This window comes from Ambystoma mexicanum, chromosome 13, assembly GCF_040938575.1.
Source record: "Ambystoma mexicanum isolate Mex_15411 chromosome 13, UKY_AmexF1_1, whole genome shotgun sequence".
Lineage (NCBI taxonomy): Eukaryota > Metazoa > Chordata > Amphibia > Caudata > Ambystomatidae > Ambystoma > Ambystoma mexicanum.
The window spans coordinates 102,670,657-102,742,745 of record NC_090938.1 but is presented as its reverse complement, the minus strand read 5'-3'; positions in this window follow the sequence as shown (position 1 = coordinate 102,742,745).

Genomic DNA, 72,089 nt, shown 5'->3' with positions numbered 1-72,089 from the left:
GCGCGTGGTCAAGAATACTTTAAGGTTACAGTTACAGACTGCAGCATAATAGAGGAATAGTTAACAGTGGGGAGATAATAATTACAACAAAGAAGTAAATACACAACTAGTCATTGTAAGAGGTAATGTCAGTATGCAAGGAGAAAAGTGCATATACAATATATGGTGTGTCCGGCGAGCAGCAGCGTTTCAGTAGGCGGGACACAAATAGTCAGCGAGGCACAATTAGGTCCCTTTCCCATCAGCCAATTTCAAAACATCTTATGCCAGAAAGAATGTTCTTTGATTTTGACTGTTTATGTATCATTTTGTTGGTTGCCCTTTGAAAAACTTCAGATCCTTCTTTTATATGTTGTACATTGAGGCCAACCACTATTGTTCACACGGCTTTGAAACTGCCTTGCACGTGTTTGTATATTTTGGTTTGTGATCATTTATTCACGATTTTGTTGATTATTTTTATGTTCTTTTCTATATTATCTGAGTATTAGTGAAATACTGAAATTGCAATCTAAACACAATGCAGTATTGAACCTGCCTCTTTAAACACTGGCTAAATAAACAAGCTAAAGTGTTACCTTTAAAAGTTTGTTTTCTCACCTTTTTCTATATGAGAGTCAGCTTAGAAACTCAGCTCTACATATGCTAAGCATGCCAAATGGTTGAAACTTTACAGGAAAATATGTATGTAAAGTGACTAAATTTATGTGGTAGGACGCCACCCCCTTGTTTCCAGGATTATCAGCTCATAATTCCTCCCACATTTTTGAGCAGTCCCTCCAGTTACCTACAGTTACAGATTGCAGCATAATAGAGGAATAGTTAACAGTGGGGAGATAATAATTACAACAAAGAAGTAAATACACAAATAGTCAATGTAAGAGGTAATGTCAGTATGCAAGGAGAAAAGTGCATATACTATATATGGTGTGTCCGGCGAGTAGCAGCATTTCAGTAGGCGGGAAACAAATAGTCAGCAAGGCACAATTATGCGTCGTGCTTGCGGTGGCACGGCAGGCCCTATGTGGCAGGCCCGGCCGGCAGCCGCATCATGGTTGCACAGGGACGCAGCCCCCCGTTTAAAGACCACCAAGCCCGATGGCTCTATTTAAAGAAGCCCTTGATCAGGCCTTTGTGCTGGCCAGCGACTTTCTTATACTTTTCAACAACCCCAAAGCCTTTTCTTCCCCTTATGGTGGCAATAGGCCCAATCAACAGGCTTTTAGTTAAAGCCAAACGTATTCTTACCTGCAGGGATTTGTAACAAGTTCGAAGTGAATGCATATTCTGGCTGTGCCACCTGACCACTAGGGTGGCCAACTGTCCCGTATTTGGCGGGATTGTCCCCTAATTGGTCATGTTTGCAGTTAAAAAATGTGATCATCACCTCCCAAGGACAAACCATTTGCATTGCAATTAAGCCAGGTTTTAAGAGCCATTAACAAATTTAAATTACAAATGGGGCGGGCCAAACGTGAATGACGCTGTGACGTCATGACCGCTTTGTGGGCAAGTGTCCCGCAAAAGGTTATCAAAAAGTTGGCCACCCTTCAGACCACACCGCCCCAATTCATGCCCACTTGCACCAATACCCTACTGAAAAGCAACATTAACTTGCTTCTTTCGCCACCACTGCTATAATCTAAAACAATGCCTCCCAATAGATAAACAAATGCCTTTCAATTAATGTGCTTGTTGCCACGGTCACTATCTACTTCGCCCCATAGCGCCAAGAGGCGATTACAAGCGCAGCCTTGGCTTGGAAAATTTTAAAAAGCTGCATACAACTCATGTGCTATGTATGTGTGTCATGGCATCCCATCGTAGCCGTGCATACATTTCATTTGCCATCTCCTTTCCCAAAATGGTGGTGTTTTCCTGTGTTACTGCCACAGAACGTGTGTGTTCCCCTGCCTGCCTCCATTTTCACGAGCGAATTTCAAATGGTTTGTGGTTTGATTTTAGATGTCTGCTACTGCTAACAGTAAATGCCCAGTGTTTCAGCAACACTAACCCTCCCCACCCCTGTTCTCAGGAAATATGATGCGACTAATATAAAATCCAGACCAGACGAGCTGCCCAGGATCGCGCAATCTCCCCAAATCAGTGATGAGGGATTGGACCACCGATCTCCTGGTTCTGCAGGCCAGGAGGCAGGCAGCCAGCAGGCCAGCAGCGTTGCTGCGTCACCCACCCCACACCCAGGGTCGGACTGGGACAAGAAATAGGCCCGGTTACCCAAAAGAAAATTGACCCACCCCTCGCCTCACGACTCTTGACCTCTGATGACATCAATGGAAGTGTTGTCATTTGACCCCACCCCAAAGTGACATCACAGGAAGTGATGAAACACGACCTTTCACCGCTTGACAAAACAGGAAGTGGCATCAAATAGCATTGTTCCTAAATACACTGAAGTGGGAAAATGGGAAAAAATACCCTCCCCCTAGTCTCATCCAGACCATGGCCCAGGACATCAAGACCCAAGCATTCCCCGCGAGAGGAGTTCGACCAATTCACCTCCTCACCAGATACCCAGGTCCCCTGTGTCCATGGCCCACACACCCGGGGAGCCTGCCCCCTACCACGTCCTGGTCAAGCCGACGTAAGCCTCATGGACCAACTCGATTAGACAACAACCACAAACACCATCATCGTTAGAGATGCCATGACGACATAGCCAACAGACGAGAACACATGTGCCACCATGCACACTGGTCACTCACACACCAACCCACACGAAGAACATACTCAGTGCTGTGACGCAACGGACTGACACACCCACAGACACGCATCATTGTTATTTTTCACATAGGCCTCCTACAGCACCACAGAAACGCAAGACGCCTGAAGAGCTTGTGTATACATGCTTGCAGATGCTTTCTCGCTACCTATCCATATGGAGACGCCACCCTAGGTATTTACTGATGCTTGTGACACTCTGTCGCCCCTCACGACCACATGTTATGGATTGTGTACCGCCACCGAGAAGCTAGGCCCAAGGTAGGCCGCAATGCAAGAGTCCCCAGGCAGGAGCCTCTCAGACGAAAATCCTCCCAGAACGAAAAAACAAAGCGCTGATAACGCAGAACGAGCCCCAACGAGAGCCCACAGCCAAGGCCACTATGTTGCAAACCACATCCCGCGCTCCCAGCGCCAAAGTTACACCTGCCACCACCAAGCACTCATCAGAGCCGACATACAAATCAAATGCTCATAATTCCACTCCAGCCACGATCTCTCCACACGTGACCAAGCCGAACTGACAAGATGCCAAGCTTACGTACGAGACAGAAAGTCGCCGGAGTCCCACGTCTGGGACACAGTTTAGTTGAGTTTAGTTCAGTTTAGTTTATTCATTTGTATTGCGCACCGGACCCGAGAGTATGAGGGCACAGGAGCAACAAGGTTATTCGCAGCTTGGTTACATGCTATAGTGCAGTACAGTAATTACAATGGTTTTGTAGATACAATACAGTAAATACAATGGATAATAGATGGTTGAAGCAGTCAAGCAAATGGCAAATGTTTACGGATTTACAAATATACATATTTACAAGGTGGATAGCGGTGAGGTGGGATGGATGGAGTTAGCGGTCATTGTTCTTTATCCACTGTATGTAGTTGCATCTAAAGTGTGTGTAGGTTTGGGGTGTCCTTAGAGAAGGTGGTAGGGAGTTCCAGTGTTGTGCTGCTTTCACCTGGAAGCTGTTTCCACCCATTTTGGTGCATTTGAATCTGGGAACTGTGAGAAGATTAGCGTTGGAGGTTCTGGTAGGTCTGTTGGGGGGGTGTTTACTTATTCTATCGACTAGGTAGCGGGGGGCAGTGTTGTTGAGGCATTTGTGTGTTAGTGAGGCTACTTTGAGCAGGATTTTATCTGTTGTGTTGAGCCAGTTATGGGCTCTCCTAATGTTGGAGATATGTTCTCTCTTGCGGATGCTGAGTGCTGCTCTGAGAGCGTTATTTTGTAGCGTCTGTATTTTGTTAGTAACCTGTTTGCTAGCTCCTACGTAGAGGGCATTACAATAGTCCAGTTTTGATAATACGAGGGCTCTGGCTAGTGTAATGCAGCTCTGGTAGGATAAGAAGGGTTTGGCTGCTCTTATAAGCTTACATGTGTAGTCCGTGGAGGATGCCATAGAGCTAACCTGTTTGTGGAAGGAGAGGGAGGAGTCGATGTGTATTCCTAGGGTTTTCACTTCCTTAGCTACTTTGATCGGGTTCCCAACTATAATGAAGCTGGTCTAGTTGTGGTCCAATTTGGTTATGTTTGCGGTGGAACCAAGTATAATGAGTTCAGTCTTGTCATCATTCAGGCATGACTGTGAAATGCCATCCATGCCTGGATGATGAGGTACACCCTGTTCACCAAGGCCAAATCATGGTTGTAATCTTCCGTCAATGGGATGAGGATCTGGGTATCATCGGCATAATTAGTGTAGGTGATACCCAGACCATCTAGATCATCAAACAGTCTGCAACAACGAAGCGACAAATTGGACACCTACAGCGATGGGAAAGACATGCACATCAGCCACTAGCCAGACCTGTCCATTGCCACCACTAACACATAGTTGCACATTGTTGCCAGCACCAGGTACATCGCGAGCTGGGAACGGCGATGGTCCCAGGCTTGGGGGCTCACGAGGGAACCAATTAGAATATGAGGGGCTCATGGCTGACACCATTTTAGTTAGCCAATCACCCACGTAACAATTTTGGTGTAGCAACTGTTAGGGACAACCCAAGTGTACCACCTGACCTGTCTTTATCCAATAGCACTTTCTGCTATAAGTAACTATACTGACCGTACCACTCGGGGAGCCAAACGCGGCCCCCTCTGCCGTTGCCCCCTTTTGAGGACTTCGGGACCATCGCCGAACTGCGAGAACACCGGACAGCGCAATCCGGACATTGGCCATGGGGAGCCGACTTGAGAAGTATCCGGCCCGCGGTTGGCGAGTGTCCAGACGTGGTCCAGACAAGGGGAGGTGGCGAGCCGCTTTGGCGGGGCGCCTGCGGTCGAGCGGCCCTGGCTCACGAGGACTTGATGTGAGTCTGACACACCCAGCCAGCAATGTAATGTTGTGCGGGAGGGGGGAGGAATTGTAAAAGGGACTGCGGGTGGTTGTCACAGGGTGTTAAAAAAGGATTTTGACTAATAAGCAGCGATAGGTGTGTAAGGTGCAGCAGGATAGGCAAGAAGGCGGTACCCTGCAGCATCACAGAACAAGTTGGTTGGGGCTCAAGCACCCATGTATGACTGGCAGATCGCGCTGATTGGTCTAGATCGTGGACACCTGTGTAAGGGAGGTGTGGCTTTCCTATGAATTGACATTGTAGATCAATGATTAGATGAGGATCCCTAGTAATTGAGTGTTGGAGCTCGTTCGGTAGATGATGTTTTCTCAGGAGGTAGCTAGATTGTTTCTCGAGTGTGGAAGATAATTGGCTGGTTAAGCTCTCCTAGGGAGGGGGCGTATCACACGCGAGGCGACACAGTGTGCGCATTCCAATTGTAATAAGTAATTGATTGTTGCATACTCCGCTCCAGACTTAGTGGGAACACAGCTGTGGGGTGAACGGGGAATAAAAGTGTCAAAGATAGCGCGCGTTAATTGGTTGTGAAATTGTACGTACTTGTAATATCTTGTAGAAGTTGGTGACGTCACCCATAGGGCTTGTATAGGACTCAACAACAATCTCGTGTTCATCCAGGGGTGGTCGAGGGCAGGAGGCACAAAAGGGTACGGGCGAAGGGAGAGAGGCAGCCGTGCACGGAGAACGCCGGCCGTGCTCAAATGGGGAGGAGCCAAGGGGGGAGGTGGCCGTGCACGGAGAACGCCTGCCGCGCTCGACAAAGGGGTTGCACCAGAAGAGGGAGGGGGCTGAGCAGACAGTGGGGACGGGAAGGAGGAGGAACTAAGTTGAAGGTGTGCCAAGTACAGGTGGCACAGGAAGGCGGGGCAGCCCAAAGGCACGCCACACAGGGCACATAGCCTTAGGGGGCTTTGTGCGCCACAGCCGAAGGGTGCCATAATTGTAACATCGGGAAGAAAGAACAGCAAAAACAAAGTATTGTAAAATTAAAGGCGCTTTTCCTTTCAGCAGATAGTCAAAAGTCCCCATCTTACGGGGCCAGGTAAAAGGTTGACGTTGAAAACAGTAAAATTGTAACATGGCCAGGTACTATGGGTAGGGGGCAGGAGCAGGGTTGGGGTTCAGAGCAAGCGCTTTAACTACACCACTCCAGCACATATGCACGACACTGCCACTGCACAAAGCAAAAAATACAGTATTGAATGGACACAAGGAACAGACAACAAAATAAGGGTACTGTGGCCGCCCAACGGCAGCTTCGACACGTTTACCCAACACCACTTGCTGACATATCTACATAACACATACAAAGGGAAAAAGTTAGCAAACCATTTAGAGGTTTTTGATCTCTGGAAGATGTTCCATGGAGGTACACCACGTGCCCGTCGCCCCTATCCCCCGTAGATGTTCGCGGTACAGGGGGTAAAACAGGAGAAAGGATAAGGGAAGAGAAGGAGGTAAAAGAGGAGAAGGTGAAAGGAGGGGCTGGGGGTACGGCGCAAAAAAAACCACCCAGCACTGAAGAAATTGAGGAGGAGGCAGAAGGATAATTTGCAGTAGCAGAGGCAAAGGTTAAAAAAGACGGGGCAGAGGACATGCCAATGGCTAAGGTAGTGAAGAAGAAGGAAGGGGGTTTGTATCCAATAACAGAACTAAGAGAAGCTGCCCGACAGCAACTAACGACTGCTGAGGGGTACTCAAACCCTGCATACAGCCCTCCACCATACGCACCAACAGATAGTTCTCAAACGAGGATGGGAGCGACGGGCACGGTAGATTCAACCACAACGCAGGCAGGAACGGGGGGCGAAAGGAGGACCCTGGGAATGTTCGCAAACATAGGGCCAGATGAATGGATAGCAGCGCAGGTACTTCTGAAGCTCCGGGAGACACTAACAGGGGAAGAGGAGGACGCAGTGAGGAAGGTAAGCAAGGAAGAGATGGATCACACACAAACAGGGCATGAGGTAAGTAAAGGGAGAGAAGGGTGACTTTCACAAGAAGAGGAAGAGATACTGGAGGAAAGGTTGGCAGAATTGAGGGACGTATGAAGCACACTGATTAGACAGTTCGAGCAGGAAACACAGGAAAGACAAGAGGAAAAGAAGGCACATAAGGAAGAGAAGGCATATTAGGGCAGTAGCAGAAACAGTGGCACGTGCAGAGCACAGGGAGATGAGAAGGAAGGAGGAGAGGGAAGAAAATGATAGGGAAATGGGACTGTGGAAAAAGAAGATTATGTCAGAAAGCGCCCGGAAGTATGAAGAAGGGAAGGTTATAGAGAGAATACTAAAGAGGGAAGGGGGAATATGGGGGAGAAAAGAAGAAGAGGAAAGGATATTAGCAAAGGTGAGCGCAGAAGTATTGGAAGAACTCCACAGGAAATGAGCGGAAATAGGTGGCGAGGTAGTGAAAAAGAAGAACGAAGAAAGAGAAGACAGGAGAGTGGAACATGGAGCAAAAAACTATACACGCCAGGACAAGGAGGTGGCAACAACATCAACACAACAGACGTGGATTTAATACGTTTAAGGACAGTGACAGTGGGGGGAAAAGGCACCGAGTGGGGATTGACATTTCCTGATGGATTTGGCAGCGAGGAAGAGGAAGGTTTGTGCGACAGTGGAAGAGATGGAAATAGGGAGAGTTTAGATAAATTACACATAACGCGCACTAACTGCGAGTCACCATGGGTATGCGAGACACAGGGAGAACCAAATACAGGAGAAACAAAAATAAGAGAAGCGAAGAGGAAAACACCACGCCCACTAACATGAACACCTGTACACACTCCATATGTCGGCAGACTTAGTGACCTCCCAGGACGCAGGCAGGAAGAGCGAGCAAACACACCCATGATGGGGCAAGAGGGTAACAGGAGGGGAAGGAAGAACATAGGAGGTGATAGAATAAACTACTGTAACATTGATAGCATTAAAGAGTTACCAAATATGGAGGAAGATGATGAATATACTAACATAACCCCACACAGGCAGACACCAGGAGAGGTGAGGGAATAGACCTTAATGCCACTACTAGAGAGGGGAGGAGCAAGACCACAATATGTCCCCTGGAAGCATGCCGACAAGGAAAATATAAAATGCAGACTTCCATCTCTAAGTGGAGGAGCTGGGAAGTGGATATATGAGATGGAAAAGCAAACTGTGGGGCAAATATTAGCAGTGGGAGACGTGAATAGGGCTGCTAATTTCCATACTGGGGGATGCCGCTGATGACATTTGGAAGAGGGCGGGATTCCCAGGGGTAACAATAAGCGACACATCGCATGATGGAGCACCATTCGCCAACTGCAGACATGTGCTCTGGCAGGCATTGAGGGTCCAATACCCAGACACATCAGACATAGGCGCCATAACCTCACGCAAGATGCGTGAGAATGAAGATCTTTTTGATTACATCCAGCAGATTCAGGAGAAGTGGCGCTTGGAAACGCGGGAACCGTGGGACAAAACACTAGCAATTTTCTACCACATACTAATACAAGGGCTCCCGGAGCAAGTACAAAGGTAGTTGAAGAAAATAGTGGGGATGGAAGCAAAAGCATGGCCTGAAATACATCTGACAATAGTGCACCACTGCAGGATGTGGCAAGAAAAGATGAAACAAAAAGAGGAAGCTAGAAAGACAGAGGAAGCGAAATTGGTCCAAAAGAAATTATCTAAATATGCCATGGGGAGAGCACTGATAACAGCACCCGCACCGACGCAGGCCACAGTGACGCAAGACACAACACAACAACAGGTAGTACCATTGCAGCAAGCACAGATAATGACACAACAGATGCCTCCTCCCCCACCATACACTGCGCACGTGGGAGGAGGTTATATGCAAATGGGAAATGGGTACTCAAATAACTACAGATGGAGAGGCGTCCAAATGAGAGGGAGGGGCTATGGCCCACCCACACAACAACAAGGGGGAGGGTTCCGGGGTTACAATCAACAAGGACAGCAGGGGTACCAAGACAACATGGGGGGATTTCCATGGCAAGCAAGGGAACCACTGGCATGCTGGATATGTGGGATGGTGGGACACATGTCACGCACATGCAGAATGAGACCAGCGCAGGCAGCTTGGGGAGAGCAAGGACAGCAAGGGCCTATGGGGGAACAACAAGTTTACCAACAACAGCAAGAGACACAGCAACCACTACCACTACAACAAGCACTGATGCCACAGCCCCAGCTACAATTACAAGCGTACACACAACAACCACAAATGCCACAACAACCACAACAAGAGGCACTGCAAACACAACAGCAACCACAACTACACATACAAACATACACGCAACCACAGCAGCAGACAATTGCAAAACAACAACAGGCCCAAACAGTACAACAGCTCACACAAATACAGGACAACGCAATAACATCGACTGACACACCTGTAACACAGACGCAGCTGGGGAAGGTGACACTATTGGGTCACAACCCTTACACGGGGAATGGACAGTCACTATACCCACAATAGGACAGCCCACAGATGTCTTTGATGTGTCCCATCCTATCAGTAACACCTAACCCTGCGGAGGAACCACGCATACAGGTGGCGATAGGTGACAAATAATGAATCTTCCTAGTTGACACAGGGGCCACTAGGTCATGCATAAGGGAGGGAAAGTTTAAATTGTCTGACAAAGCTATGAACACTCAAGGATTCTCTGGGGCTCGAGGGTTGGTTCCCTTCACTGATAACATCTCCTTATCTATAGGAGATCACAACATGTCTCTTCCACTTCTGTACTCAAAGCAATCACCAGTAAACATACTAGGTAGAGACATCATGAGCAGATTGAATATGACCATCTCCTTTACTGAAAAGGGAATAATATGCTCCACACCAGGCATTAACATACTCACAGCACGACAAATACTGCAGGCCTATTGCGGCAAAACAGTGGCCAGGGCAGAACCAGTAGATGGAGACATCTTCCAATATGGGACAGACATGGCAATAGCATGGCTACCAGGAATTGAAGGAAAAATTTGGAGGAGACCAGCAGCTTACCTTTTTAGACCCGAAACACCAGCCAGTGAGAAGGAAGGGGCAACGATATCAGTGAGCATTGAGAGCATTGTAGCAACACCAGACTACATTGCAGTACATCCCCAGGACAGGGAAAGGAGAGCATGGAGAGCAGTAATAGCACTAGCAGAGGGGTGCCGACTAACCCAGGTATCCGATGAGGAGCTCTTCTCGGACGATGATGGTGAGGGGGAGATAGTGTTTGAGATGAGCGTTCACATCTGGGTGACAGTGACATACAAAGAAGTAGCACAAAAGATGGCACTGGCGCTAGAGGGACCAGCCACTACGGCTGTGCCAATTTACGAGGAGGATCTGGCAGCAGTACCAGCATCTCTATGGACCACCAGTCCATATGACGTGAGCTGCATCAAAAGCATTAGAGGGGTGAAAATAAAATTGAAAAAAGGAGCAATGCTGCCAAGAGTAAAGCAATACCCACTATCAAAAGAAGCAGATGAGGGGATATATGAAGCAATAACAACACTAATAAACAGAGTTATACTAGTACATCAGAGTCTCCATGCAACACTGCTGTGTACCCGGTGCGCGAGGCTATGGGAGGGTCTTGGCATTTCATCCAGGATTTAAGACCCCTCAACCACATTGTAGAAGCACAATACCCTATAGCGGCTAACCCAGCCACTATACTATGTGGAATACCAGCGAAGGCGTCACGATTTACTGTGATTGACCTCAAAAACGCATTTTTCTCAATAGCTCTGCACCCTGACTCACAAGATTTGACAAGTTTCACATACCACAACACAAAATGGAAACACACAAGGCTGCCCCAAGGGTGAGTCACCATCCATCTGTAACAGGCTGATACAAATGTATTTGGGTAACATTGACATTGAAAGCACAGTGCTGCAATATGTAGATGACATCATCATCTGCAGCACCACAGAAGAGAAATGCATGAAAGACTCTGTCAAAATGCTCATGGTGTTAGCAGAACAAGGGTACAATGTAGACAAGGAAAAGTTGCAGTACTGCCAAGAACAAGTGCTCTACATAGGCCAGCACATTTTACAACATGGAAGGAACATTGCACCACAAAGGGCACAGGCCATAACAAACACACCACAGCCACAGACAGTGAGATAACTGCAGCAGTTTTTGGGCCTATGCAACTACTGCAGGGCATGGGTTTTTGACTACAGCTCATACATAGGATCACTGCTTGAGGCCCTCAGATAAGCGCAAAGGGGGGAACAGAAGTTGGGAAGGACCAGGGAAATGACAGAGGCATTTCAGGAACTAAAACATGCCATATCCACAGCACCAGTACTGGCCACCCCAAATTATGGGGAACAATTTTTCATCTTTTCACATTGTAGCTCAGCAGTAATTAGGGCAGTACTGACACAAAACACCAGCATGGGACACAAACCAGTAGCATTCTACAGTGGACACCTGGACCCTGTAATGTTAGGTCACTTCCTGGGCGAACAGAGTCTGGCCGCCGCAGCTTTTGCGGTAGAAAAATCATCCTTAATAACAATGGGCTGCCCAACCACACTGTACGTGGAACATGCCCTTTTTGCAATCCTGAACAAATCAAAATGAACCTTGACCACCCAAAGGGCATCAGGGTACGAAATTATCTTGTCCAGACCAGAGTTAAAAATTGTGAGGTGCAGCAACGTGAACCCAGCGAGGTGTATAGCAGAGGTAGTAGAAGATGGCAACTAAGCTCATGACTGCACACAGGCCATTGATATTTACTCCAGCACAAGAAAAGTTGAGGAAAACGCCCTAGAGGGGGGGAGATAATGTACATTGATGGGTCCTCAACAATTGACCAGAGTGATGGGGTACGCAGAACAAGAGCAGCCGTGGTGAGACTGAAAGAGGATTGGACCTATGTCCCAGTAAAATGTGTTCAGTTACCACAACACTACTCAGCCCAAGCAGCAGAATTAGTGGCCCTCATTTTAGCGCTGAAGGAAAGCAATGACAAAAGAGTAACCATATATTCTGACAGCGCATAGAGCAGTACAACAGTACACGCTGGATTAATTAAGTGGCAGTGAAGAGAGTTCAGAAGAGCAGACGGCATCCCAGTGCAACATGCTCTACTACTCGCTGAACTAATTGAAGTAATTGAAGACCCCAATGAAATAGCCTTGGTGAAGTGTCAGGCCCATACAAACGGGGATGACCCCATTTCCAAAGGTAACGCAACAACAGACGCACATGCTAAACATGCTGCGTATTTTGGTGAGATCTGCCCCCCCCCAGAAAAAGAAAAAGATAAGGGGAGGGCAGGGACAAGACAGATGTTGATGAAAGATGGGTACACACCCATCCCTGAAAATCAAATAATGGAATTACAGGCAGCAGCCCCTATGGCAGAGAAGGAGCTATGGGTCAAAAGAGGATACACAATGTCACCCACAGACGCATTATGGTGACAGAACAATACAGGCAAAATAGTGATGCCCCTCGCCCTATTGAAAACAGCCTTGGCCCAACTACACCATCCGACACACACAGGAAAAGAGGTGATTGCAGCACAAATAAAAGAGGCTTGGTTCTGTCCTGTGCTAAATTCACACGTTGCAAACTTCATTAGCAATTGCCTCACTTGTCAAAAATTCACGGCTGGTCACACGCGTAAGTGATCAAAGTTCTATACCACAGCCAGAAGGACCCTTCCTGCACCTACATATTGACTACGTTGACATGATCAACGTATGTCAAGGATACAGATACATGATTGTGGTAGTATGCCCATTTTCAAGGTAGATCGAGGCCGGTCCATGCTCCCATGCAGACGCCTTCAGAGCAGCGAAGTTCCTGGTAAGGGAGGTGTTCCCGAGGTGGGGGTATTCGAAGTGCTGCGGTCTGACAACGGCCCACACTTTGCCAATGAAATGTTCCAACATATCACTGCCCTACTTGGTATAAAGCACAAGTTTGCATGCATGTACCACCCACAGGCAAATGGCATCTGTGAACGCCTCAACGGCCTCCTACAAGAAGAGATAGCAAAAATTCAGCAAACAACCAAGAACAGTTGGCTCTACTGCCTCCCCTTAGCCCTATTCAAGTTAAGAATCAGGCCATGGTCGGACCACCACCTCACACCCCACGAGGTGGTGACCGAACGCCAAATGCACCTTCCACTCACACCACCATCAAGGGTTATAACAGATTGTCATGCATCGCAGAATATCTTTGGTGAAGAAATGTACGAATACGTCTCTTCCTTGGTTACTAGTGTTGCCTTTATCTCTCAATAGATCGAACGGATGCGGGGCGGGTCAAAGAACACCCACCAAGGAGAAGAAACAAAGTAAGAACAGGAACAAGCAGCACAGTGGACAGTAAAAGAGGGGGACCACGTCCTCCTGCGAAATTTCAACCGCCGTTGGAACAGCCCCCGGTTTACTGGGCCCCACCAGGTGGAGAAACCAGCTCCTAGAGCTGTTAAACTGGGAGATAAACATGTCTGGACCCACCTGCATGACATCAAGCACTACAAAGATCAAACCCGCCCTTGCGTCGATGACAGGGCCAATGCAGCAGCAACAGCAACCAACGACAATGGCAACACAGCCCAAACCCCAAACCCCCCTAAGCACGCAAGTGAACAATCGCCCATAGCCCACCCCATGGTCACGAGATCCCAGAGTAAAACAAACACTGCCCCAACAAGCCCCGCCCCAGCCACTACCTAAATAAAGAATATTGTCAAAAGATCTGCAATTTTACACCACACTGTGTAGACACATGCATGTTCTCTTCTCTTTTTGTCTCGCACATGCAGGTACCGCACAGTACTGTTTTATATAGAAGGTGTTGAATAAAGGTACTAACGCATACGTCATTGCCCAGAGGTAAATGCTGCCCACGGATGACAACACCCCAGAAACATTGTCACATCAATTTGTTTATGTTATAAAAAGACCAAAACACTTAAAGAAAAGAAGAATACGTGTGTATTATAACACCTTTCTTTTGATCATAGAACAATCATTCCCGCATATCCAAGAACACTTACCAGTCCTAAGGGATAGGACGGTGAGGAAAGCGTGGGAACAGCTTTTCGCCTGGGCACTGAACGACTATATGATAGGGAGAGCTTGAATAAAGAAACTAACAAATTAATGATTATTTTTAGAAATTTTCAGGGGGGCATCTATATCACCAAAAGTAAAGGTAAAAGCTGCAGGACTGCAGCACAGGAAGAAGAACCATGCCAGTGATATTAGTAATTGTAATAAAGACAATAGGCCTACTTTTTATCACTGGTTTACTTGCTGCCACTGTCTGGCAGGCACACTATGCTTCCTATGTCATGGCTGCACCTCCTACTAACCAACCCCCCTCACGGCTTCAACAGGTACAGTGTCAGGTGGTACAAGTAACCTAAGAGAAAACGGGAAGAGGATTAAGCGTAGTACCTCTATTGATAACCACGCGGTAGACACATACCTTACAGAATCCGCACACGTCTCAAATAACATGTGGTACCAGCACATGTCCAAAATTGGTAAGGGGACAACTAAGGACAACTGCTATGTGTGCTCATTGATCCCATACATCATGAGCGCATCCAGAACATTTGTGGCAACTGAGGTACCTGCAACATCAGTGGGGTGCCTGCTATACCTGGCCTTGTTCCAAACGAGAGGGCGATTTCAGGGGAAACTAGCAATGCTGAGATGGAAATCAAGGGATACATACCCCTATGAAAACAACTTAATCAAAACACTACCCATGTACGACAACTACTGGCAGCATACACAAGGGCTCAAATATGTAACAGATGGACCAGACAAAGGAGACACAAAGGAGGTAACATTGGACTACCTACCATGCGAGTGGCGAGCAAGAGAAGGTGCCGGGTTACCAGGGTGCTGGGAAAGACCACTGATACTAATATATGGAAAAGTATACACAAAAGAAGGATGGGTGGGCGGGGTTGTAGGAAGCAATATTGTGACACTGTCAAAGGCAACAGTGGTAACAGTAAATGAAGAGAAAAACAAATGTTACAATGGATGGACAAGGCGCGCAGCCCTAGTCAGCTGGCTAGAAAAGGACGAGGAACCAATAACCATACTTCCACTAACTGCACCTACACTATGTTATCAGCACGATGGGAATGTCAATGTTGGAAGGAGCAGCAACTGCAAAAGAACAATAACGATTACTGAGGGGGGTGCTGGTACAGCAGTTCTGATGGACCACTATTGGGCCTGTGGAACAAGGGCATACCACAGCTTGCCACCATCTTGGAATGGAATATGCACTATGGTACACATCAACGTGCCGTCCCTGGTAGTACCGCAGAAACATGACAACCTGGGGAACTTCCCAAAGATGGACGAAGGGAACAGAAGGAAGAAAAGATCAGTAAAGATTGGAGGTGAAAGAGAAAAGAATGGAACAGTGATATTGTCAAGAGTAAAACGACAAGGAGGACCACTGACAGGGAACTACCTGTGGGGAAGATCAGAAACAGCTCTTAGTGACATCACACCAGAACACAGACTGTTCAGCAGAGCGGCAATGTTTTTCTCCTCCATAATACATCCAGGGATGCAGGCATACGCAAATGCGAAGTGGCTCCAGATCACCATATGGGAACTAATGATGACAATTAACTCCACTGTCAATGGATTCAACGCGATAAAAGAAGAACTGAGGGCAGTACGGATGGTGACACTCCAGAACAGATATGTGTTGGATCTCCTAACAGCAATGGAAGGAGGAGTTTATGCAAAAATTGCGAGCTCATGTTGCACATTCATTCCTGCCAACGATGCAGACAATGGCACGCTTTCTGAGGCAGTATCACAACTTGCCAAGATGAACGCCAAGATGGAAGAGGAAGAAAAAGGAGTGAAGAGAGATGGTAGCTGGTTTTCCTACTTATGGTCATGGATGCCATCATGGCTGTCAGATGGTCTTAAAATCATAGTTGGATGCATAATATTGGGAATGGCCGCCCTGTTGGGAATGAGATTGTGGAAAGCAAGGACAGCACGTACTACTGATGAAATGATAGAAATGATCGGCATGCACGCCTTGATGCCAGCTGAAGATGACAAACACACAGACATCATCATAAAGAAACGAGAAAGGTTATGCAAGCAGATAATGGAAGCAGACTTATATCCACCATCAGTGAAAGTAGAAAACCCAAGGAACCCAAAGAGTTACTTTGGAAGGTGGGTTTATTGCAAGCCTGGCAGTGGATGCGTATACATGTACTGGTCCTTTGAAGACCACGTGAACCAGTATGGACACCTGGCGGGAATAACGAAAGTATGGAGAGTGAGAGGAGACAAGAGAGCAGATAATTTTGTGGTCGACAAGTCAACCAGAGGGGGGACTGAAGTGGGAAAATGGGAAAATACCCTCCCCCCAGTCTCATCCAGACCATGGCCCAGGACATCAAGACCCAAGCACCCCCCGCGAGAGGAGTTTGACCAATTCACCTCCTCACCAGTTGCCCAGGTCCCCTTTGTCCATGGCCCACACACCCGGGGAACCTGCCCCCTACCACGTCCTGGTCAAGCCAATGTCAGCCTCATAGACAAACTCGATCAGACAACAACCACAAACACCATCATCGTTAGAGATGCCATGACGACATAGCCAACAGACAAGAACACATGTGCCACCATGCACACTGGTCACTCACACACCAACCCACACGAAGAACATACTCAGTGCTATGACGCAGCGACTAACACACCCATAGACACGCATCGTTGTTATTTTTCACATAGGCCGCCTTATCAAAACTGGCGCTATGGGCTATGGGATCAGCTAGAAGGTCAGCAATGTCTTCGTCTTCACTAGAATTACTGCATTCCCCAGTCACCTCCCCCTCACCTGAATAGTCCAGTTTCTTTCTGCGGGTAAGTCCAATGTATGGTTTCTTCTTTTTTTGAAGATAAGGTCTACCTCGGAAGGAAGCCACCGTGACTCCAAGACAGAGAAAACCCTCGGTGACTCCCCTCCGCGACAGCCAGAGGGGAAAAGGCCGTTGGATGGCAAAAAACCCCTGGATCCGGAGTGGTCGTAAGGGCAATGGAAGTCGCCGGATCCGTAGCAAGTTGGTTCGGTCCTCCGCCGGAAACTCAGGGACCGTGAGGCCAGCGTGTCAGTGCTGACCGACTGTAGAAGGTATCTGGATACAGGTGAGTACCACACTGCGTGGAGGACAAGCGAGAATGGGAGAAATCAGAGATGTCCGAGGGAACCCAAGAGAGCGAGAAAGAGCAGTGGGGGGAAGCAGCACGGGAAGCAAAACGGGGAAGGGAAGAGGAACAAGGTGAGAGAGAGCAACGGGAACGGGAGGAGAAGGAATAACAGACGCCGAAAATGGCAAAACGTAGGACAAACTGTCAAAGGGCACTAGAGCAAGCAACGGGGGTGAGAATGAACTCAGTTGCAACGCGCAGAGCTGCCGGCAGCCGAGTGAGATATACAAATGGCGGCGGCCATCTTGGAAACAACTAGACCGTGGCTAGTAGAAGGAGAAAAACGTAACGGCACACTTTAATGGCGTCCCTGTTTCCACCTTCGCCACAAACGCCAGTCGCCAGCGGATGTGACAGTATGCCCCCTCCGAAGGCTTCTCCCTCCCGGCCTTTCAGGATGGAGCTGGTGGAACTTGTGTAACAAACGAGGAGAATGAATGTGAAAATGGGGTTCCCAAGTATCTTCCGAGGAAGGATACCCCTTCCAATGTACGAGATATTCAAGACGTCCCCGATGATATCGGGAGTCACGTATCTGAGAAACTTCGTACTCCTCAAAGGCTGGAACAGGCAAAGTCCATAACTTGAGGGGTGCTTGTTTCCGGGTATCTGACACAAAGGGACGTAAGAGAGATGAGTGAAACAAAGGGTGAATCCGCCCGAGTCCTCTTGGCAACTTGAGACGGTAAGCCACAGGATTGATCCTTGAAGTTATTTCGAAGGGTCCGATGTAGCGGGGTGACAGCTTAGAAGGCCGAACCCATCGAGGAAGGAACTTGGTGGACAGCATGACCGTAGAGCCCTTATCCTAGGCAGGAACTTGTTTCCGATATTTGTCGGATTGCTCCTTGTAGTGTCTGCTAGCCTTAAGAAGACTCTGACTGGCCGTGTTGTGGGTCTCCTTGATCTGCACGAGGGTGGTCTCCAATGAAGGGATGTTAGTCTCCTCCCAGAATCCAGGTATGATGGACTGTGGGTTGAAACCGTAGGTACAGAAGAAGGGACTAACCCCTGTAGCAGTGTGAACAGCGTTATTGTATGCAAACTCTGCTGTGGGGAGCAGGTCTACCCAATTGTCTTGCTGCTGATTTATGAAACACCTCAAGTACTGTTCTAGGGTTCCGTTTAACCTTTCGGTCTCTCCATTTGTCTGGGGGTGAAACCCCGACGAAAGAGCTCTCTCAATGCCCAATGAGTTACACAAAGCCGCCCAGAATCTGGAGGTATATTGGCTACCCCTATCGGAAATGATCTTTTGGGGAACCCATGCAGCCTGAAAATGTCCTTGAGGAAGACGTCGGCCATAACCGAGGCTGACGGGATCTTGGCCAAAGGAGAAAAATGTGCAAGTTTCGAGAAAGTGTCCATGGTTACCATTATGCAGGTAGAGCCTCGGGAAACCGGTAACTCCACAATAAAATCCGTAGAAATGCATTTCCAGGGACCATCTGGGACCGGTTCCTGTTGTAACAACCCCAATGGTTTCGAGGTGGAATATTTGCTTTGTAAACACACCATACAGGATTGAACATAGGCTTGAGTATCGGCCTTCATGTTGGGCCAAATGAAAGCTCTTTGTAGAAGCTCCAGAGTGCCTCGCACTCCTCGATGACCTGCTGTCTTGGAATCGTGGCACCACTGAGTGACCCATCGTCTGAGACTTTTGGATGGAATGAACAGTCTTCCATGGATGAAGTGCAAACCGTCCTTAGTGGTGACTGGTTGATTACCCACATTGAGTGTTGGTTCGTGGAGGTAGGCTCCTCTTACTTCTTCCAAAAAGCTAGTCACTGCAGATATGATCCGAGTACGACCAAACATAAGCTCCTTGCTGTAGGGAAAATTAACATCATCTCTGCGAGAGAGAGCATCGGCGACAAGATTTTGGGAGCCAGGAATGAATGTGATGACAAAATCGAACTGGGCGAAAAAATGAGCCCATCTGGCCTGACGGGTGTTATAACACTCTTGCTGCTTGAGTATTTGCAGATTTTTATGATCTGTTCGTATCTGGAACGGGTGTAGGCTCCCTTGGAGCAAATGCCTCCACTCCAAACAAGCCAACTTCATAGCAAGTAGTTCCTTTTCTATGACAGAGTAGTTGCGTTGGCTAGAATTCAAAGTCTTGGAGAAGTAAGCCACCGGATGCTTGTTGTCCTTGACTTTCTGAAGAAGAACGGCACCCACAGCAGCTGCAGAAGCATCGGTCTCCAGAATAAAGGGTAGTAGTTGATCTGGTTGTTTCAAGATAGGAGCAGTACAGAACTTGTGTTTCAAACCGAGGAAGCTTTCTTCGGCCTCATTGGACCAGATGAAAGGACCCGTGGACTTCTTGAGAAGGGAAGTGATGGGAAGAGTGAGTAAGGAAAACCCCGGAATGAATTTCCGATAGAAATTTGCCAGCCCCAAAAAACGTTGGATATCCTTAACTGAAGAAGGCGACGGCCATGACAAGATGGCATCCACCTTCCTTGGGTCCATGGTAACCCCCTTGTCGGATAGGATGAATCCCAAGTAAGACAACGAGGATTGAGCGAATGCACACTTCTCTGGTTTAACAAGAAGACTGTGATGCTGTAATCTGCGCAAAACCTCCTTGACATGCAGAGTATGCTCCTCCTGGCTCCGTGAGAAGACTAAAATGTCATCCAGGTAAACCACTGTGTTAAGATTCAAAAGGTCAGAAAATAATCGGTCCATGAATCTCTGGAAAATTGAAGGTGCATTGACTAGGCCAAACGGCATGACTTGCTATTCAAACAAACCATAGGGAGTGCGAAACGCCGTCTTCCACTCATCCCCAGTTCTTATGCGTAGTAGATGATAAGCATTCCGTAGATCTAGTTTAGTAAACACAACAGAGCCTTGAACAGCCTCTAGAATCTCCGAGATGATGGGCATAGGGTAACGATCCTTTATAGTCACTCTGTTTTACCCCCGATAGTCGATACAGGGCCGCAACTCCTTTGTATCCCGTTTGGGTATGAAAAACAGAGAGGCCCCTGCAGGGGATTTGGAAGGCCTTATGAGTCCATTTGCTAAATTATCATCAAGGTAGCATCGGAGCACAGCCTTTTCGGATACCGAGAGAGGATACATCCTCCCAAAGGGGACCAATGCCTGAGGTACAAGGTCGATACCACAATCCTCTGGACGATGTGGAGGAAGTTCGATGGGGGTCTGCTCCTGAAAGACTTCCGTGTATTCAGAAAGGAGCTCCGGTATGCAATGGATGGAACTACTTTCGACAGCAGACATGGTCTTTACAGTTTCAAACATAGGTTCCGGAAGGCATTCTCGTAGGCAGAAAGTGGAATGAAAACTTAGTAGATTCTTAGTCCAATCCACTGTTGGATTGTGTTTCCGGAGCCAGCCGATCCCTAATATGACCGGAAAATGGGATGCACGTATAATGTCAAATTTTATGGTTTCAGAATGCTGGTGAATGAATACTTGAATCTCCTCGGTGGTGTGAGTAATGAGCCCCAAACATAGAGGTGTACCATCCACTCCTTCGACCTTTTGGTCCTCTTTTTTCTCAATCCTAAGCAGACCCACCTTATCAGCCCAAAAGGTGTCAAGGAAGTTTCCCGCTGCCCCACAATCCAGTAGAGCCTGTGTCTCTACTTCCCTCTTCCGGAATCGGAGTTTGATGGCTATAACCATAAGACGCAAATCTTCGCTCATCTGAGATGAAGCCACAGAAAGAGTAGTGTAGGAACAAGGCACAGCCCCTCGATAGTCTGTCCCACTGACAATGGAGGGCGGTCGTTTCCCGATCTCCTTGGGGGCACATCAGGGCAATCTCTCAACAGATGGTTGGCAGCTCCACAATACAAACAAAGATTCCCTTCGCGCCTCCTCTTCTTTTCTTCGGCAGTCAACGGAGATCTGGTGGTTCCGACCTGCATGGGTTCATCTCGGACAGGACGCGATGCAGGTGAGGAGGCTGACGTGAGCGTATCCAAGAAAGGATGGGGACCTCGAGCCTTCTTCTTTTCGTTCTTTCGTTCCGTCAGGCGAAAATCGATTCTTAGAACAGCAGTCTGAAGATCAGAAAAGGTTTCTGGGCGAGGGATCCGGGCACGTTCATCTTTAAGCTCTTCTCGCAAGCCTCTGCAGAAGATGGCGTACTGGGCCTGCTCTTGCCAACCGGCCTCTGCAGCGAGCTTCTTGAAGGTGGAAATATAGAACAGTAAGTCGGTACTCCCTTGACGCACATCCAGCAGGTCTTCGCTAGCCACATGCGAGTATTCGGTTTGCAAAAAGGTGTGTATCAGTAGTTCCTTAAAGGCAGCATAGTCCTGCAGAACTGGGTCAGAAAGGGATACCAATGGAGTAGCCCATGCCAAGGCGTTTCCCGTCACATGTGTGATCATGAAACCCACCTTGGAATGATGGGTGGAAAATGCATTCCTGCGGAAGGTGAAGTGGATATTACAGGCTTCCAGAAATTCCTTCACCTTTCTTTCTGAGCCGTCGAATTTACCCGACACCAGGGGTAGTGGGGGCAAATCAGATGTCTGTTGTTCTCTAGCAGCCACTCTTTGCTGGAGGGCCGCGTTGTCAGCCTTGAGTGTTTGGACTTCTGCGTTGAGGGTTTGGACAGCTGTCACTAGCTCTTGCAGTTGTTGTGGCGTAGCCATAACTTCTTCCTGGCGTTGCAGGCTATCAAAACTGGCGCTATGGGCTACGGGATCAGCTAGAAGGTCAGCAATGTCTTCGTCTTCAATAGAATTACTGCGTTCCCCGGTCACCTCCTCCTCACCTGAATAGTCCAGTTTCTTTCTGCGGGTAAGTCCAATGTATGTTTCTTCTTTTTTTGAAGATAGGGTCCACCTCGGAAGGAAGCCACCGTGACTCCAAGACAGAGAAAACCCTTGGTGACTCCCCTCCGCGACAGCCAGAGGGGAAAAGGCCATTGGATGGCAAAAAAACCCTGGATCCGGAGTGGTCGTAAGGGCAATGGAAGTCGCCGGATCCGTAGCAAGTTGGTTCGGTCCTCCGCCGGAAACTCAGGGACCGTGAGGCCGGCGTGTCAGTGCTGACCGACTGTAGAAGGTAGCTGGATACAGGTGAGTACCACACTGCGTGGAGGACAAGCGAGAACGGGGGAAATCAGAGATGTCCAAGGGAACCCAAGAGAGTGAGAAAGAGCAGCGGGGGGAAGCAGCACGGGAAGCAAAACGGGGAAGGGAAGGGGAACAAGGTGAGAGAGAGCAACGGGAACGGGAGGAGAAGGAATAACAGACGCCGAAAATGGCGAAACGTAGGACAAACTGTCAAAGGGCACTAGCGCAAGCAACGGGGCGAGAATGAACTCAGTTGCAACACGCAGAGCCGCCGGCGGCCGAGTGAGATATACAAATGGCGGTGGCCATCTTGGAAACAACTAGACCTTGGCTAGTAGAAGGAGAAAAACGTAACAGCACACTTTAATGGCGTCCCTGTTTCCACCTTCGCCACAAACGCCAGTCGCCAGCAGCTGTGACACTCCTCCAGCACCGCAGAAATGCAAGACTTGAAGAGCATGTGTATACATGCTTGCAGATGCTTTCTCGCTACCTATCCCTATTAAGACGCCACCCTATGTATTTACTGATGCTTGTGACACTCTTTCGCCCCTTACAACCCCATATTATGGATTCTGTACCGCCACCCAGAAGCTAGGTCCAAAGTAGGCCGCAATGCAAGAGTCCCCAGGCAGGAGCCTCTCAGACGAAAATCCTCCCAGAACGAAAAAGCAAAGCGCTGACCACGCAGAACGAGCCCCAACGAGAGCCCACAGCCAAGGCCGCAATGTTGCAACCTACATGCCGTGCTCCCAGCGCCAAGGTTACACGTGCCACCGCCAAGCGCTCCTCAGACCCGAAATACAAACCAAATGCTCATAATTCCGCTCCAGCCACAGTCTCTCCACAAGTGACCAAGCCGAACTGACAAGATGCCAAGCTTATGAGACAGAAAGTCGCCGGAGTCCCACATCTGAGACACAGTCTGCAACAACGAAGTGACAAGTTGGACACCTACAGCGATGGGAAAGACATGCACATCAGCCACTAGCCAGACCTGTTCATTGTCCACCACTAACACATAGTTGCACATTGTTGCCAGCACCAGGTACATCGCGAGCTGGGAACGGCGATGGTCCCACGCTTGGGTGCTCGCGAGGCAACCAATCAGAATACGAGGGGCTCATCACTGACGCCATTTTAGTAGCCAATGTACACAATTTCGGTGTAGCAACTGTTAGGGACAACCCAAGTGTACCACCTGACCTGTCCTTATCCAATAACCCTTTCGGCTATAAGTAACTATACTGACTCTACCACTCGGGGAGCCAACCCGAAGTGGCGTTAGGTTTTGTGACAATTTTCCCAGGTGACGGAAGTAGCGCGTCATACTAAAGCAAAAAGGGCCTGCAAGCCCCACTAATGCGGAGAGTGTCTCCGGATGCATACGGGCTGAGAATATCTCTGCCGTTACTATAATAAACAGCAGTTACTACCTTGCTCTTGTGTGAGTCTCATACTCCTTTTGGGACGTGGGAGGAGTTGGGGCTTGCCCAGCCCCGGAGGTCCACGGACGGCTCTGCCGGCCCCCGGGAAATCACCCCGACAACACTAAATCACTGTGAATCCAAGCAGACGTCCAAGGCCAAATAATATGTTATTGTGTAGCACGTACGCTTAAGCTCTTTTTATAGAACAAATATGCATACACTATCACCCAACCTGTGTTGGTACTCATTTATTGCCCTAAGAAGGATGAAAGGCTTTTTGAAAAAGAAAAATAAATGTGAAAAAAATATATATTTTTTTTCAAACTTTTTTTTTTTCAAACCAGCACAGGCACGGCCAGAAACCGGCCCCCACTCCCCAGGGACGATTTCGGCCCGGCCACGGGCCAAAAGGCCGAGGGGCCAATCCGACCCTGCTCACACCCTCTTTTACTGAGTCAATTTGTGACTATTCCAGGCATCTATACACGCAGTAGTACTAGGGTGACCAGATTTCAAAAATAAAAAAGGGACAGGCCACTGGCATAGAAGTAGGTCTACAGCTTCAGCTGTGAAGGTGTAGTCTTACTTCTATGTGGGTGGCCTGTTGCAGCACCCGAGCTCCCGAGGTTATTTTAAGTTTGAAAAACCCATCCGGGATTTGGGGATCGGGTGGATACCATCCTGGTTTTTGGCAAACTGGTGTAAAAATTATGTTATCCGGGCAAAAACCGGGATGGCATCTACCCGATCCCCAAATCCTGGTACAGGGTTTTTAAACTGAAAAAAGTCTCTGGACCCTGGTACGCAGGTGCAAATACACAGACAGTGCCGCCAAAACCAGGACGTCTGGTCACCCTAAGTAGTACTCACGCGCTGTACTTACCTCATTGTTGAGGAGGTTGCAGTGCACACATGTTTCTCTGTTCGTCTCGCCAAGTATGACACGTACTGCCTACTGCTGGGCACGACAAAATGGAGGAGCCCAAACACGCGGCCCATGCATGCCTCCCTTAGCCACGCCACCAGCATCCTCTGATTGGGGGGTTTGGCTGGGGGGTCATAAGGGATTGGTAGGGGTTGCAAACCAAACGGCCATGGGTCGCTCTGGCGACCCCTGGTGATCCCAGACTGTGGGCCACTTTTTCATTGGTGCCCGAGACAATTTAATGGCCCAGCCGGACCCTAGACACAAGGGAATGTGCGCTGCTGTTAGGGGTTGTTAGCATGAGCAAACTTTTTCACCTGTCAGCAGTGGGGGAAATGTACGGTATGTGAATGCCAATGGTCATATTAAACCCACCTGTGTGGTAGGATGACCACAGCTCCCCACCTACCGGGGGACAGTGAGCAATTGCATACCCAGGCGTCGGGAATGTACCCAACAAGAATGCAAAGCCGGGGTCCATGTGCCCTCTCCCAGCTCCTCCCACACCTCAATGCTTGAACCAGGGACTTGTGAGGTGGCACTACTGGCAGAGACATCCGTGAGGCAAAATGTCCCGCTGATTGTAGACACTGCTGATTTGTGACTCGGGCCCCATGCTTTCAGCACAGCCAGTGTGAGGGCAGTACCCCAAATCCCACTACTTTTTCGTGAATCCCTGGATTAACGCATCACTATTGTGGGTCTCCTACATGATTTACTGTGGCGATTTGGGAAATTTCACAGGTCACTGGTTGGCTAGTACACCCCGGAATTCCATTGTTTGCACCCATATTTTGTTAGTGCCATTTTTTACATCATGAATTGATCAGTGAATCACAGCTACAGTAGTTCAGCTGTTTGATCTTCTGCAGGATGGTTTGCAGCAGGGGTCAAGCCCTAAAAAAAAGAAGCGGGGGTCTCATTAGCACAACAATTGATTGTGGTTTCACCAGAAATTAGCATATCAATGTGCCCTCTGAAAAAAGTCGGGGGGGACTTCTGAAAAAAGTGAGTGGACTCCGTCCACGGCGTGCGTGAACCTTAGACTTGAGCCCTGGTTTGCAGCTATTGATGGTTTTAACAATTACGTTACAGAATAACTGCAATATCACGTGGTGCATCGCCGGTGCCGTGATAGCGAGCCCGGGAAACCAAAGCCCCCTGGGTTTGCCTGACTAATTACTTGCATCACCATTCTGTGAGCTCATCTAATGCCGCCATTAATCAGAAACAATGCCTCATCTCCATTGGCAGCCATGAGAGTTAGCAGGTCACGTGAGCAGCCTATGGAAATGAAGGAGATGCGGAGTGGAAACGCTGATGTAGCGCATAGTCACCTGGGCCCTGTGCCGCTATTCTAGAAACTGGCGGAAAGAGCCGATTTGCGCCTCCTCCACTGAAGGTCGATGCAGTGTGCAAACCGGCTCCTTGGCCCTTGTCTTAGAAGGAGCTATGCAGTCTCCTGCCTCGCCACGATTCATGGAATATTTGCTCGGTTCAAAGTGAATTTGCACTGCTGAAAAGTGACTTTGCACTGCTGAAAAGTGACTTTGCACTGCCGACACAAAGCCTGATTCATGGAACCGTGCAAAGTGTATTTTTGCAGTGCAAAGGCCGGGCTAAGTCATTTTGAACTGCAAAAAACGACTATGCGCTGACTTTGCACTGCAAAAATACACTTTGCACGGTTCCATGAATCAGGCTTTGTGTCGGCAGTGCAAAGTCACTTTTCAGCAGTGCAAATTCACTTTGAACCCGGGCAAATATTCCATGAATCGGGCCCCAAAGGTGCCTCCTTGCCCGGTACACTGCATGTTATGGGTCAAGTTGGTTCTCCACGTTCACTGCATGGAGTGAACTGTCTGTTTGCACTTTGGTGAAAAAGCTCCCCTCTGTGCAATTTTTCTCATTTCCACCACTTAGTGGCGGAGTGAGGGCTATAACGAAGGCGGGTTCTGCCTTTCCTCTTCACTTTTCCACAACGTTGGTGGAAAAGCGTATCTGTAATAAATGATTGCGGGAGACTTTTTACAATGGATCCCTATGAAATCAGCATGCTTTTACCTGGAAAAGCGTATCCGTAATAAATGATTGCGGGAGACATTTTACAATGGATCCCTATGGAGTCAGCATGCTTTTACCTGGAAAAGCGTATCCGTAATAAATGATTGCGAGAGACTTTTTACAATGGATCCCTATGGAGTCAGCCTGATTTTACCTGGAAAAGCGTATCCGTAATAAATGATTGCGGGAGACTTTTTACAATGGATCCCTATGGAGTCAACCTGCTTTTACCTGGAAAAGCGTATCCGTAATAAATGATTGCGGGAGACTTTTTACAATGGATCCCTATGGAATCAGCATGCTTTTACCTGGAAAAGCGTATCCGTAATAAATGATTGCGAGAGACTTTTTACAATGGATCCCTATGGAATCAGCATGCTTTTACCTGGAAAAGCGTATCCGTAATAAATGATTGCGGGAGACTTTTTACAATGGATCCCTATGGAATCAGCATGCTTTTACCTGGAAAAGCGTATCCGTAATAAATGATTGCGGGAGACTTTTTACAATTTATCCCTATGGAATCAGCATGCTTTTACCTGGAAAAGCGTATCCGTAATAAATGATTGCGGGAGACTTTTTACAATGGATCCCTATGGAATCAGCATGCTTTTACCTGGAAAGGCGTATCCGTAATAAATGGAAAAGCGTATCCGTAATAAATGATTGCGAGAGACTTTTTACAATGGATTCTTATGGAGTCAGCCTGCTTTTACCTGGAAAAACATATCTGTAATAAATGATTGCGAGAGACTTTTTACAATGGATCACTATGAAATCAGCATGCTTTTACCTGAAAAAGTGTATCCGTAATAAATGGAAAAGCGTATCCGTAATAAATGATTGCGGGAGACTTTTTACAATGGATCCCTATGGAATCAGCATGCTTTTACCTTGAAAAGCGTATCCGTAATAAATGATTGCGGGAGACTTTTTACAATGGATCCCTGTGGAATCAGGATGCTTTTACCTGGAAAAGCGTATCCGTAATAAATGATTGCGGGAGCCTTTTTACAATGGATCCCTATGAAATCAGCATGCTTTTACCTGGAAAAGCGTATCCGTAATAAATGGAAAAGCGTATCCGTAATAAATGATTGCGAGAGACTTTTTACAATGGATCCCTATGGAGTCAGCCTGCTTTTACCTGGAAAAGCGTATCCGTAATAAATGGAAAATCGTATCCGTAATAAATGATTGCGGGAGACTTTTTAAAATGGATCCCTATGGAATCAGCATGCATTTACCTGGAAAAGCGTATCCGTAATAAATGATTGCGGGAGACTTTTTACAATGGATTCCTATGAAATCAGCATGCTTTTACCTGGAAAAGCGTATCGTAATAAATGGAAAAACATATCCGTAATAAATGATTGCGAGAGACTTTTTACAATGGATCCGTATGAAATCAGCATGCTTTTACCTGGAAAAGGGTATCCGTAATAAATGATTGCGATATACTTTTTACAATGGATCCCTATGGAGTCAGCCTGCTTTTACCTGGAAAAGCGTATCGTAATAAATGGAAAAGCATATCCGTAATAAATGATTGCGAGAGACTTTTTACAATGGATCCCTATGAAATCAGCATGCTTTTACCTGGAAAAGCGTATCCGTAATAAATGATTGCGAGAGACTTTTTACAATGGATCCCTAGGGAGTCAGCCTGCTTTTACCTGGAAAAGCGTATCCGTAATAAATGATTGCGAGAGACTTTTTACAATGGATCCCTATGAAATCAGCATGCTTTTACCTGGAAAAGCGTATCCGTAATAAATGGAAAAGCGTATCCGTAATAAATGATTGCGAGAGACTTTTTACAATGGATCCCTATGGAGTCAGCCTGCTTTTACCTGGAAAAGCGTATCCGTAATAAATGATTGCGAGAGACTTTTTACAATGGTTCCCTTTGAAATCAGCATGCTTTTACCTGGAAAAGTGTATCCGTAATAAATGGAAAAGCGTATCCGTAATAAATGACTGCGAGAGACTTTTTACAATGGATCCCTATGGAATCAGGATGCTTTTACCTGGAAAAGCGTATCCGTAATAAATGATTGCGGGAGACTTTTTACAATGGATCCCTATGAAATCAGCATGCTTTTACCTGGAAAAGCGTATCCGTAATAAATGGAAAAGCGTATCCGTAATAAATGATTGCGAGAGACTTTTTACAATGGATCCCTATGGAGTCAGCCTGCTTTTACCTGGAAAAGCGCATCCATAATAAATGGAAAAGCGTATCCGTAATAAATGATTGCGGGAGACTTTTTACAATGGATCTCTATGGAATCAGCATGCATTTACCTGGAAAAGCGTATCCGTAATAAATGATTGCGGGAGACTTTTTACAATGGATTCCTATGAAATCAGCATGCTTTTACCTGGAAAAGCGTATCGTAATAAATGGAAAAGCATATCCGTAATAAATGATTGCGGGAGACTTTTAACAATGGATCCCTATGGAATCAGCATGCTTTTACCTGGAAAAGTGTATCCGTAATAAATGATTGCGGGAGACTTTTTACAATGGATCCCTATGAAATCAGCATGCTTTTACCTGGAAAAGCGTATCGTCATAAATCGAAAAGCATATCCGTAATAAATGATTGCGAGAGACTTTTTACAATGGATCCCTATGAAATCAGCATGCTTTTACCTGGAAAAGCGTATCCGTAATAAATGATTGCGAGAGACTTTTTACAATAGATCCCTATGGAGTCAGCCTGCTTTTACCTGGAAAAGCGTATCCGTAATAAATGATTGCGAGAGACTTTTTACAATGGATCCCTATGAAATCAGCATGCTTTTACGTGGAAAAGCGTATCCGTAATAAATGGAAAAGCGTATCCGTAATAAATGATTGCGAGAGACTTTTTACAATGGATCCCTATGAAATCAGCATGCTTTTACCTGGAAAAGCGTATCCGTAATAAATGATTGCGAGAGACTTTTTACAATAGATCCCTATGGAGTCAGCCTGCTTTTACCTGGAAAAGCGTATCCGTAATAAATGATTGCGAGAGACTTTTTACAATGGATCCCTATGAAATCAGCATGCTTTTACCTGGAAAAGCGTATCCGTAATAAATGGAAAAGCGTATCCGTAATAAATGATTGTGGGAGACTTTTTACAATGGATCCCTATGGAATCAGCATGCTTTTACCTGGAAAAGCGTATCCGTAATAAATGATTGCAGGAGACTTTTTACAATGGATCCCTATGGAATCAGCATGCTTTTACCTGGAAAAGCGTATCCGTAATAAATGATTGCGGGAGACTTTTTACAATGGATCCCTATGAAATCAGCATGCTTTTACCTGGAAAAGCGTATCTGTAATAAATGGAAAAGCGTATCCGTAATAAATGATTGCGAGAGACTTTTTACAATGGATCCCTATGGAGTCAGCCTGCTTTTACCTGGTCCAACTGGGGTCCTTCCTCTCTGACATCTTTTTCTCCTCCTGTGGTGTTCCCCAGGGATCTAACCTCTCTCCCTGGCTTTTCATCCAGTATCTGGCACCCCTTTCCCTCCGCATCGCCGCTCTCTGCCCCAACTTCCAGTGCTATGCGGACGATACCCAGCTCATTTTCAGGCTACCCTCGGCCTCCTCCTCTCCTTCCCTCATCTCTGACTGTCTGTCTGCGATCCAGGAATGGTGTGCCGCCAATGACCTCTGCCTTAATGCCAGTAAGACTGAGATTCTACTTATCGGCACACCCACTCCCTCCTTCCCTGCAGCTCTCTGGCCGGCCTCCCTTGGCCCCCTTCCTGCTCCTACCTGCAAGGCAAAAAACCTCGGGGTCATCTTCGACTCCACACTCTCCTTCTCTCCTCATATATCAGACGTCTCTATGAAGTCACACTACCAGCTGCACCTCCTCAGAGGTATTCTTCCCTTCCTCTCCTTCCCCCAGAAGCTCACTGTCTCCTGAGCCCGGGTTCTCTCAAAGCTGGACTACTGTAAGAGCCTCTATCTTAATCTGCCTGCCTCCACTCTCCGCCCACTGCAACTCATCCAGAACAGAACTGCGAGACTTGTCCTTGGCCTCAAGCCCAGGGACCGTATCTCTCCAGGACTGAAATCTCTACACTGGCTCCCAGTGGCTGCGAGGATTAAGTTCACAACCCTCTGCATTGTCCACAAGGCCTTCTGGGGCCTGGGGCCCAAATACCTTCAACTCTCTCTTCCTAAATATCTTCCTTCCCGAGCCCTTCGCTCATCGGTCTCCAACTCCCTCAGGGTCAGCCGCTTCGCGAAGCAACGAGCTGGGGGTATATCTCTCTCTGCAGCAGGGGCCTCCCTCTGGAACAGCCTTCCTGCCTCCCTGAAACTTGAGGAAACCACCTCCGGTTCCGGAAGCACCTCAAAACCTTCATCTTTGCTTCTGCTTTCTCTCTTCCTCTCCCCTGCTGAACAGCTTTTAATTCTTCACTGAATCTGCTCTGAATCTGCAACTGGGCCACTCTCAGTGACCTCGGTCCAGGGCCCAGCCACTCTCCACTTGCACTGCCTCCCTGGCACCCCCCTGCACTGCGGGACCGTCACTGTATCCTTACAGCCCCCCCTTCCCAGCACTTGTTCTGCATCTACCTTGCACTTGCCACCAGCTGGCCTTATTTATTATTTTTTACGCTACTTACCTTGTACTGCACTTCCCCCCCTCCCCTTCCCCTTGCACTTTTCCCTTCCCCCACCCCTGCACTTGCACGATCTGAATGACACCTGGCCTAGTAGGATCGTTGTCTGTCTTCCCCTTGTTCCCCCCCCCTGCCTCGTCGCGCCTTGAAACACTTGTGTATAGGCGCGTTACAAATGCCATATCATATCATATCACATCATTACCTGGAAAAGCGTATCCGTAATAAATAATTGCGAGATACTTTTTACCATGGATCCCTATGAAATCAGCATGCTTTTACCTGGAAAAGCGAATCCGTAATAAATGGAAAAGCGTATCCGTAATAAATGATTGCGGGAGACTTTTTACAATGGATCCCTATGGAATCAGCATGCTTTTACCTGGAAAAGCGTATCCGTAATAAATGATTGCGGGAGACTTTTTACAATGGATCCCTATGAAATCAGCATGCTTTTACCTGGAAAAGCGTATCCGTAATAAATGGAAAAGCGTATCCGTAATAAATGATCACGGGAGACTTTTTACAATGGATCCCTATGGAATCAGCATGCTTTTATCTGGAAAAGCCTATCCGTAATAAATGGAAAAGCGTATCCGTAATAAATGATTGTGAGAGACTTTTTACAATGGATCCCTATGGAGTCAGCCTGCTTTTACCTGGAAAAGCGTATCCGTAATAAATGATTGCGAGAGACATTTTACAATGGATCCCTATGAAATCAGCATGCTTTTACCTGGAAAAGCGTATCCGTAATAAATGGAAAAGCGTATCCGTAATAAATGATTGCGAGAGACTTTTTACAATGTATCCCTATGAAATCAGCATGCTCTGGCATGGAAAAGCATATCTGTAATAAATGGAAAAGCGTATCCGTAATAAATGATTGCGGGAGACTTTTTACAATGGATCCCTATGGAATCAGCATGCTTTTACCTGGAAAAGCGTATCCGTAATAAATGATTGCGGGAGACTTTTTACAATGGATCCCTATGAAATCAGCATGCTTTTACCTGGAAAAGCGTATCGTAATAAATCGAAAAGCATATCCGTAATAAATGATTGCGAGAGACTTTTTACAATGGATCCCTATGAAATCAGCATGCTTTTACCTGGAAAAGCGTATCCGTAATAAATGATTGCGAGAGACGTTTTACAATGGATCCCTATGGAGTCAGCCTGCTTTTACCTGGAAAAGCGTATCCGTAATAAATGATTGCGGGAGACTTTTTACAATGGATCCCTATGAAATCAGCATGCTTTTACCTGGAAAAGCGTATCCGTAATAAATGGAAAAGCGTATCCGTAATAAATGATCACGAGAGACTTTTTACAATGGATCCCTATGAAATCAGCATGCTTTTACCTGGAAAAGCGTATCCGTAATAAATGATTGCGAGAGACTTTTTACAATGGATCCCTATGGAGTCAGCCTGCTTTTACCTGGAAAAGTGTATCCGTAATAAATGATTGCGAGAGACTTTTTACAATGGATCCCTATGAAATCAGCATGCTTTTACCTGGAAAAGCGTATCAGTAATAAATGGAAAAGCGTATCCGTAATAAATGATTGCGAGAGACTTTTTACAATGGATCCCTATGGAGTCAGCCTGCTTTTACCTGGAAAAGCGTATCCGTAATAAATGATTGCGAGAGACTTTTTACAATGGATCCCTATGAAATCAGCATGCTTTTACCTGGAAAAGCGTATCCGTAATAAATGGAAAAGCGTATCCGTAATAAATGATTGTGGGAGACTTTTTACAATGGATCCCTATGGAATCAGCATGCTTTTACCTGGAAAAGCGTATCCGTAATAAATGATTGCAGGAGACTTTTTACAATGGATCCCTATGAAATCAGCATGCTTTTACCTGGAAAAGCGTATCCGTAATAAATGGAAAAGATCCCTATGGAGTCAGCCTGCTTTTACCTGGAAAAGCGTATCCGTAATAAATGATTGTGAGAGACTTTTTACAATGGATCCCTATGAAATCAGCATGCTTTTACCTGGAAAAGCGTATCCGTAATAAATGGAAAAGCGTATCCGTAATAAATTATTGTGGGAGACTTTTTACAATGGATCCCTATGGAATCAGCATGCTTTTACCTGGAAAAGCGTATCCGTAATAAATGATTGCAGGAGACTTTTTACAATGGATCCCTATGGAATCAGCATGCTTTTACCTGGAAAAACGTATCCGTAATAAATGATTGCGGGAGACTTTTTACAATGGATCCCTATGAAATCAGCATGCTTTTACCTGGAAAAGCGTATCTGTAATAAATGGAAAAGCGTATCCGTAATAAATGATTGCGAGAGACTTTTTACAATGGATCCCTATGGAGTCAGCCTGCTTTTACCTGGTCCAACTGGGGTCCTTCCTCTCTGACATCTTTTTCTCCTCCTGTGGTGTTCCCCAGGGATCTAACCTCTCTCCCTGGCTTTTCATCCAGTATCTGGCACCCCTTGCCCTCCGCATCGCTGCTCTCTGCCCCAACTTCCAGTGCTATGCGGACGAAACCCAGCTCATTTTCAGGCTACCCTCGGCCTCCTCCTCTCCTTCCCTCATCTCTGACTGTCTGTCTGCTATCCAGGAATGGTGTGCTGCCAATGACCTCTGCCTTAATGCCAGTAAGACTGAGATTCTACTTATCGGCACACCCACTCCCTCCTTCCCTGCAGCTCTCAGGCCTCCCTTGGCCCCCTTCCTGCTCCTACCTGCAAGGCAAAAAGCCTCGGGGTCATCTTCGACTCCACACTCTCCTTCTTTCCTCATATATCAGACGTCTCCAAGAAGTCACACTACCAGCTGCACCTCCTCAGAGGTATTCTTCCCTTCCTCTCCTTCCCCCAGAAGCTCACTGTCTCCCGAGCCCTGGTTCTCTCAAAGCTGGACTAGTGTAAGAGCCTCTATCTTAATCTGCCTGCCTCCACTCTCCGCCCACTGCAACTCACCCAGAACAGAACTGCGAGACTTGTCCTTGGCCTCAAGCCCAGGGACCGTATCTCTCCAGGACTGAAATCTCTACACTGGCTCCCAGTGGCTGCGAGGATTAAGTTCACAACCTTCTGCATTGTCCACAAGGCCTTCTGGGGCCTGGGGCCCAAATACCTTCAACTCTCTCTTCCTAAATATCTTCCTTCCCGAGCCCTTCGCTCATCCGTCTCCAACTCCCTCAGGGTCAGCCGCTTCACGAAGCAACGAGCTGGGGGTATATCTCTCTCTGCAGCAGGGGCCTCCCTCTGGAACAGCCTTCCTGCCTCCCTGAAACTTGAGGAGAACCACCTCCGGTTCCGGAAGCTCCTCAAAACCTTCATCTTTGCTTCTGCTTTCTCTCTCCCTCTGCCTTGCTGAACAGCTTTTAATTCTTCACTGAATCTGCTCTGAATCTGCAACTGGGCCACTCTCAGTGACCTCGGTCCAGGGCCCAGCCACTCTCCACTTGCACTGCCTCCCTGGCACCCCCCTGCACTGCGGGACCGTCACTGTATCCTTACAGCCCCCCCTTCCCAGCACTTGTTCTGCATCTACCTTGCACTTGCCACCAGCTGGCCTTATTTATTATTTTTTACGCTACTTACCTTGTACTGCACTTCCCCCCCTCCCCTTCCCCTTGCACTTTTCCCTTCCCCCCACCCCTGCACTTGCGCGATCTGAATGACACCTGGCCTAGTAGGATCGTTGTCTGTCTTCCCCTTGTCCCCCCCCTGCCTCGTCGCGCCTTGAAACACTTGTGTATAGGCGCGTTACAAATGCCATATCATATCATATCACATCATTATCTGGAAAAGCGTATCCGTAATAAATAATTGCGAGAGACTTTTTACCATGGATCCCTATGAAATCAGCATGCTTTTACCTGGAAAAGCGTATCCGTAATAAATGATTGCGGGAGACTTTTTACAATGGATCCCTATGAAATCAGCATGCTTTTACCTGGAAAAGCGTATCCGTAATAAATGGAAAAGCGTATCCGTAATAAATGATCACAGGAGACTTTTTACAATGGATCCCTATGGAATCAGCATGCTTTTACCTGGAAAAGTGTATCCGTAATAAATGGAAAAGCGTATCCGTAATAAATGATTGTGAGAGACTTTTTACAATGGATCCCTATGGAGTCAGCCTGCTTTTACCTGGAAAAGCATATCCGTAATAAATGATTGCGAGAGACATTTTACAATGGATCCCTATGAAATCAGCATGCTTTTACTTGGAAAAAGCGTATCCGTAATAAATGGAAAAGCGTATCCGTAATAAATGATTGCGGCAGACTTTTTACAATGGATCCCTATGGAATCAGCATGCTTTTACCTGGAAAAGCGTATCCGTAATAAATGATTGCGAGAGACATTTTACAATGGATCCCTATGAAATCAGCATGCTTTTACCTGGAAAAGCGTATCCGTAATAAATGGGAAAGCGTATCCGTAATAAATGATTGCGAGAGACTTTTTGCAATGGATCCCTATGAAATCAGCATGCTTTGGCCTGGAAAAGCATATCTGTAATAAATGGAAAAGCGTATCCGTAATAAATGATTGCGGGAGACTTTTTACAATGGATCCCTATGGAATCAGCAAGTTTTTACATGGAAAAGCTTATCCGTAATAAATGATTGCGGAGACTTTTTACAATGGATCCCTATGGAATCAGCATGCTTTTACCTGGAAAAGTGTATCCGTAATAAATGATTGCGGGAGACTTTTTACAATGGATCCCTATGAAATCAGCATGCTTTTACCTGGAAAAGCGTATCCGTAATAAATGATTGCGAGAGACTTTTTACAATGGATCCCTATGAAATCAGCATGCTTTGGCCTGGAAAAGCATATCTGTAATAAATGGAAAAGCGTATCCGTAATAAATGATTGCGGGAGACTTTTTACAATGGATCCCTATGGAATCAGCAAGTTTTTACATGGAAAAGCGTATCCGTAATAAATGATTGCGGGAGACTTTTTACAATGGATCCCTATGGAATCAGCATGCTTTTACCTGGAAAAGCGTATCCGTAATAAATGATTGCGGGAGACTTTTTACAATGGATCCCTATGAAATCAGCATGCTTTTACCTGGAAAAGCGTATCCGTAATAAATGATTGCGAGAGACTTTTTACAATGGATCCCTATGAAATCAGCATGCTTTTACCTGGAAAAGCGTATCCTTAATAAATGGAAAAGCGTATCCGTAATAAATAATTGCGAGAGACTTTTTACCATGGATCCCTATGAAATCAGCATGCTTTTACCTGGAAAAGCGAATCTGTAATAAATGGAAAAGCGTATCCGTAATAAATGATTGCGGGAGACTTTTTACAATGGATCCCTATGGAATCAGCATGCTTTTACCTGGAAAAGCGTATCCGTAATAAATGATTGCGAGAGACTTTTTACAATGGATCCCTATGAAATCAGCATGCTTTTACCTGGAAAAGCGTATCCGTAATAAATGGAAAAGCGTATCCGTAATAAATGATTGCAGGAGACTTTTTACAATGGATCCCTATGGAATCAGCATGCTTTTACCTGGAAAAGCGTATCCGTAATAAATGATTGCGGGAGACTTTTTACAATGGATCCCTATGGAATCAGCATGCTTTTACCTGGAAAAGCGTATCCGTAATAAATGATTGCGGGAGACTTTTTACAATGGATCCCTATGAAATCAGCATGCTTTTACCTGGAAAAGCGTATCCGTAATAAATGGAAAAGCGTATCCGTAATAAATGATCACGGGAGACTTTTTACAATGGATCCCTATGGAATCAGCATGCTTTTACCTGGAAAAGCGTATCCGTAATAAATGGAAAAGCGTATCCGTAATAAATGATTGTGAGAGACTTTTTACAATGGATCCCTATGGAGTCAGCCTGCTATTACCTGGAAAAGCGTATCCGTAATAAATGATTGCGAGAGACATTTTACAATGGATCCCTATGAAATCAGCATGCTTTTACCTGGAAAAGCGTATCCGTAATAAATGGAAAAGCGTATCCGTAATAAATGATTGCGAGAGACTTTTTACAATGTATCCCTATGAAATCAGCATGCTCTGGCCTGGAAAAGCATATCTGTAATAAATGGAAAAGCGTATCCGTAATAAATGGAAAAGCGTATCCGTAATAAATGATTGCGGGAGACTTTTTACAATGGATCCCTATGGAATCAGCATGCTTTTACCTGGAAAAGCGTATCCGTAATAAATGATTGCGGGAGACTTTTTACAATGGATCCCTATGAAATCAGCATGCTTTTACCTGGAAAAGCGTATCGTAGTAAATCGAAAAGCATATCCGTAATAAATGATTGCGAGAGACTTTTTACAATGGATCCCTATGAAATCAGCATGCTTTTACCTGGAAAAGCGTATCCGTAATAAATGATTGCGAGAGACTTTTTACAATGGATCCCTATGGAGTCAGCCTGCTTTTACCTGGAAAAGCGTATCCGTAATAAATGATTGCGGGAGACTTTTTACAATGGATCCCTATGAAATCAGCATGCTTTTACCTGGAAAAGCGTATCCGTAATAAATGGAAAAGCGTATCCGTAATAAATGATCACGAGAGACTTTTTACAATGGATCCCTATGAAATCAGCATGCTTTTACCTGTGAAAAGCGTATCCGTAATAAATGATTCCGAGAGACTTTTTACAATGGATCCCTATGGAGTCAGCCTGCTTTTACCTGGAAAAGCGTATCCGTAATAAATGATTGCGAGAGACTTTTTACAATGGATCCCTATGAAATCAGCATGCTTTTACCTGGAAAAGCGTATCCGTAATAAATGGAAAAGCGTATCCGTAATAAATGATTGCGAGAGACTTTTTACAATGGATCCCTATGGAGTCAGCCTGCTTTTACCTGGAAAAGCGTATCCGTAATAAATGATTGCGAGAGACTTTTTACAATGGATCCCTATGAAATCAGCATGCTTTTACCTGGAAAAGCGTATCCGTAATAAATGGAAAAGCGTATCCGTAATAAATGATTGTGGGAGACTTTTTACAATGGATCCCTATGGAATCAGCATGCTTTTACCTGGAAAAGCGTATCCGTAATAAATGATTGCAGGAAACTTTTTACAATGGATCCCTATGGAATCAGCATGCTTTTACCTGGAAAAGCGTATCCGTAATAAATGATTGCGAGAGACTTTTTACAATGGATCCCTATGGAGTCAGCCTGCTTTTACCTGGTCCAACTGGGGTCCTTCCTCTCTGGCATCTTTTTCTCCTCCTGTGGTGTTCCCCAGGGATCTAACCTCTCTCCCTGGCTTTTCATCCAGTATCTGGCACCCCTTGCCCTCCGCATCGCCGCTCTCTGCCCCAACTTCCAGTGCTATGCGGACGATACCCATCTCATTTTCAGGCTACCCTCGGCCTCCTCCTCTCCTTCCCTCATCTCTGACTGTCTGTCTGCTATCCAGGAATGGTGTGCCGCCAATGACCTCTGCCTTAATGCCAGTAAGACTGAGATTCTACTTATCGGCACACTCACTCCCTCCTTCCCTGCAGCTCTCTGGCCGGCCTCCCTGGGCCCCCTTCCTGCTCCTACCTGCAAGGCAAAAAACCTCGGGGTCATCTTCGACTCCACACTCTCCTTCTCTCCTCATATATCAGATGTCTCTAAGAAGTCACACTACCAGCTGCATCTCCTCAGAGGTATTCTTCCCTTCCTCTCCTTCCCCCAGAAGCTCACTGTCTCCCGAGCCCTGGTTCTCTCAAAGCTGGACTACTGTAAGAGCCTCTATCTTAATCTGCCTGCCTCCACTCTCCGCCCACTGCAACTCATCCAGAACAGAACTGCGAGACTTGTCCTTGGCCTCAAGCCCAGGGACCGTATCTCTCCAGGACTGAAATCTCTACACTGGCTCCCAGTGGCTGCGAGGATTAAGTTCACAACCCTCTGCATTGTCCACAAGGCCTTCTGGGGCCTGGGGCCCAAATACCTTCAACTCTCTCTTCCTAAATATCTTCCTTCCCGAGCCCTTCGCTCATCCGTCTCCAACTCCCTCAGGGTCAGCCGCTTCGTGAAGCAACGAGCTGGGGGTATATCTCTCTCTGCAGCAGGGGCCTCCCTCTGGAACAGCCTTCCTACCTCCCTGAAACTTGAGGAGAACCACCTCCGGTTCCGGAAGCACCTCAAAACCTTCATCTTTGCTTCTGCTTTCTCTCTCCCTCTCCCCTGCTGAACAGCTTTTAATTCTTCACTGAATCTGCTCTGAATCTGCAACTGGGCCACTCTCAGTGACCTCGGTCCAGGGCCCAGCCACTCTCCACTTGCACTGCCTCCCTGGCACCCCCCTGCACTGCGGGACCGTCACTGTATCCTTACAGCACCCCCTTCCCAGCACTTGTTCTGCATCTACCTTGCACTTGCCACCAGCTGGCCTTATTTATTATTTTTTACGCTACTTACCTTGTACTGCACTTCCCCCCCCTCCCCTTCCCCTTGCACTTTTCCCTTCCCCCCACCCCTGCACTTCCGCGATCTGAATGACACCTGGCCTAGTAGGATCGTTGTCTGTCTTCCCCTTGTCCCCCCCCCTGCCTCGTCGCGCCTTGAAACACTTGTGTATAGGCGCGTTACAAATGCCATATCATATCACATCACATCATTACCTGGAAAAGCGTATCCGTAATAAATAATTGCGAGAGACTTTTTACCATGGATCCCTATGAAATCAGCATGCTTTTACCTGGAAAAGCGAATCCGTAATAAATGGAAAAGCGTATCCGTAATAAATGATTGCGGGAGACTTTTTACAATGGATCCCTATGGAATCAGCATGCTTTTACCTGGAAAAGCGTATCCGTAATAAATGATTGCGGGAGACTTTTTACAATGGATCCCTATGAAATCAGCATGCTTTTACCTGGAAAAGCGTATCCGTAATAAATGGAAAAGCGTATCCGTAATAAATGATCACGGGAGACTTTTTACAATGGATCCCTATGGAATCAGCATGCTTTTACCTGGAAAAGCGTATCCGTAATAAATGGAAAAGCGTATCCGTAATAAATGATTGCGAGAGACTTTTTACAATGCATCCCTATGAAATCAGCATGCTCTGGCCTGGAAAAGCATATCTGTTATAAATGGAAAAGCGTATCCGTAATAAATGATTGCGGGAGACTTTTTACAATGGATCCCTATGGAATCAGCAAGTTTTTACATGGAAAAGCGTATCCGTAATAAATGATTGCGGGAGACTTTTTACAATGGATCCCTATGTAATCAGCATGCTTTTACCTGGAAAAGCGTATCGGTAATAAATGATTGCGGGAGACTTTTTACAATGGATCCCTATGAAATCAGCATGCTTTTACCTGGAAAAGCGTATCCGTAATAAATGGAAAAGCGTATCCGTAATAAATGATTGCGAGAGACTTTTTACAATGGATCCCTATGAAATCAGCATGCTTTTACCTGGAAAAGCGTATCCTTAATAAATGGAAAAGCGTATCCCTAATAAATGATTGCGAGAGACTTTTTACAATGGATCCCTATGGAGTCAGCCTGCTTTTACCTGGAAAAGCGTATCCGTAATAAATGATTGCGAGAGACTTTTTACAATGGATCCCTATGAAATCAGCATGCTTTTACCTGGAAAAGCGTATCCGTAATAAATGGAAAAGCGTATCCGTAATAAATGATTGCGAGAGACTTTTTACAATGGATCCCTATGGAGTCAGCCTGCTTTTACCTGGAAAAGTGTATCCGTAATAAATAATTGCGAGAGACTTTTTACCATGGATCCCTATGAAATCAGCATGCTTTTACCTGGAAAAGCAAATCCGTAATAAATGGAAAAGCGTATCCGTAATAAATGATTGCGGGAGACTTTTTACAATGGATCCCTATGGAATCAGCATGCTTTTACCTGGAAAAGCGTATCCGTAATAAATGATTGCGGGAGACTTTTTACAATGGATCCCTATGAAATCAGCATGCTTTTACCTGGAAAAGCGTATCCGTAATAAATGGAAAAGCGTATCCGTAATAAATGATCACGGGAGACTTTTTACAATGGATCCCTATGGAATCAGAATGCTTTTACCTGGAAAAGCGTATCCGTAATAAATGGAAAAGCGTATCCGTAATAAATGATTGTGAGAGACTTTTTACAATGGATCCCTATGGAGTCAGCCTGCTTTTACCTGGAAAAGCGTATCCGTAATAAATGATTGCGAGAGACATTTTACAATGGATCCCTATGAAATCAGCATGCTTTTACCTGGAAAAGCGTATCTGTAATAAATGGAAAAGCGTATCCGTAATAAATGATTGCGAGAGACTTTTTACAATGCATCCCTATGAAATCAGCATGCTCTGGCCTGGAAAAGCATATCTGTTATAAATGGAAAAGCGTATCCGTAATAAATGATTGCGGGAGACTTTTTACAATGGATCCCTATGGAATCAGCAAGTTTTTACATGGAAAAGCGTATCCGTAATAAATGATTGCGGCAGACTTTTTACAATGGATCCCTATGAAATCAGCATGCTTTTACCTGGAAAAGCGTATCCGTAATAAATGATTGCGGGAAACTTTTTACAATGGATCCCTATGAAATCAGCATGCTTTTACCTGGAAAAGCGTATCCTTAATAAATGGAAAAGCGTATCCCTAATAAATGATTGCGAGAGACTTTTTACAATGGATCCCTATGGAGTCAGCCTGCTTTTACCTGGAAAAGCGTATCCGTAATAAATGATTGCGAGAGACCTTTTACAATGGATCCCTATGAAATCAGCATGCTTTTACCTGGAAAAGCGTATCCGTAATAAATGGAAAAGCGTATCCGTAATAAATGATTGCGAGAGACTTTTTACAATGGATCCCTATGGAGTCAGCCTGCTTTTACCTGGAAAAGTGTATCCGTAATAAATGATTGCGAGAGACTTTTTACCATGGATCCCTATGAAATCAGCATGCTTTTACATGGAAAAGCGTATCCGTAATAAATGGAAAAGCGTATCCATAATAAATGATTGCGGGAGACTTTTTACAATGGATCCCTATGGAATCAGCATGCTTTTACCTGGAAAAGCGTATCCGTAATAAATGGAAAAGCGTATCAGTAATAAATGATTGCGGGAGACTTTTTACAATGGATTCCTATGGAATAAGCATGCTTTTACCTGGAAAAGCGTATCCGAAATAAATGATTGCGGGAGACTTTTTACAATGGATCCCTATGGAATCAGCATGCTTTTACCTGGAAAAGCGTATCTGTAATAAATGATTGCGGGAGACTTTTTACAATGGATCCATATAAAATCAGCATGCTTTTACCTGGAAAAGCGTATCCGTAATGAATGGAAAAGCGTATCCGTAATAAATGATTGCGAGAGACTTTTTACAATGGATCCCTATGGAGTCAGCCTGGTTTTAACTGGAAAAGCGTATCCGTAATAAATGATTGCGAGAGACTTTTTACCATGGATCCCTATGAAATCAGCATGCTTTTACCTGGAAAAGCGTATCCGTAATAAATGGAAAAGCGTATCAGTAATAAATGATTGCGGGAGACTTTTTACAATGGATCCCTATGGAATAAGCATGCTTTTACCTGGAAAAGCGTATCCGAAATAAATGATTGCGGGAGACTTTTTACAATGGATCCCTATGGAATCAGCATGCTTTTACCTGGAAAAGCGTATCTGTAATAAATGATTGCGGGAGACTTTTTACAATGGATCCCTATGAAATCAGCATGCTTTTACCTGGAAAAGCGTATCGGTAATAAATGGAAAAGCGTATCCGTAATAAATGATTGTGAGAGACTTTTTACAATGGATCCCTATGGAGTCAGCCTGCTTTTACCTGGAAAAGCGTATCCGTAATAAATGATTGCGGGAGACTTTTTACAATGGATCCCTATGAAATCAGCATGCTTTTACCTGGAAAAGCGTATCCGTAATAAATGGAAAAGCGTATCCGTAATAAATGATTGCGAGAGACTTTTTACAATGGATCCCTATGAAATCAGCATGCTTTTACCTGGAAAAGCGTATCCTTAATAAATGGAAAAGCGTATCCCTAATAAATGATTGCGAGAGACTTTTTACAATGGATCCCTATGGAGTCAGCCTGCTTTTACCTGGAAAAGCGTATCCGTAATAAATGATTGCGAGAGACTTTTTACAATGGATCCCTATGAAATCAGCATGCTTTTACCTGGAAAAGCGTATCCGTAATAAATGGAAAAGCGTATCCGTAATAAATGATTGCGAGAGACTTTTTACAATGGATCCCTATGGAGTCAGCCTGCTTTTACCTGGAAAAGTGTATCCGTAATAAATGATTGCGAGAGACTTTTTACCATGGATCCCTATGAAATCAGCATGCTTTTACCTGGAAAAGCGAATCCGTAATAAATGGAAAAGCGTATCCGTAATAAATGATTGCGGGAGACTTTTTACAATGGATCCCTATGGAATCAGCATGCTTTTACCTGGAAAAGCGTATCCGTAATAAATGATTGCGGGAGACTTTTTACAATGGATCCCTATGAAATCAGCATGCTTTTACCTGGAAAAGCGTATCCGTAATAAATGGAAAAGCGTATCCGTAATAAATGATCACGGGAGACTTTTTACAATGGATCCCTATGGAATCAGCATGCTTTTACCTGGAAAAGCGTATCCGTAATAAATGGAAAAGCGTATCCGTAATAAATGATTGTGAGAGACTTTTTACAATGGATCCCTATGGAGTCAGCCTGCTTTTACCTGGAAAAGCGTATCCGTAATAAATGATTGCGAGAGACCTTTTACAATGGATCCCTATGAAATCAGCATGCTTTTACCTGGAAAAGCGTATCCGTAATAAATGGAAAAGCGTATCCGTAATAAATGATTGCGAGAGACTTTTTACAATGGATCCCTATGGAGTCAGCCTGCTTTTACCTGGAAAAGTGTATCCGTAATAAATGATTGCGACAGACTTTTTACCATGGATCCCTATGAAATCAGCATGCTTTTACATGGAAAAGCGTATCCGTAATAAATGGAAAAGCGTATCCGTAATAAATGATTGCGGGAGACTTTTTACAATGGATCCCTATGGAATCAGCATGCTTTTACCTGGAAAAGCGTATCCGTAATAAATGGAAAAGCGTATCAGTAATAAATGATTGCGGGAGACTTTTTACAATGGATTCCTATGGAATAAGCATGCTTTTACCTGGAAAAGCGTATCCGAAATAAATGATTGCGGGAGACTTTTTACAATGGATCCCTATGGAATCAGCATGCTTTTACCTGGAAAAGCGTATCTGTAATAAATGATTGCGGGAGACTTTTTACAATGGATCCCTATAAAATCAGCATGCTTTTACCTGGAAAAGCGTATCCGTAATAAATGGAAAAGCGTATCCGTAATAAATGATTGCGAGAGACTTTTTACAATGGATCCCTATGGAGTCAGCCTGCTTTTACCTGGAAAAGCGTATCCGTAATAAATGATTGCGAGAGACTTTTTACCATGGATCCCTATGAAATCAGCATGCTTTTACATGGAAAAGCGTATCCGTAATAAATGGAAAAGCGTATCCGTAATAAATGATTGCGAGAGACTTTTTACAATGGATCCCTATGGAGTCAGCCTGCTTTTACCTGGAAAAGCATATCCGTAATAAATGATTGCGGGAGACTTTTTACAATGGATCCCTATGGAATCAGCATGCTTTTACCTGGAAAAGAGTATCCATAATAAATGATTGCGGGAGACTTTTTACAATGGATCCCTATGAAATCAGCATGCTTTTACCTGGAAAAGCGTATCCGTAATAAATGGAAAAGCGTATCCGTAATAAATGATTGCGAGAGACTTTTTACAATGGATCCCGATGGAGTCAGCCTGCTTTTACCTGGAAAAGCATATCCGTAATAAATGATTGCGAGAGACTTTTTACAATGGATCCCTATGAAATCAGCATGCTTTTACCTGGAAAAGCGTATCCGTAATAAATGGAAAAGCGTATCAGTAATAAATGATTGCGGGAGACTTTTTACAATGGATCCCTATGGAATAAGCATGCTTTTACCTGGAAAAGCGTATCCGAAATAAATGATTGCGGGAGACTTTTTACAATGGATCCCTATGGAATCAGCATGCTTTTACCTGGAAAAGCGTATCTGTAATAAATGATTGTGGGAGACTTTTTACAATGGATCCCTATGAAATCAGCATGCTTTTACCTGGAAAAGCGTATCGGTAATAAATGGAAAAGCGTATCCGTAATAAATGATTGCGAGAGACTTTTTACAATGGATCCCTATGGAGTCAGCCTGCTTTTACCTGGAAAAGCGTATCCGTAATAAATGATTGCGAGAGACTTTTTACCATGGATCCCTATGAAATCAGCATGCTTTTACATGGAAAAGCGTATCCGTAATAAATGGAAAAGCGTATCCGTAATAAATGATTGCGGGAGACTTTTTACAATGGATCCCTATGGAATCAGCATGCTTTTACCTGGAAAAGAGTATCTATAATAAATGATTGCGGGAGACTTTTTACAATGGATCCCTATGAAATCAGCATGCTTTTACCTGGAAAAGCGTATCCGTAATAAATGGAAAAGTGTATTAGTAATAAATGATCGCAGGAGACTTTTTACAATGGATCCCTATGGAATCAGCATGCTTTTACCTGGGAAAGCGTATCCGTAATAAATGGAAAAGCGTATCCGTAATAAATGATTGCGAGAGACTTTTTACAATGGATCCCTATGAAATCAGCATGCTTTTACCTGGAAAAGTGTATCCGTAATAAATGATTGCGAGAGACTTTTTAAAATGGATCCCTATGAAATCAGCATGCTTTTACCTGGAAAAGCGTATCCGTAATAAATGGAAAAGCGTATCCGTAATAAATGATTGCGGGAGACTTTTTACAATGGATCCCTAGGGAATCAGCATGCTTTTACCCTGAAAAGCCTATCCATAATAAATGATTGCGGGAGACTTTTTACAATGGATCCCTATGGAATCAGCATGCTTTTACCTGGAAAAGCGTATCCGTAATAAATGGAAAAGCGTATCCGTAATAAATGATTGCGAGAGACTTTTTACAATGGATCCCTATGGAGTCAGCCTGCTTTTACCTGGAAAAGCGTATCCATAATAAATGATTGCGAGAGACTTTTTATAATGGATCCCTATGAAATCAGCATGCTTTTACCTGGAAAAGCGTATCCGTAATAAATGGAAAAGCGTATCCGTAATAAATGATTGTGGCAGACTTTTTACAATGGATCCCTATGGAATCAGCATGCTTTTACCTGGAAAAGCGTATCCATAATAAATGATTGCGAGAGACATTTTACAATGGATCCCTATGAAATCAGCATGCTTTTACCTGGAAAAGCGTATCCGTAATAAATGGAAAAGCGTATCCGTAATAAATGATTGCGAGAGACTTTTTACAATGTATCCCTATGAAATCAGCATGCTTTGGCCTGGAAAAGCATATCTGTTATAAATGGAAAAGCGTATCCGTAATAAATGATTGCGGGAGACTTTTTACAATGGATCCCTATGGAATCAGCAAATTTTTACATGGAAAAGCGTATCCGTAATAAATGATTGCGGGAGACTTTTTACAATGGATCCCTATGAAATCAGCATGCTTTTACCTGGAAAAGCGTATCCGTAATAACTGGAAAAGCGTATCCGTAATAAATGATTGCGAGAGACTTTTTACAATGGATCCCGATGGAGTCAGCCTGCTTTTACCTGGAAAAGCATATCCGTAATAAATGATTGCGAGAGACTTTTTACAATGGATCCCTATGAAATCAGCATGCTTTTACCTGGAAAAGCGTATCCGTAATAAATGGAAAAGCGTATCAGTAATAAATGATTGCGGGAGACTTTTTACAATGGATCCCTATGGAATAAGCATGCTTTTACCTGGAAAAGCGTATCCGAAATAAATGATTGCGGGAGACTTTTTACAATGGATCCCTATGGAATCAGCATGCTTTTACCTGGAAAAGCGTATCTGTAATAAATGATTGTGGGAGACTTTTTACAATGGATCCCTATGAAATCAGCATGCTTTTACCTGGAAAAGCGTATCGGTAATAAATGGAAAAGCGTATCCGTAATAAATGATTGCGAGAGACTTTTTACAATGGATCCCTATGGAGTCAGCCTGCTTTTACCTGGAAAAGCGTATCCGTAATAAATGATTGCGAGAGACTTTTTACCATGGATCCCTATGAAATCAGCATGCTTTTACCTGGAAAAGAGTATCTATAATAAATGATTGCGGGAGACTTTTTACAATGGATCCCTATGAAATCAGCATGCTTTTACCTGGAAAAGCGTATCCGTAATAAATGGAAAAGTGTATTAGTAATAAATGATCGCAGGAGACTTTTTACAATGGATCCCTATGGAATCAGCATGCTTTTACCTGGGAAAGCGTATCCGTAATAAATGGAAAAGCGTATCCGTAATAAATGATTGCGAGAGACTTTTTACAATGGATCCCTATGAAATCAGCATGCTTTTACCTGGAAAAGAGTATCTATAATAAATGATTGCGGGAGACTTTTTACAATGGATCCCTATGAAATCAGCATGCTTTTACCTGGAAAAGCGTATCCGTAATAAATGGAAAAGTGTATTAGTAATAAATGATCGCAGGAGACTTTTTACAATGGATCCCTATGGAATCAGCATGCTTTTACCTGGGAAAGCGTATCCGTAATAAATGGAAAAGCGTATCCGTAATAAATGATTGCGAGAGACTTTTTACAATGGATCCCTATGAAATCAGCATGCTTTTACCTGGAAAAGTGTATCCGTAATAAATGATTGCGAGAGACTTTTTAAAATGGATCCCTATGAAATCAGCATGCTTTTACCTGGAAAAGCGTATCCGTAATAAATGGAAAAGCGTATCCGTAATAAATGATTGTGGGAGACTTTTTACAATGGATCCCTATGAAATCAGCATGCTTTTACCTGGAAAAGCGTATCGGTAATAAATGGAAAAGCGTATCCGTAATAAATGATTGCGAGAGACTTTTTACAATGGATCCCTATGGAGTCAGCCTGCTTTTACCTGGAAAAGCGTATCCGTAATAAATGATTGCGAGAGACTTTTTACCATGGATCCCTATGAAATCAGCATGCTTTTACCTGGAAAAGAGTATCTATAATAAATGATTGCGGGAGACTTTTTACAATGGATCCCTATGAAATCAGCATGCTTTTACCTGGAAAAGCGTATCCGTAATAAATGGAAAAGTGTATTAGTAATAAATGATCGCAGGAGACTTTTTACAATGGATCCCTATGGAATCAGCATGCTTTTACCTGGGAAAGCGTATCCGTAATAAATGGAAAAGCGTATCCGTAATAAATGATTGCGAGAGACTTTTTACAATGGATCCCTATGAAATCAGCATGCTTTTACCTGGAAAAGAGTATCTATAATAAATGATTGCGGGAGACTTTTTACAATGGATCCCTATGAAATCAGCATGCTTTTACCTGGAAAAGCGTATCCGTAATAAATGGAAAAGTGTATTAGTAATAAATGATCGCAGGAGACTTTTTACAATGGATCCCTATGGAATCAGCATGCTTTTACCTGGGAAAGCGTATCCGTAATAAATGGAAAAGCGTATCCGTAATAAATGATTGCGAGAGACTTTTTACAATGGATCCCTATGAAATCAGCATGCTTTTACCTGGAAAAGTGTATCCGTAATAAATGATTGCGAGAGACTTTTTAAAATGGATCCCTATGAAATCAGCATGCTTTTACCTGGAAAAGCGTATCCGTAATAAATGGAAAAGCGTATCCGTAATAAATGATTGCGGGAGACTTTTTACAATGGATCCCTAGGGAATCAGCATGCTTTTACCCTGAAAAGCCTATCCGTAATAAATGATTGCGGGAGACTTTTTACAATGGATCCCTATGGAATCAGCATGCTTTTACCTGGAAAAGCGTATCCGTAATAAATGGAAAAGCGTATCCGTAATAAATGATTGCGAGAGACTTTTTACAATGGATCCCTATGGAGTCAGCCTGCTTTTACCTGGAAAAGCGTATCCATAATAAATGATTGCGAGAGACTTTTTACAATGGATCCCTATGAAATCAGCATGCTTTTACCTGGAAAAGCGTATCCGTAATAAATGGAAAAGCGTATCCGTAATAAATGATTGTGGCAGACTTTTTACAATGGATCCCTATGGAATCAGCATGCTTTTACCTGGAAAAGCGTATCCATAATAAATGATTGCGAGAGACATTTTACAATGGATCCCTATGAAATCAGCATGCTTTTACCTGGAAAAGCGTATCCGTAATAAATGGAAAAGCGTATCCGTAATAAATGATTGCGAGAGACTTTTTACAATGTATCCCTATGAAATCATCATGCTTTGGCCTGGAAAAGCATATCTGTTATAAATGGAAAAGCGTATCCGTAATAAATGATTGCGGGAGACTTTTTACAATGGATCCCTATGGAATCAGCAAATTTTTACATGGAAAAGCGTATCCGTAATAAATGATTGCGGGAGACTTTTTACAATGGATCCCTATGAAATCAGCATGCTTTTACCTGGAAAAGCGTATCCGTAATAAATGGAAAAGCGTATCCGTAATAAATGATTGCGAGAGACTTTTTACAATGGATCCCTATGAAATCAGCATGCTTTTACCTGGAAAAGCGTATCCTTAATAAATGGAAAAGCGTATCCCTAATAAATGATTGCGAGAGACTTTTTACAATGGATCCCTATGGAGTCAGCCTGCTTTTACCTGGAAAAGCGTATCCGTAATAAATGATTGCGAGAGACTTTTTACAATGGATCCCTATGAAATCAGCATGCTTTTACCTGGAAAAGCATATCCGTAATAAATGGAAAAGCGTATCCGTAATAAATGATTGTGAGAGACTTTTTACAATGGATCCCTATGGAATCAGCATGCTTTTACCTGGAAAAGTGTATCCGTAATAAATGGAAAAGCGTATCCGTAATAAATGATCACGGGAGACTTTTTACAATGGATCCCTATGGAATCAGCATGCTTTTACCTGGAAAAGCGTACCGTAATAAATGGAAAAGCGTATCCGTAATAAATGATTGTGAGAGACTTTTTACAATGGATCCCTATGAAGTCAGCCTGCTTTTACCTGGAAAAGCGTATCCGTAATAAATGATTGCGAGAGACATTTTACAATGGATCCCTATGAAATCAGCATGCTTTTACCTGGAAAAGCGTATCCGTAATAAATGGAAAAGCGTATCCGTAATAAATGATTGCGAGAGACTTTTTACAATGCATCCCTATGAAATCAGCATGCTCTGGCCTGGAAAAGCATATCTGTTATAAATGGAAAAGCGTATCCGTAATAAATGATTGCGGGAGACTTTTTACAATGGATCCCTATGGAATCAGCAAGTTTTTACATGGAAAAGCGTATCCGTAATAAATGATTGCGGGAGACTTTTTACAATGGATCCCTATGAAATCAGCATGCTTTTACCTGGAAAAGCGTATCCATAATAAATGATTGCGGGAGACTTTTTACAATGGATCCCTATGAAATCAGCATGCTTTTACCTGGAAAAGCGTATCCGTAATAAATGGAAAAGCGTATCCGTAATAAATGATTGCGAGAGACTTTTTACAATGGATCCCTATGAAATCAGCATGCTTTTACCTGGAAAAGCGTATCCTTAATAAATGGAAAAGCGTATCCCTAATAAATGATTGCGAGAGACTTTTTACAATGGATCCCTATGAAATCAGCATGCTTTTACCTGGAAAAGCGTATCCGTAATAAATGGAAAAGCGTATCCGTAATAAATGATTGCGAGAGACTTTTTACAATGGATCCCTATGGAGTCAGCCTGCTTTTACCTGGAAAAGTGTATCCGTAATAAATGATTGCGACAGACTTTTTACCATGGATCCCTATGAAATCAGCATGCTTTTACATGGAAAAGCGTATCCGTAATAAATGGAAAAGCGTATCCGTAATAAATGATTGCGGGAGACTTTTTACAATGGATCCCTATGGAATCAGCATGCTTTTACCTGGAAAAGCGTATCCGTAATAAATGGAAAAGCGTATCAGTAATAAATGATTGCGGGAGACTTTTTACAATGGATTCCTATGGAATAAGCATGCTTTTACCTGGAAAAGCGTATCCGAAATAAATGATTGCGGGAGACTTTTTACAATGGATCCCTATGGAATCAGCATGCTTTTACCTGGAAAAGCGTATCTGTAATAAATGATTGCGGGAGACTTTTTACAATGGATCCCTATAAAATCAGCATGCTTTTACCTGGAAAAGCGTATCCGTAATAAATGGAAAAGCGTATCCGTAATAAATGATTGCGAGAAACTTTTTACAATGGATCCCTATGGAGTCAGCCTGCTTTTACCTGGAAAAGCGTATCCGTAATAAATGATTGCGAGAGACTTTTTACCATGGATCCCTATGAAATCAGCATGCTTTTACATGGAAAAGCGTATCCGTAATAAATGGAAAAGCGTATCCGTAATAAATGATTGCGGGAGACTTTTTACAATGGATCCCTATGGAATCAGCATGCTTTTACCTGGAAAAGAGTATCCATAATAAATGATTGCGGGAGACTTTTTACAATGGATCCCTATGAAATCAGCATGCTTTTACCTGGAAAAGCGTATCGTAGTAAATCGAAAAGCATATCCGTAATAAATGATTGCGAGAGACTTTTTACAATGGATCCCTATGAAATCAGCATGCTTTTACCTGGAAAAGCGTATCCGTAATAAATGATTGCGAGAGACTTTTTACAATGGATCCCTATGGAGTCAGCCTGCTTTTACCTGGAAAAGCGTATCCGTAATAAATGATTGCGGGAGACTTTTTACAATGGATCCCTATGAAATCAGCATGCTTTTACCTGGAAAAGCGTATCCGTAATAAATGGAAAAGCGTATCCGTAATAAATGATCACGAGAGACTTTTTACAATGGATCCCTATGAAATCAGCATGCTTTTACCTGGAAAAGCGTATCCGTAATAAATGATTGCGAGAGACTTTTTACAATGGATCCCTATGGAGTCAGCCTGCTTTTACCTGGAAAAGCGTATCCGTAATAAATGATTGCGAGAGACTTTTTACAATGGATCCCTATGAAATCAGCATGCTTTTACCTGGAAAAGCGTATCCGTAATAAATGGAAAAGCGTATCCGTAATAAATGATTGCGAGAGACTTTTTACAATGGATCCCTATGGAGTCAGCCTGCTTTTACCTGGAAAAGCGTATCCGTAATAAATGATTGCGAGAGACTTTTTACAATGGATCCCTATGAAATCAGCATGCTTTTACCTGGAAAAGCGTATCCGTAATAAATGGAAAAGCGTATCCGTAATAAATGATTGTGGGAGACTTTTTACAATGGATCCCTATGGAATCAGCATGCTTTTACCTGGAAAAGCGTATCCGTAATAAATGATTGCAGGAGACTTTTTACAATGGATCCCTATGGAATCAGCATGCTTTTACCTGGAAAAGCGTATCCGTAATAAATGATTGCGAGAGACTTTTTACAATGGATCCCTATGGAGTCAGCCTGCTTTTACCTGGTCCAACTGGGGTCCTTCCTCTCTGGCATCTTTTTCTCCTCCTGTGGTGTTCCAAAGGGATCTAACCTCTCTCCCTGGCTTTTCATCCAGTATCTGGCACCCCTTGCCCTCCGCATCGCCGCTCTCTGCCCCAACTTCCAGTGCTATGCGGACGATACCCATCTCATTTTCAGGCTACCCTCGGCCTCCTCCTCTCCTTCCCTCATCTCTGACTGTCTGTCTGCTATCCAGGAATGGTGTGCCGCCAATGACCTCTGCCTTAATGCCAGTAAGACTGAGATTCTACTTATCGGCACACTCACTCCCTCCTTCCCTGCAGCTCTCTGGCCGGCCTCCCTGGGCCCCCTTCCTGCTCCTACCTGCAAGGCAAAAAACCTCGGGGTCATCTTCGACTCCACACTCTCCTTCTCTCCTCATATATCAGATGTCTCTAAGAAGTCACACTACCAGCTGCATCTCCTCAGAGGTATTCTTCCCTTCCTCTCCTTCCCCCAGAAGCTCACTGTCTCCCGAGCCCTGGTTCTCTCAAAGCTGGACTACTGTAAGAGCCTCTATCTTAATCTGCCTGCCTCCACTCTCCGCCCACTGCAACTCATCCAGAACAGAACTGCGAGACTTGTCCTTGGCCTCAAGCCCAGGGACCGTATCTCTCCAGGACTGAAATCTCTACACTGGCTCCCAGTGGCTGCGAGGATTAAGTTCACAACCCTCTGCATTGTCCACAAGGCCTTCTGGGGCCTGGGGCCCAAATACCTTCAACTCTCTCTTCCTAAATATCTTCCTTCCCGAGCCCTTCGCTCATCCGTCTCCAACTCCCTCAGGGTCAGCCGCTTCGTGAAGCAACGAGCTGGGGGTATATCTCTCTCTGCAGCAGGGGCCTCCCTCTGGAACAGCCTTCCTACCTCCCTGAAACTTGAGGAGAACCACCTCCGGTTCCGGAAGCACCTCAAAACCTTCATCTTTGCTTCTGCTTTCTCTCTCCCTCTCCCCTGCTGAACAGCTTTTAATTCTTCACTGAATCTGCTCTGAATCTGCAACTGGGCCACTCTCAGTGACCTCGGTCCAGGGCCCAGCCACTCTCCACTTGCACTGCCTCCCTGGCACCCCCCTGCACTGCGGGACCGTCACTGTATCCTTACAGCACCCCCTTCCCAGCACTTGTTCTGCATCTACCTTGCACTTGCCACCAGCTGGCCTTATTTATTATTTTTTACGCTACTTACCTTGTACTGCACTTCCCCCCCCTCCCCTTCCCCTTGCACTTTTCCCTTCCCCCCACCCCTGCACTTCCGCGATCTGAATGACACCTGGCCTAGTAGGATCGTTGTCTGTCTTCCCCTTGTCCCCCCCCTGCCTCGTCGCGCCTTGAAACACTTGTGTATAGGCGCGTTACAAATGCCATATCATATCACATCACATCATTACCTGGAAAAGCGTATCCGTAATAAATAATTGCGAGAGACTTTTTACCATGGATCCCTATGAAATCAGCATGCTTTTACCTGGAAAAGCGAATCCGTAATAAATGGAAAAGCGTATCCGTAATAAATGATTGCGGGAGACTTTTTACAATGGATCCCTATGGAATCAGCATGCTTTTACCTGGAAAAGCGTATCCGTAATAAATGATTGCGGGAGACTTTTTACAATGGATCCCTATGAAATCAGCATGCTTTTACCTGGAAAAGCGTATCCGTAATAAATGGAAAAGCGTATCCGTAATAAATGATCACGGGAGACTTTTTACAATGGATCCCTATGGAATCAGCATGCTTTTACCTGGAAAAGCGTATCCGTAATAAATGGAAAAGCGTATCCGTAATAAATGATTGCGAGAGACTTTTTACAATGCATCCCTATGAAATCAGCATGCTCTGGCCTGGAAAAGCATATCTGTTATAAATGGAAAAGCGTATCCGTAATAAATGATTGCGGGAGACTTTTTACAATGGATCCCTATGGAATCAGCAAGTTTTTACATGGAAAAGCGTATCCGTAATAAATGATTGCGGGAGACTTTTTACAATGGATCCCTATGTAATCAGCATGCTTTTACCTGGAAAAGCGTATCGGTAATAAATGATTGCGGGAGACTTTTTACAATGGATCCCTATGAAATCAGCATGCTTTTACCTGGAAAAGCGTATCCGTAATAAATGGAAAAGCGTATCCGTAATAAATGATTGCGAGAGACTTTTTACAATGGATCCCTATGAAATCAGCATGCTTTTACCTGGAAAAGCGTATCCTTAATAAATGGAAAAGCGTATCCCTAATAAATGATTGCGAGAGACTTTTTACAATGGATCCCTATGGAGTCAGCCTGCTTTTACCTGGAAAAGCGTATCCGTAATAAATGATTGCGAGAGACTTTTTACAATGGATCCCTATGAAATCAGCATGCTTTTACCTGGAAAAGCGTATCCGTAATAAATGGAAAAGCGTATCCGTAATAAATGATTGCGAGAGACTTTTTACAATGGATCCCTATGGAGTCAGCCTGCTTTTACCTGGAAAAGTGTATCCGTAATAAATAATTGCGAGAGACTTTTTACCATGGATCCCTATGAAATCAGCATGCTTTTACCTGGAAAAGCAAATCCGTAATAAATGGAAAAGCGTATCCGTAATAAATGATTGCGGGAGACTTTTTACAATGGATCCCTATGGAATCAGCATGCTTTTACCTGGAAAAGCGTATCCGTAATAAATGATTGCGGGAGACTTTTTACAATGGATCCCTATGAAATCAGCATGCTTTTACCTGGAAAAGCGTATCCGTAATAAATGGAAAAGCGTATCCGTAATAAATGATCACGGGAGACTTTTTACAATGGATCCCTATGGAATCAGCATGCTTTTACCTGGAAAAGCGTATCCGTAATAAATGGAAAAGCGTATCCGTAATAAATGATTGTGAGAGACTTTTTACAATGGATCCCTATGGAGTCAGCCTGCTTTTACCTGGAAAAGCGTATCCGTAATAAATGATTGCGAGAGACATTTTACAATGGATCCCTATGAAATCAGCATGCTTTTACCTGGAAAAGCGTATCCGTAATAAATGGAAAAGCGTATCCGTAATAAATGATTGCGAGAGACTTTTTACAATGCATCCCTATGAAATCAGCATGCTCTGGCCTGGAAAAGCATATCTGTTATAAATGGAAAAGCGTATCCGTAATAAATGATTGCGGGAGACTTTTTACAATGGATCCCTATGGAATCAGCAAGTTTTTACATGGAAAAGCGTATCCGTAATAAATGATTGCGGCAGACTTTTTACAATGGATCCCTATGAAATCAGCATGCTTTTACCTGGAAAAGCGTATCCGTAATAAATGATTGCGGGAAACTTTTTACAATGGATCCCTATGAAATCAGCATGCTTTTACCTGGAAAAGCGTATCCTTAATAAATGGAAAAGCGTATCCCTAATAAATGATTGCGAGAGACTTTTTACAATGGATCCCTATGGAGTCAGCCTGCTTTTACCTGGAAAAGCGTATCCGTAATAAATGATTGCGAGAGACCTTTTACAATGGATCCCTATGAAATCAGCATGCTTTTACCTGGAAAAGCGTATCCGTAATAAATGGAAAAGCGTATCCGTAATAAATGATTGCGAGAGACTTTTTACAATGGATCCCTATGGAGTCAGCCTGCTTTTACCTGGAAAAGTGTATCCGTAATAAATGATTGCGAGAGACTTTTTACCATGGATCCCTATGAAATCAGCATGCTTTTACATGGAAAAGCGTATCCGTAATAAATGGAAAAGCGTATCCGTAATAAATGATTGCGGGAGACTTTTTACAATGGATCCCTATGGAATCAGCATGCTTTTACCTGGAAAAGCGTATCCGTAATAAATGGAAAAGCGTATCAGTAATAAATGATTGCGGGAGACTTTTTACAATGGATTCCTATGGAATAAGCATGCTTTTACCTGGAAAAGCGTATCCGAAATAAATGATTGCGGGAGACTTTTTACAATGGATCCCTATGGAATCAGCATGCTTTTACCTGGAAAAGCGTATCTGTAATAAATGATTGCGGGAGACTTTTTACAATGGATCCCTATAAAATCAGCATGCTTTTACCTGGAAAAGCGTATCCGTAATGAATGGAAAAGCGTATCCGTAATAAATGATTGCGAGAGACTTTTTACAATGGATCCCTATGGAGTCAGCCTGGTTTTAACTGGAAAAGCGTATCCGTAATAAATGATTGCGAGAGACTTTTTACCATGGATCCCTATGAAATCAGCATGCTTTTACATGGAAAAGCGTATCCGTAATAAATGGAATAGCGTATCCGTAATAAATGATTGCGGGAGACTTTTTACAATGGATCCCTATGGAATCAGCATGCTTTTACCTGGAAAAGAGTATCCATAATAAATGATTGCGGGAGACTTTTTACAATGGATCCCTATGAAATCAGCATGCTGTTACCTGGAAAAGCGTATCCGTAATAAATGGAAAAGCGTATCCGTAATAAATGATTGCGAGAGACTTTTTACAATGGATCCCGATGGAGTCAGCCTGCTTTTACCTGGAAAAGCGTATCCGTAATAAATGATTGCGAGAGACTTTTTACAATGGATCCCTATGAAATCAGCATGCTTTTACCTGGAAAAGCGTATCCGTAATAAATGGAAAAGCGTATCAGTAATAAATGATTGCGGGAGACTTTTTACAATGGATCCCTATGGAATAAGCATGCTTTTACCTGGAAAAGCGTATCCGAAATAAATGATTGCGGGAGACTTTTTACAATGGATCCCTATGGAATCAGCATGCTTTTACCTGGAAAAGCGTATCTGTAATAAATGATTGCGGGAGACTTTTTACAATGGATCCCTATGAAATCAGCATGCTTTTACCTGGAAAAGCGTATCGGTAATAAATGGAAAAGCGTATCCGTAATAAATGATTGTGAGAGACTTTTTACAATGGATCCCTATGGAGTCAGCCTGCTTTTACCTGGAAAAGCGTATCCGTAATAAATGATTGCGGGAGACTTTTTACAATGGATCCCTATGAAATCAGCATGCTTTTACCTGGAAAAGCGTATCCGTAATAAATGGAAAAGCGTATCCGTAATAAATGATTGCGAGAGACTTTTTACAATGGATCCCTATGAAATCAGCATGCTTTTACCTGGAAAAGCGTATCCTTAATAAATGGAAAAGCGTATCCCTAATAAATGATTGCGAGAGACTTTTTACAATGGATCCCTATGGAGTCAGCCTGCTTTTACCTGGAAAAGCGTATCCGTAATAAATGATTGCGAGAGACTTTTTACAATGGATCCCTATGAAATCAGCATGCTTTTACCTGGAAAAGCGTATCCGTAATAAATGGAAAAGCGTATCCGTAATAAATGATTGCGAGAGACTTTTTACAATGGATCCCTATGGAGTCAGCCTGCTTTTACCTGGAAAAGTGTATCCGTAATAAATGATTGCGAGAGACTTTTTACCATGGATCCCTATGAAATCAGCATGCTTTTACCTGGAAAAGCGAATCCGTAATAAATGGAAAAGCGTATCCGTAATAAATGATTGCGGGAGACTTTTTACAATGGATCCCTATGGAATCAGCATGCTTTTACCTGGAAAAGCGTATCCGTAATAAATGATTGCGGGAGACTTTTTACAATGGATCCCTATGAAATCAGCATGCTTTTACCTGGAAAAGCGTATCCGTAATAAATGGAAAAGCGTATCCGTAATAAATGATCACGGGAGACTTTTTACAATGGATCCCTATGGAATCAGCATGCTTTTACCTGGAAAAGCGTATCCGTAATAAATGGAAAAGCGTATCCGTAATAAATGATTGTGAGAGACTTTTTACAATGGATCCCTATGGAGTCAGCCTGCTTTTACCTGGAAAAGCGTATCCGTAATAAATGATTGCGAGAGACCTTTTACAATGGATCCCTATGAAATCAGCATGCTTTTACCTGGAAAAGCGTATCCGTAATAAATGGAAAAGCGTATCCGTAATAAATGATTGCGAGAGACTTTTTACAATGGATCCCTATGGAGTCAGCCTGCTTTTACCTGGAAAAGTGTATCCGTAATAAATGATTGCGACAGACTTTTTACCATGGATCCCTATGAAATCAGCATGCTTTTACATGGAAAAGCGTATCCGTAATAAATGGAAAAGCGTATCCGTAATAAATGATTGCGGGAGACTTTTTACAATGGATCCCTATGGAATCAGCATGCTTTTACCTGGAAAAGCGTATCCGTAATAAATGGAAAAGCGTATCAGTAATAAATGATTGCGGGAGACTTTTTACAATGGATTCCTATGGAATAAGCATGCTTTTACCTGGAAAAGCGTATCCGAAATAAATGATTGCGGGAGACTTTTTACAATGGATCCCTATGGAATCAGCATGCTTTTACCTGGAAAAGCGTATCTGTAATAAATGATTGCGGGAGACTTTTTACAATGGATCCCTATAAAATCAGCATGCTTTTACCTGGAAAAGCGTATCCGTAATAAATGGAAAAGCGTATCCGTAATAAATGATTGCGAGAGACTTTTTACAATGGATCCCTATGGAGTCAGCCTGCTTTTACCTGGAAAAGCGTATCCTTAATAAATGGAAAAGCGTATCCGTAATAAATAATTGCGAGAGACTTTTTACCATGGATCCCTATGAAATCAGCATGCTTTTACCTGGAAAAGCGAATCTGTAATAAATGGAAAAGCGTATCCGTAATAAATGATTGCGGGAGACTTTTTACAATGGATCCCTATGGAATCAGCATGCTTTTACCTGGAAAAGCGTATCCGTAATAAATGATTGCGAGAGACTTTTTACAATGGATCCCTATGAAATCAGCATGCTTTTACCTGGAAAAGCGTATCCGTAATAAATGGAAAAGCGTATCCGTAATAAATGATTGCAGGAGACTTTTTACAATGGATCCCTATGGAATCAGCATGCTTTTACCTGGAAAAGCGTATCCGTAATAAATGATTGCGGGAGACTTTTTACAATGGATCCCTATGGAATCAGCATGCTTTTACCTGGAAAAGCGTATCCGTAATAAATGATTGCGGGAGACTTTTTACAATGGATCCCTATGAAATCAGCATGCTTTTACCTGGAAAAGCGTATCCGTAATAAATGGAAAAGCGTATCCGTAATAAATGATCACGGGAGACTTTTTACAATGGATCCCTATGGAATCAGCATGCTTTTACCTGGAAAAGCGTATCCGTAATAAATGGAAAAGCGTATCCGTAATAAATGATTGTGAGAGACTTTTTACAATGGATCCCTATGGAGTCAGCCTGCTATTACCTGGAAAAGCGTATCCGTAATAAATGATTGCGAGAGACATTTTACAATGGATCCCTATGAAATCAGCATGCTTTTACCTGGAAAAGCGTATCCGTAATAAATGGAAAAGCGTATCCGTAATAAATGATTGCGAGAGACTTTTTACAATGTATCCCTATGAAATCAGCATGCTCTGGCCTGGAAAAGCATATCTGTAATAAATGGAAAAGCGTATCCGTAATAAATGGAAAAGCGTATCCGTAATAAATGATTGCGGGAGACTTTTTACAATGGATCCCTATGGAATCAGCATGCTTTTACCTGGAAAAGCGTATCCGTAATAAATGATTGCGGGAGACTTTTTACAATGGATCCCTATGAAATCAGCATGCTTTTACCTGGAAAAGCGTATCGTAGTAAATCGAAAAGCATATCCGTAATAAATGATTGCGAGAGACTTTTTACAATGGATCCCTATGAAATCAGCATGCTTTTACCTGGAAAAGCGTATCCGTAATAAATGATTGCGAGAGACTTTTTACAATGGATCCCTATGGAGTCAGCCTGCTTTTACCTGGAAAAGCGTATCCGTAATAAATGATTGCGGGAGACTTTTTACAATGGATCCCTATGAAATCAGCATGCTTTTACCTGGAAAAGCGTATCCGTAATAAATGGAAAAGCGTATCCGTAATAAATGATCACGAGAGACTTTTTACAATGGATCCCTATGAAATCAGCATGCTTTTACCTGGAAAAGCGTATCCGTAATAAATGATTGCGAGAGACTTTTTACAATGGATCCCTATGGAGTCAGCCTGCTTTTACCTGGAAAAGCGTATCCGTAATAAATGATTGCGAGAGACTTTTTACAATGGATCCCTATGAAATCAGCATGCTTTTACCTGGAAAAGCGTATCCGTAATAAATGGAAAAGCGTATCCGTAATAAATGATTGCGAGAGACTTTTTACAATGGATCCCTATGGAGTCAGCCTGCTTTTACCTGGAAAAGCGTATCCGTAATAAATGATTGCGAGAGACTTTTTACAATGGATCCCTATGAAATCAGCATGCTTTTACCTGGAAAAGCGTATCCGTAATAAATGGAAAAGCGTATCCGTAATAAATGATTGTGGGAGACTTTTTACAATGGATCCCTATGGAATCAGCATGCTTTTACCTGGAAAAGCGTATCCGTAATAAATGATTGCAGGAGACTTTTTACAATGGATCCCTATGGAATCAGCATGCTTTTACCTGGAAAAGCGTATCCGTAATAAATGATTGCGAGAGACTTTTTACAATGGATCCCTATGGAGTCAGCCTGCTTTTACCTGGTCCAACTGGGGTCCTTCCTCTCTGGCATCTTTTTCTCCTCCTGTGGTGTTCCCCAGGGATCTAACCTCTCTCCCTGGCTTTTCATCCAGTATCTGGCACCCCTTGCCCTCCGCATCGCCGCTCTCTGCCCCAACTTCCAGTGCTATGCGGACGATACCCATCTCATTTTCAGGCTACCCTCGGCCTCCTCCTCTCCTTCCCTCATCTCTGACTGTCTGTCTGCTATCCAGGAATGGTGTGCCGCCAATGACCTCTGCCTTAATGCCAGTAAGACTGAGATTCTACTTATCGGCACACTCACTCCCTCCTTCCCTGCAGCTCTCTGGCCGGCCTCCCTGGGCCCCCTTCCTGCTCCTACCTGCAAGGCAAAAAACCTCGGGGTCATCTTCGACTCCACACTCTCCTTCTCTCCTCATATATCAGATGTCTCTAAGAAGTCACACTACCAGCTGCATCTCCTCAGAGGTATTCTTCCCTTCCTCTCCTTCCCCCAGAAGCTCACTGTCTCCCGAGCCCTGGTTCTCTCAAAGCTGGACTACTGTAAGAGCCTCTATCTTAATCTGCCTGCCTCCACTCTCCGCCCACTGCAACTCATCCAGAACAGAACTGCGAGACTTGTCCTTGGCCTCAAGCCCAGGGACCGTATCTCTCCAGGACTGAAATCTCTACACTGGCTCCCAGTGGCTGCGAGGATTAAGTTCACAACCCTCTGCATTGTCCACAAGGCCTTCTGGGGCCTGGGGCCCAAATACCTTCAACTCTCTCTTCCTAAATATCTTCCTTCCCGAGCCCTTCGCTCATCCGTCTCCAACTCCCTCAGGGTCAGCCGCTTCGTGAAGCAACGAGCTGGGGGTATATCTCTCTCTGCAGCAGGGGCCTCCCTCTGGAACAGCCTTCCTACCTCCCTGAAACTTGAGGAGAACCACCTCCGGTTCCGGAAGCACCTCAAAACCTTCATCTTTGCTTCTGCTTTCTCTCTCCCTCTCCCCTGCTGAACAGCTTTTAATTCTTCACTGAATCTGCTCTGAATCTGCAACTGGGCCACTCTCAGTGACCTCGGTCCAGGGCCCAGCCACTCTCCACTTGCACTGCCTCCCTGGCACCCCCCTGCACTGCGGGACCGTCACTGTATCCTTACAGCACCCCCTTCCCAGCACTTGTTCTGCATCTACCTTGCACTTGCCACCAGCTGGCCTTATTTATTATTTTTTACCCTACTTACCTTGTACTGCACTTCCCCCCCCTCCCCTTCCCCTTGCACTTTTCCCTTCCCCCCACCCCTGCACTTCCGCGATCTGAATGACACCTGGCCTAGTAGAATCGTTGTCTGTCTTCCCCTTGTCCCCCCCCCTGCCTCGTCGCGCCTTGAAACACTTGTGTATAGGCGCGTTACAAATGCCATATCATATCACATCACATCATTACCTGGAAAAGCGTATCCGTAATAAATAATTGCGAGAGACTTTTTACCATGGATCCCTATGAAATCAGCATGCTTTTACCTGGAAAAGCGAATCCGTAATAAATGGAAAAGCGTATCCGTAATAAATGATTGCGGGAGACTTTTTACAATGGATCCCTATGGAATCAGCATGCTTTTACCTGGAAAAGCGTATCCGTAATAAATGATTGCGGGAGACTTTTTACAATGGATCCCTATGAAATCAGCATGCTTTTACCTGGAAAAGCGTATCCGTAATAAATGGAAAAGCGTATCCGTAATAAATGATCACGGGAGACTTTTTACAATGGATCCCTATGGAATCAGCATGCTTTTACCTGGAAAAGCGTATCCGTAATAAATGGAAAAGCGTATCCGTAATAAATGATTGCGAGAGACTTTTTACAATGCATCCCTATGAAATCAGCATGCTCTGGCCTGGAAAAGCATATCTGTTATAAATGGAAAAGCGTATCCGTAATAAATGATTGCGGGAGACTTTTTACAATGGATCCCTATGGAATCAGCAAGTTTTTACATGGAAAAGCGTATCCGTAATAAATGATTGCGGGAGACTTTTTACAATGGATCCCTATGTAATCAGCATGCTTTTACCTGGAAAAGCGTATCGGTAATAAATGATTGCGGGAGACTTTTTACAATGGATCCCTATGAAATCAGCATGCTTTTACCTGGAAAAGCGTATCCGTAATAAATGGAAAAGCGTATCCGTAATAAATGATTGCGAGAGACTTTTTACAATGGATCCCTATGAAATCAGCATGCTTTTACCTGGAAAAGCGTATCCTTAATAAATGGAAAAGCGTATCCCTAATAAATGATTGCGAGAGACTTTTTACAATGGATCCCTATGGAGTCAGCCTGCTTTTACCTGGAAAAGCGTATCCGTAATAAATGATTGCGAGAGACTTTTTACAATGGATCCCTATGAAATCAGCATGCTTTTACCTGGAAAAGCGTATCCGTAATAAATGGAAAAGCGTATCCGTAATAAATGATTGCGAGAGACTTTTTACAATGGATCCCTATGGAGTCAGCCTGCTTTTACCTGGAAAAGTGTATCCGTAATAAATAATTGCGAGAGACTTTTTACCATGGATCCCTATGAAATCAGCATGCTTTTACCTGGAAAAGCAAATCCGTAATAAATGGAAAAGCGTATCCGTAATAAATGATTGCGGGAGACTTTTTACAATGGATCCCTATGGAATCAGCATGCTTTTACCTGGAAAAGCGTATCCGTAATAAATGATTGCGGGAGACTTTTTACAATGGATCCCTATGAAATCAGCATGCTTTTACCTGGAAAAGCGTATCCGTAATAAATGGAAAAGCGTATCCGTAATAAATGATCACGGGAGACTTTTTACAATGGATCCCTATGGAATCAGAATGCTTTTACCTGGAAAAGCGTATCCGTAATAAATGGAAAAGCGTATCCGTAATAAATGATTGTGAGAGACTTTTTACAATGGATCCCTATGGAGTCAGCCTGCTTTTACCTGGAAAAGCGTATCCGTAATAAATGATTGCGAGAGACATTTTACAATGGATCCCTATGAAATCAGCATGCTTTTACCTGGAAAAGCGTATCTGTAATAAATGGAAAAGCGTATCCGTAATAAATGATTGCGAGAGACTTTTTACAATGCATCCCTATGAAATCAGCATGCTCTGGCCTGGAAAAGCATATCTGTTATAAATGGAAAAGCGTATCCGTAATAAATGATTGCGGGAGACTTTTTACAATGGATCCCTATGGAATCAGCAAGTTTTTACATGGAAAAGCGTATCCGTAATAAATGATTGCGGCAGACTTTTTACAATGGATCCCTATGAAATCAGCATGCTTTTACCTGGAAAAGCGTATCCGTAATAAATGATTGCGGGAAACTTTTTACAATGGATCCCTATGAAATCAGCATGCTTTTACCTGGAAAAGCGTATCCTTAATAAATGGAAAAGCGTATCCCTAATAAATGATTGCGAGAGACTTTTTACAATGGATCCCTATGGAGTCAGCCTGCTTTTACCTGGAAAAGCGTATCCGTAATAAATGATTGCGAGAGACCTTTTACAATGGATCCCTATGAAATCAGCATGCTTTTACCTGGAAAAGCGTATCCGTAATAAATGGAAAAGCGTATCCGTAATAAATGATTGCGAGAGACTTTTTACAATGGATCCCTATGGAGTCAGCCTGCTTTTACCTGGAAAAGTGTATCCGTAATAAATGATTGCGAGAGACTTTTTACCATGGATCCCTATGAAATCAGCATGCTTTTACATGGAAAAGCGTATCCGTAATAAATGGAAAAGCGTATCCGTAATAAATGATTGCGGGAGACTTTTTACAATGGATCCCTATGGAATCAGCATGCTTTTACCTGGAAAAGCGTATCCGTAATAAATGGAAAAGCGTATCAGTAATAAATGATTGCGGGAGACTTTTTACAATGGATTCCTATGGAATAAGCATGCTTTTACCTGGAAAAGCGTATCCGAAATAAATGATTGCGGGAGACTTTTTACAATGGATCCCTATGGAATCAGCATGCTTTTACCTGGAAAAGCGTATCTGTAATAAATGATTGCGGGAGACTTTTTACAATGGATCCATATAAAATCAGCATGCTTTTACCTGGAAAAGCGTATCCGTAATGAATGGAAAAGCGTATCCGTAATAAATGATTGCGAGAGACTTTTTACAATGGATCCCTATGGAGTCAGCCTGGTTTTAACTGGAAAAGCGTATCCGTAATAAATGATTGCGAGAGACTTTTTACCATGGATCCCTATGAAATCAGCATGCTTTTACATGGAAAAGCGTATCCGTAATAAATGGAAAAGCGTATCCGTAATAAATTATTGCGGGAGACTTTTTACAATGGATCCCTATGGAATCAGCATGCTTTTACCTGGAAAAGAGTATCCATAATAAATGATTGCGGGAGACTTTTTACAATGGATCCCTATGAAATCAGCATGCTGTTACCTGGAAAAGCGTATCCGTAATAAATGGAAAAGCGTATCCGTAATAAATGATTGCGAGAGACTTTTTACAATGGATCCCGATGGAGTCAGCCTGCTTTTACCTGGAAAAGCGTATCCGTAATAAATGATTGCGAGAGACTTTTTACAATGGATCCCTATGAAATCAGCATGCTTTTACCTGGAAAAGCGTATCCGTAATAAATGGAAAAGCGTATCAGTAATAAATGATTGCGGGAGACTTTTTACAATGGATCCCTATGGAATAAGCATGCTTTTACCTGGAAAAGCGTATCCGAAATAAATGATTGCGGGAGACTTTTTACAATGGATCCCTATGTAATCAGCATGCTTTTACCTGGAAAAGCGTATCGGTAATAAATGATTGCGGGAGACTTTTTACAATGGATCCCTATGAAATCAGCATGCTTTTACCTGGAAAAGCGTATCCGTAATAAATGGAAAAGCGTATCCGTAATAAATGATTGCGAGAGACTTTTTACAATGGATCCCTATGAAATCAGCATGCTTTTACCTGGAAAAGCGTATCCTTAATAAATGGAAAAGCGTATCCCTAATAAATGATTGCGAGAGACTTTTTACAATGGATCCCTATGGAGTCAGCCTGCTTTTACCTGGAAAAGCGTATCCGTAATAAATGATTGCGAGAGACTTTTTACAATGGATCCCTATGAAATCAGCATGCTTTTACCTGGAAAAGCGTATCCGTAATAAATGGAAAAGCGTATCCGTAATAAATGATTGCGAGAGACTTTTTACAATGGATCCCTATGGAGTCAGCCTGCTTTTACCTGGAAAAGTGTATCCGTAATAAATAATTGCGAGAGACTTTTTACCATGGATCCCTATGAAATCAGCATGCTTTTACCTGGAAAAGCAAATCCGTAATAAATGGAAAAGCGTATCCGTAATAAATGATTGCGGGAGACTTTTTACAATGGATCCCTATGGAATCAGCATGCTTTTACCTGGAAAAGCGTATCCGTAATAAATGATTGCGGGAGACTTTTTACAATGGATCCCTATGAAATCAGCATGCTTTTACCTGGAAAAGCGTATCCGTAATAAATGGAAAAGCGTATCCGTAATAAATGATCACGGGAGACTTTTTACAATGGATCCCTATGGAATCAGAATGCTTTTACCTGGAAAAGCGTATCCGTAATAAATGGAAAAGCGTATCCGTAATAAATGATTGTGAGAGACTTTTTACAATGGATCCCTATGGAGTCAGCCTGCTTTTACCTGGAAAAGCGTATCCGTAATAAATGATTGCGAGAGACATTTTACAATGGATCCCTATGAAATCAGCATGCTTTTACCTGGAAAAGCGTATCTGTAATAAATGGAAAAGCGTATCCGTAATAAATGATTGCGAGAGACTTTTTACAATGCATCCCTATGAAATCAGCATGCTCTGGCCTGGAAAAGCATATCTGTTATAAATGGAAAAGCGTATCCGTAATAAATGATTGCGGGAGACTTTTTACAATGGATCCCTATGGAATCAGCAAGTTTTTACATGGAAAAGCGTATCCGTAATAAATGATTGCGGCAGACTTTTTACAATGGATCCCTATGAAATCAGCATGCTTTTACCTGGAAAAGCGTATCCGTAATAAATGATTGCGGGAAACTTTTTACAATGGATCCCTATGAAATCAGCATGCTTTTACCTGGAAAAGCGTATCCTTAATAAATGGAAAAGCGTATCCCTAATAAATGATTGCGAGAGACTTTTTACAATGGATCCCTATGGAGTCAGCCTGCTTTTACCTGGAAAAGCGTATCCGTAATAAATGATTGCGAGAGACCTTTTACAATGGATCCCTATGAAATCAGCATGCTTTTACCTGGAAAAGCGTATCCGTAATAAATGGAAAAGCGTATCCGTAATAAATGATTGCGAGAGACTTTTTACAATGGATCCCTATGGAGTCAGCCTGCTTTTACCTGGAAAAGTGTATCCGTAATAAATGATTGCGAGAGACTTTTTACCATGGATCCCTATGAAATCAGCATGCTTTTACATGGAAAAGCGTATCCGTAATAAATGGAAAAGCGTATCCGTAATAAATGATTGCGGGAGACTTTTTACAATGGATCCCTATGGAATCAGCATGCTTTTACCTGGAAAAGCGTATCCGTAATAAATGGAAAAGCGTATCAGTAATAAATGATTGCGGGAGACTTTTTACAATGGATTCCTATGGAATAAGCATGCTTTTACCTGGAAAAGCGTATCCGAAATAAATGATTGCGGGAGACTTTTTACAATGGATCCCTATGGAATCAGCATGCTTTTACCTGGAAAAGCGTATCTGTAATAAATGATTGCGGGAGACTTTTTACAATGGATCCATATAAAATCAGCATGCTTTTACCTGGAAAAGCGTATCCGTAATGAATGGAAAAGCGTATCCGTAATAAATGATTGCGAGAGACTTTTTACAATGGATCCCTATGGAGTCAGCCTGGTTTTAACTGGAAAAGCGTATCCGTAATAAATGATTGCGAGAGACTTTTTACCATGGATCCCTATGAAATCAGCATGCTTTTACATGGAAAAGCGTATCCGTAATAAATGGAAAAGCGTATCCGTAATAAATGATTGCGGGAGACTTTTTACAATGGATCCCTATGGAATCAGCATGCTTTTACCTGGAAAAGAGTATCCATAATAAATGATTGCGGGAGACTTTTTACAATGGATCCCTATGAAATCAGCATGCTGTTACCTGGAAAAGCGTATCCGTAATAAATGGAAAAGCGTATCCGTAATAAATGATTGCGAGAGACTTTTTACAATGGATCCCGATGGAGTCAGCCTGCTTTTACCTGGAAAAGCGTATCCGTAATAAATGATTGCGAGAGACTTTTTACAATGGATCCCTATGAAATCAGCATGCTTTTACCTGGAAAAGCGTATCCGTAATAAATGGAAAAGCGTATCAGTAATAAATGATTGCGGGAGACTTTTTACAATGGATCCCTATGGAATAAGCATGCTTTTACCTGGAAAAGCGTATCCGAAATAAATGATTGCGGGAGACTTTTTACAATGGATCCCTATGGAATCAGCATGCTTTTACCTGGAAAAGCGTATCTGTAATAAATGATTGCGGGAGACTTTTTACAATGGATCCCTATGAAATCAGCATGCTTTTACCTGGAAAAGCGTATCGGTAATAAATGGAAAAGCGTATCCGTAATAAATGATTGTGAGAGACTTTTTAAAATGGATCCCTATGGAGTCAGCCTGCTTTTACCTGGAAAAGCGTATCCGTAATAAATGATTGCGGGAGACTTTTTACAATGGATCCCTATGAAATCAGCATGCTTTTACCTGGAAAAGCGTATCCGTAATAAATGGAAAAGCGTATCCGTAATAAATGATTGCGAGAGACTTTTTACAATGGATCCCTATGAAATCAGCATGCTTTTACCTGGAAAAGCGTATCCTTAATAAATGGAAAAGCGTATCCCTAATAAATGATTGCGAGAGACTTTTTACAATGGATCCCTATGGAGTCAGCCTGCTTTTACCTGGAAAAGCGTATCCGTAATAAATGATTGCGAGAGACTTTTTACAATGGATCCCTATGAAATCAGCATGCTTTTACCTGGAAAAGCGTATCCGTAATAAATGGAAAAGCGTATCCGTAATAAATGATTGCGAGAGACTTTTTACAATGGATCCCTATGGAGTCAGCCTGCTTTTACCTGGAAAAGTGTATCCGTAATAAATGATTGCGAGAGACTTTTTACCATGGATCCCTATGAAATCAGCATGCTTTTACCTGGAAAAGCGAATCCGTAATAAATGGAAAAGCGTATCCGTAATAAATGATTGCGGGAGACTTTTTACAATGGATCCCTATGGAATCAGCATGCTTTTACCTGGAAAAGCGTATCCGTAATAAATGATTGCGGGAGACTTTTTACAATGGATCCCTATGAAATCAGCATGCTTTTACCTGGAAAAGCGTATCCGTAATAAATGGAAAAGCGTATCCGTAATAAATGATCACGGGAGACTTTTTACAATGGATCCCTATGGAATCAGCATGCTTTTACCTGGAAAAGCGTATCCGTAATAAATGGAAAAGCGTATCCGTAATAAATGATTGTGAGAGACTTTTTACAATGGATCCCTATGGAGTCAGCCTGCTTTTACCTGGAAAAGCGTATCCGTAATAAATGATTGCGAGAGACCTTTTACAATGGATCCCTATGAAATCAGCATGCTTTTACCTGGAAAAGCGTATCCGTAATAAATGGAAAAGCGTATCCGTAATAAATGATTGCGAGAGACTTTTTACAATGGATCCCTATGGAGTCAGCCTGCTTTTACCTGGAAAAGTGTATCCGTAATAAATGATTGCGACAGACTTTTTACCATGGATCCCTATGAAATCAGCATGCTTTTACATGGAAAAGCGTATCCGTAATAAATGGAAAAGCGTATCCGTAATAAATGATTGCGGGAGACTTTTTACAATGGATCCCTATGGAATCAGCATGCTTTTACCTGGAAAAGCGTATCCGTAATAAATGGAAAAGCGTATCAGTAATAAATGATTGCGGGAGACTTTTTACAATGGATTCCTATGGAATAAGCATGCTTTTACCTGGAAAAGCGTATCCGAAATAAATGATTGCGGGAGACTTTTTACAATGGATCCCTATGGAATCAGCATGCTTTTACCTGGAAAAGCGTATCTGTAATAAATGATTGCGGGAGACTTTTTACAATGGATCCCTATAAAATCAGCATGCTTTTACCTGGAAAAGCGTATCCGTAATAAATGGAAAAGCGTATCCGTAATAAATGATTGCGAGAGACTTTTTACAATGGATCCCTATGGAGTCAGCCTGCTTTTACCTGGAAAAGCGTATCCGTAATAAATGATTGCGAGAGACTTTTTACCATGGATCCCTATGAAATCAGCATGCTTTTACATGGAAAAGCGTATCCGTAATAAATGGAAAAGCGTATCCGTAATAAATGATTGCGAGAGACTTTTTACAATGGATCCCTATGGAGTCAGCCTGCTTTTACCTGGAAAAGCATATCCGTAATAAATGATTGCGGGAGACTTTTTACAATGGATCCCTATGGAATCAGCATGCTTTTACCTGGAAAAGAGTATCCATAATAAATGATTGCGGGAGACTTTTTACAATGGATCCCTATGAAATCAGCATGCTTTTACCTGGAAAAGCGTATCCGTAATAAATGGAAAAGCGTATCCGTAATAAATGATTGCGAGAGACTTTTTACAATGGATCCCGATGGAGTCAGCCTGCTTTTACCTGGAAAAGCATATCCGTAATAAATGATTGCGAGAGACTTTTTACAATGGATCCCTATGAAATCAGCATGCTTTTACCTGGAAAAGCGTATCCGTAATAAATGGAAAAGCGTATCAGTAATAAATGATTGCGGGAGACTTTTTACAATGGATCCCTATGGAATAAGCATGCTTTTACCTGGAAAAGCGTATCCGAAATAAATGATTGCGGGAGACTTTTTACAATGGATCCCTATGGAATCAGCATGCTTTTACCTGGAAAAGCGTATCTGTAATAAATGATTGTGGGAGACTTTTTACAATGGATCCCTATGAAATCAGCATGCTTTTACCTGGAAAAGCGTATCGGTAATAAATGGAAAAGCGTATCCGTAATAAATGATTGCGAGAGACTTTTTACAATGGATCCCTATGGAGTCAGCCTGCTTTTACCTGGAAAAGCGTATCCGTAATAAATGATTGCGAGAGACTTTTTACCATGGAT